This window comes from Mixophyes fleayi, chromosome 2 (assembly GCF_038048845.1).
Source record: "Mixophyes fleayi isolate aMixFle1 chromosome 2, aMixFle1.hap1, whole genome shotgun sequence".
In the NCBI taxonomy this organism is placed as follows: domain Eukaryota; kingdom Metazoa; phylum Chordata; class Amphibia; order Anura; family Limnodynastidae; genus Mixophyes; species Mixophyes fleayi.
The window spans coordinates 194,558,046-194,623,181 of record NC_134403.1 but is presented as its reverse complement, the minus strand read 5'-3'; the positions used below and the strand labels follow the sequence as shown (position 1 = coordinate 194,623,181).

Here is a 65,136-nt window from a genome sequence, read left to right as displayed (position 1 = left end):
CTGTTTTCTTGTCTATACAATGTGGGCAACCCCCTCTTGCACCCCAGTCTGTACATAGTGAGTGCAGAGGACCTATGTCTGTTTTTGTTTATACAATGTAAGTCCCATGACTCTTGCACCCCATTCTTTACATTAATTAATTAATTCCAACTTGTGTCAGGTGAGTCCCAGGTCTTCCATGGCTGCTAGTGCTAGGGAAAGACTTGCCTTTAAAAGCTGTGTGCAGGTAAGCCTTAAGCCCTCTTGCACCCCAGTCTGTACATGGTGAGTGCAGAGGACCTATGTCTGTTTTTGTTTTTATATATATATATATATATATATATATATGTGTGTGTGTGTGTGTGTGTGTATGTATATATATATATAGATATCGGAAGTTCACCCAGCTGCGGCCTGACATCACTTCCGCCGACACACTATCGCCTCACCGTGAGTATCCCATCACTGCGAGACATTCAAGATAGTAGAGAGCCTATCACTTCACGAGAGAGAGAGAGAGAGAGAGAGAGAGAGAGAGAGAGAGAGAGAGAGAGAGAGAGAGAGAGAGAGAGAGAGAGAGAGAGAGAGAGAGAGAGAGAGTGTGTGTGTGTGTGTGTGTGTGTGTGTGTGTGTGTGTGTGTGTGTGTGTGTGTGTGTGTGTGTGTGTGTGTGTGTGTGTGTGTGTGTGTGTGTGTGTGTGTGTGTGTGTGTGTGTGTGTGTGTGTGTGTGTGTGTGTGTGTGTGTGTGTGTGTGTGTGTGTGTGTGTGTGTGTGTGTGTGTGTGTGCTACTGCAGAAGCACACGCGTACAACTTCTTCCTTTTTATGGTTCTTTATTGTCAGGATGGTAATAATGTTTTCACACCTTATACTTGCACAGCAATTATGGAGACCCTCAACGCTTACTATACATAGTCCAGCTCTCTGTCCAGATCAGCCAGCTAGCCCAGCGTTGATCTCTCTGAACAATGCAACAAGCAGGGTTTTATACCTGACACTCCTCCCACAGGCCTTGCTTGATGGACAGGTGACACACCCACCTTCTCTTTAAAAGGAAACACCTTTCCCTGGCTCTGTTTAGACTATCAGACCCACCCTGTTTGCTGAAAGGAAGCAGCTTTTAAATCATGTAAGTAAACCAATTTTAAACTACACATATGTTTTTACCTGGTTTAATCTCCACCTAGGTACATAACTGTGCCAATGTTTTACTCTACTTCCCTGCTTTCTCTGCATATTGCCAGCTAAATGCCTCCTTTTGTTACTATATATATATATATTATCCATACTAATTAATTTTAAACTGTTTCCCTTATACTTCTACACACTACATTATTTTATTTATTAAAACAATTACCTGTATGGTAACAGCCACTCACAACCCCCTCTTTCATTTTGGCTGTTTGGATGGCTGTTTCGCAGCGGTTTTGAAAACCCCAGCTTAGTAAATTCGGCTGCTTGTATGTTCATTATTTTTAAAATCTGGATAGCATTTTGTAAAGTGGTGGTTTTGAAAAATGTCTATTCTGGCTGTTTCAACGCCGGTTTGGGCTTTAGTAAATCAAACCACCGGAAAAAAAGGCAAAAAATGGAAATTTGACCAAACCGCCCTTTAGTAAATCTAGCCCCATGTGTAAAATCTAACAACTGAGCTAACTAAAAAAATGAGTGCTTTCCAATAGCCCCCCCACTCCCTTTTCTACCTCCACTCCCCCCCTTCTCCTAATATTTTGGAACAAAAAACAAAACCTCACACTCTTATACAACTGTTAGAGGTATTGTACTACAATTTTCTGCACATTTCATAAATGTATGGGTAACTTGCTTGTTCTTTTCATGTTTTGCTGTGTATTGGCTCGGGCAAGTACACAGTCCTTGCTGGATTTATACATTGTAATTTGCTATGGCTTGTTTCGCTCCTTACTTTGTTTGTGGAAAATATGTGTTGGTGTTTTAGAAATAAAGCTCTTAAAAAACAAAACAAAACAAAAAACTCCAAAAAGAGAGTCCCGAGATGAAACTTCAAGAAGGCAGTACTAAGGAACAGCACTGGGTTTCCCATTCCCAGACCATGCTCATCCTTTGGTTTTTATGCCACACTCCTCTTGATAAAGTTAAACTTGTTTATCCATATTAGCTGAAAGATGAAGGAACTGACCTCATCTTGGGAGTCTCTTTTTGGAGTCTCCCCCTCGGTGGGTAGCTGGCCTTCGAGTTTGGGTGCACCCCTTCCGCAACGCATGGTTGGACGAGGGTCCCGTAAAAAATCTTTAAGTAAAGCATGGATACCTCCTGGCCTATGTGGTTCAGGGTTTGAAGGTGACAAAGAAATGGCAGATCAAAGTGGGTGAGACAAAACACTCCTCTAGAAGGGTGTTGAAAGGAGGATTTTGCATACTCACTTTGATGTGCCCATGTTACTAAATGATTGCCCAGGTGATATGTGCTCTAAGGGTCTGTCTTTGGTGATTTCCAAGCGGATCCTTCAAAGTTTAAAGATCTCACTTTGCTTGCATTTCATTGGAGCTCTACGTTGTCCATGGGCGAAATGTTATGGGGATGTGGAGATAATGGATGACTTCTTGCTTCAGTGTCCCACACCTTAGGCTTTCCCTTTCTTTCGGGGCTTAGTTACATTGACTGGGTGTATGGAGCGCTCAAAAGGTTTGGGGATTTTGAGTTAAGCACTCTTCTTTTAGTTAGCGCAGTGGTTTGATTTTACACGTGGAATGCACTGTGTTTAGTGTCCATTAGGGGCAAAACCCTTCCCTGTAGTGAGGTGGTGGGTAGTATTCTGCACGAAGTTTGGAAAATAAGGGAAATGGAGAGGGGCCGGATGGATGCTGCGAGCTGGGATAGACTCTGGCGGAGGTTGAGACATTCCTAGGTGGTAGCTAATGTTAAATATGATTTTTTGTTAAGTCCTGATAAAGCCTTTGTTCAGCCATTTGTGTAACTCGCATAGATATTTTAGTTGCTTAAAAGATGTTATTCCTTTTCTGCTGAAACACAGTTTTACAAGATGTAAGCCCACGGCCTTGAGGTGTAGCTAACAAGACTTAGATTTGAATAATTGGCACATCTGGCCTGAGAAGGGGGAGAAAGCTAAACACCACAAGAATACATGAGAAAAGACAACCCACAGCATATCCCGTGCACTGCTATAAGCCTATGACGTATAAATCGCATATATTCAGAATAAAAACTTGTAACTTTGTATCAATAAGTTTGTTTTCATTTCCTGACTATAACGGGTGTGTGGGTGGTATTATAGATTGGTGACGGGGAGTAATGGAGAGAATTGTGTTAGAAGATATCATGTTTCTTTGATGTATATAATTCTCATTTGTGAAGTGATGCAGTCATTTTTGTGGATGGATTGGAGGAGAATTGTGTGTTATGATAATGTAAAATTTCGTTCCTATTGGTCCATATTACCCCTTGATGTTGTATATAGTCTATTTTATTTTGGAAAAAGTGATATGGGATTTATTTTTGTTGCAATTTTTAATAAAAAAAAATCAACCCTGGCAAAACTACAGCTACTTATTTAAAATAATGACAAAGCTATGTGTGCCCAATTTGCCACTTGATTTCATGCCCAAAACAGTGTTGGGCCAGGCAAAAGACTAGTGGTTTGCATGTTACTAAGCATCCTTTGTTGTTTTCCACTATCAAATGTGTGGCCCAATAGCATTTATACCTTGCAAAACTACAGCTACTTTAAGGAATCGCAGGCGCAGAAATAACGCCGAAGAGGAATAAGGGATGATGGTTGCTAGGCGGCCCGATGCAAGTGACATAAAGAAAGGGGGTTGCAGACAACGAAGTCCGTCCTATTTTGTTATACCTTAGCTTGACATGTAATGTTGTTGTCATTGTATGCTTTGTGATTATAATTTATTGCTCAAATTGCTTTGTCACAGTTGGAAGGGCGGGAAAGCGGCGAGCAAGGCATAGGAAGTAGGGAGCCAGCAGGGCCGGGCAGTATCACCCAGGGAAGACGGACACACTCCTGGTTCCAACTTCAACAGTTGGGCCAATACTGGCGGCGTGCCAGGTTTATTGGAGGGTGATTTATGCCAAGGGGGCTGGTCTCCGGAGGACGTTGTTGCGGTGCCTACATGGTAGTAGGCAGAACACGCCCTATTTTTCCAGATGGAACTGGAAAAGGTGGTAATATTTTTCTAGAGACAACGCCAGGCAGTATCACCCTGGGTAGACGGCTGCATGCCTGGTTCCACCTTCAACGGTTGGGCCAATACAGGCGGTGTGACAGGTTTCAGCAATTAGAGGGTGATTTATGCCAAGGTGCTGGTCTCTAGAGGATGTTGTTGCGGTGCCTACATGGTAAGCAGAACACGCCCTATTTTTTCCAGATGGAACTGGAAAAGGTGGTAAATTTTATTAGCCTTGCACGCCGCTTGTCTGCCAAGTTTGGAAGTGTTTAGTAAAGCTGTGGCCAAAATAATTTTGCCAAATACTTGTCTCAGTCTTTCTTTATTAGCTCAATGCATGGGACGCCGGTTGGTCGACCTATATCACTTATTCAAAATAATGAAAATGTTTTCTATGCCCACTTTGCCCCCTGATTTCATGCCCAAAGCCTTGTTGGGTCAGAGTGAATACTATTACAGCTTGTGTACGGGACAATCTGATGTGAAATCAGTGATCCAACTTGATTTATTTATTTAAAAAATAAGCATTTCTGAATAAGAAGCTGGAGCGTTAATAAGAACCTGGCCGAATAAGAACCTAACTTCAGCCTCGTTAATTAAGACGGAACTGTTGCAATTATAGAATTAGGAAAACAAATAAAACAATTTTGACACTTTGCCTTTACAAAGCCACGCCCTCTGGGAGCCACGTGTTCCAAAGTCACCAGGGTGACTTTCCGCTTCCCGCCTACCCTGGGCAACCTATTACCTAAATATCCACCAATGGCTGCTTCATAGGTTAAATATGGCCAATGATAGACACTCCTATCATCCAATAGGCGCATTACAAGAAGAACCACCCAGATAATGTAGTCAATCAGGCTATGAGTGGGCGTAGTATTTTTCAGCGTGTGTGTAGGTCACAGAGCGACCGGCTGTCTTGTGTGAAACATGGCTCCCAGAGAAAGCGTAGAACGGGGTTCCCTCATGGACGGGATCAGGGCCATTTTATTGGGTCCTCCTGGAGCCGGCAAGGGAACCCAGGTAAAGAATGCAGCCGGAATTGTGTTATCGGCGTCATTTTGCTGGGTGCTTTTGACAAACTGTCACAACTGACGCTGTGCCTGACACCATTACTGCGAGGACACGGGGATCGTGTGTAGTGACGTGTAGCCTTGTGATTGGACAGTGCTCGGTAACACCTCTCGATGAGTGGACTATAAAATTTCCAATGTCTGTGCATCATGATAGGAGAACATGCAGTAGTGTAGAAAAAAGGGGAACATGATGATATTAGGCCTCCCCTTATCAGTGTGTGCATGTGCTCTGGGACTGAGAGCTAGTTATCTGCCAGTGCGATGACCTGTAAATGGCCATCCTTAATGTTCTCTTTGGGGGGAGAAACTTGTGTTTGATTAAGTTGTCTGCTTCACTTTTTTATATCTGTACTAAAGCTGATAACACAATTATGACAGTATGGTTTTGAGAATAATTACGTTCATTGGTAAACACTTGTTGGAAAGAAATATTATTCCATTGACTGTTTAAGCAAATACAAGTTGCAATGGATTTGTTCTACAGAATGGTGGGGTACGGAATGGTGGGGTATGGAATGGTGGGGTACAGAATGGTGGGGTACAGAATGGTGGGGTACAGAATGGTGGGGTATGCCTTTACAGGTGTTCTCTAAACTGATCACCTCGGCACTGCAACTCTGACAACCTCCACTCAGTCAATAACTTGTTCTGAATGATGTGATCGGTGTATTATAAAACATCAATTAACTTGACTCAACATCTGCAGTAGTAAATCAAGGGATATTGTTTGAGCGTGTGGATCACTATAAACACTGCACTGTCTGTACTCCTGGTACTGATTTCAGATACCAGAAAGACATTTGATTCATCTGACTGCTTTCTTTTAATCTGCCCAGCATGCGGGATGATTGTGATTAATCTTTTCATCAGTATCATTAGGTTTGTTAACTTTCTAGTGAATGCATCTGTAGCTGTATAACGTCACGTAACTACATTGTCTGATTTAGGCTACTTTTCCCAACATTATTCTTTTTTTTTTTTTTTTTTTTCCACTTTCTTTCCAAACCTGTTTTCCTGGCACATTTCTTTGTTATCCACAGAAAACCAAGATTTTTCCTATAGTATGTAAAAACAAGGGTCCCCTACAAATGAGTAACAATGGGAATGATTTTCTGTTTCTGAAAACTGACCATGAATCCTAAGTTGTGAACAAAATAGTGTTTTATACATGTGTATCACATGATACAAAAGCCCATGAATTTAAGTAATAATTGAGCATATTTTAAATATAGAACACATCTGATTGGCTGATGCTTAGTAGCATGAAATACTGTTGTTCAGTGCACAATAGTACAGACCCTTGTCTGGTCAGCCTTTTTAACAAAAACCCAAATAGTTTGTAGAAATGTTATGCAAGATGCATTGGGTTTACAATGTGCTAAACATTACCTATTCATTACAGAAACTCCGAACTATTTTGCTGTTCATGTGCTGTAATAAAAATGTTTATACATTATCCAAAATGTTTTTTGCTGGCATATTTTTCACAGGCTCCAAAATTGGCAGAAAAATACTGTGTGTGCCACCTTGCCACAGGAGATATGCTAAGAGCCATGGTGGGTACAGGTTCAGAATTAGGAAAACGTCTGAAGGCCACAATGGATGCAGGCAAACTGGTTAGTATGTTGGGATTACCTTTGTGTGCACATCTACTTTGTGGGGGTGGCCACTTTTGTTGTGTCTTATATGATTATTGACTTTTGTCTCTAGGTCAGTGATGAGATGGTGGTAGAGCTGATTGAAAAGAACCTGGATACAACACCATGTAAAAAGGGATTCCTACTGGATGGGTTTCCTCGCACTGTCAAACAAGCAGAGATGGTAATTTTTGGAGGGTGAATAAAGAGATAAATAGGACCTCCACTGTATTCTATTTTTAAGGGTAGTTCAGTGTTTAGACAGTTATACAATAAGGAGTGCCTATGTTTACTAAGGCATCACAGTAGTATTTAGGCGTATCTCTGATTTAGAATAATTATCTTATCAGTGACCATATTTTGTTGCATCTGATGCTGCAATTCTACTGGAACAGTCATTGTTGATAGACGGAAATAGTTTGTGTGTGTGTATATTATGTATAATTTCTATAAATCCGCTTCATCTTTCCTGTTTCCACCTTAGCTTGATGAACTTTTGGAAAAGCGTCAGGAAAAGCTGGATTCGGTCATTGAATTTAGTGTGGACGACTCTCTGCTTGTCCGTAGGATCTGTGGGAGGTAATAGCAACCGTGATCATTTTGACTTTTATTTTTCTTTGATTGACCTGTCTAAATTCACCTTTCCCTCTGAGTCTCCACCATTGCAGCTTTAAATGTGTTATTACTTTTTTTATGGGATTTCTTTATTTTCCATCTTTATGATACAGATTGATACACCCTGCAAGTGGGCGGTCATACCATGAGGAGTTTAATCCTCCTAAAGAAGATATGAAAGATGATGTGAGTGGACAATGCAAGCATTTGCTTTGTGGTAGACAGAACCTAAATCCTATTAAGAGATTTTTTTTTCATTTATTTTTTACACACTCTGAAGATGTTCTTAATGTTTGTAAACATGTAATGTTTTTAAATTGCTGATTTCTATTGAGATATTTAAATTGGTGAATTACACAACACAAAACATGATTGAATTATTCATGTATTTTTGGTTGTTTTGTTTTTGGTTGTGGTTTTTTTGGTTTTTTGTTTTTTTTTTAAGCCTCTAATTTATTTTTTTGGGGGGAGGGGGGGGTATAGAAATAACATGGCAATTTTAAGTTCATAAATGTAGGTGTTTATAAATTGACCAAAATTCAGCTGGGTACCCACCTATGCAATTATCGTGCAGATTACACGATTCATGCCCGTCTGTTCAGGTATTGTAAGAGTGTATATGCTCCCAAAGGCATGTTTTATCATTCCAAGACACATCACTTCTGTTTATTTGGTTTTCTAAACGTCCTAAAAATCATTATCAATGATGGAACAATGACTGACAAATGTGGACGTGAATACGCACACACAACTAGCAGCATAGGCAAATATCTGGAGTAAAAGTCCAATGAGCATGCAGATTTATGTGCACACTCCTACACAATTTACTTTCAGATCTGTGCTCTTCATCTCTCCTAACAACAATCTGCTGAAAGGATTGCGGCTGTAAAACTTTACAGATATCTGCCTACACTGCTGGCCTTCCACACTTGTCCAATATCGGTCCATTGTCGATCGTGATTTTTAGAAATCTTATTAAATCAAATGATACATTGTGCTTTCATACAATAAAATGTGTTTGTGGGAGCGTATACACTAATGCGGTATCTTACCAAATGGTGGTTTATCGTCTGATCGGCCCGATAATTTAAAGAAAAACCTGTAGTGTGAACCCAGCTTAACCAATATTGATCAATAAATGTGGTGTGAAATATATTGGACTGCTGTATTTGGGTAGTGTCAGATGTGCGTTTTATAACGTTGTGACTTTCTGTCCAGGCAAGTTGGCATATCATGACAATGAAAGTTTTGCCAAAATAATTCCATTGTGAAAAGGGCGCATGCAGCGCCTTGCCCTGGAATTGCTTTGGTGAGATAAGGAAACTGCATTTCACATTCTTTTATGGTAATATTGACTGAGCATATCAATGCTGTAGACCCCTAGTCAGAAAATTGTATTGTTTATAACTTCTGTCTGGCAGTGACTTGACAAATGCACTTTATGCAGATTATCGATTGCTCCACAGATGACTGGTGAACCTCTGATTAGGCGCTCTGATGACAATGAAGCTACTCTGAAGTCACGGCTGGAGGCTTATCACACCATGACTGCACCGTTGGTGGAATATTATCAGCGCCACGGAATCCACACCGCAGTGGATGCCTCACAATCTCCAGATGTTGTCTTTGCAAGCATCTTGGCTGCTTTCTCCAGAGCTAGAAGTAAAGACCTTGTTATATTTCTGTGATAGTTGTGTAGAGGGGACAGACAGTAGTATGTGTAATGTTCTGCTGTTGGTGACTTTCATTGCATTAATGTCATCAGTGTTAATTGATCTGTTGTGCAGGATCATGTTTCAGAAATCTAGTGAAAAAGGTTGGCAATGTGGAACATAAGTAATATAGTAATGCTGTTATGTCTTGTGTTGCATCCACAGGCATCACTTTCTATTATTTCTAAATAAAAGCACTGGCAAACCGAAGATTTATAGAAATAACTGATTACATAAAAACAGCATCTTTTCACTCTTGCCCTGATTCATATGTCTCTGGTTTGACACAATATTATTTTTTTTCTGTGGCTATCCCTCTGTGGTGTTGGTTTTAAAATGTTTAGATTATTACAGTTTCTTTTTTTTGTTTTTTCATTCATTTCAGCCCACTGATTCCCAGCCCTCCCAGGAGTGTTTTGTTGGCAGACCTCAAATCCTATGCACAAGTGTAGGGCACTGCATGATAAACTGTGATGATTAAGTTGATTCGCCGATTCCTCTGCTGCTGTGTCCCCGTGTTTGTGGTGCTCTCCATTCTAGTAAAATATTACTGCATTCATCATCATCATGAGTCTTGCAGCTTCTCCTAGAAGCTACAGTATGTATAAACTCATTGTGTGTGTGACCAGACCGTTGCACATAAGCAGCCTTCTTATCCCTCAGGTACAAACAGCTGGACTAAGTCTGGTGGAAAGAGATGGCGTAACAATGGTTATAAATATTTGAAATTAACCCATGATGTACAAAATGTTGGAATCTCTGGGTTTAGACCCGTCTTTATTGTGGCGTATAAACTGGATGATCAGTAGTCCTAGAAAATGTTTGCCAAAGCTGTGGTTGTTGATGTTTGGAGAGGTACTGGTAATACTCTCGGTAACAAAGCCAGTATAAAATAAACTGCTAATATGTAGTAAGGTAACACATGTTAAACTGTGGGTCCTGATGAACACCGTGCTACATTGTCCTATACTCTTAGATCATTTGTCTATTTTTTTACTTACAGATTCAAACAGTGCCTTATGTATTTACCAAAGCAATAAAGGGTGTGCAAGAGTGACCTGTTTTATTTTAGTTTGTTTTGTTAGGAATTAATCACTTTACCTGTAGTATCATCATCACCATTTATTTATATAGCGCCACTAATTCCGCAGCGCTGCAAAGAGAACTTACTCGCATCAGTCCTTGCTCCATTGGAACTTGCAGTCTAAATTGCCTAACACACACACACACACACACACGTCAATTTGTTAGTAGTCAATTAACCTACCAGTATGTTTTTGGAGTGTGGGAGGAGACCGGAGCACCCGGAGAAAACCCACACAAACACAGGGAGAACATACAAACTCCTCATAGATAAAGCCTTGGGCGAGAATTGAAGTAATGACCCCAGTGCTGTAAGGCAGAAGTGCTAACCACTTAGCCACCGTGCTGTATGTGTGCAATGATTTCCAGTGTTCAGCATATGAACTTTGAGTACAGAACAGAGTAGCCAAGGGTATTTGTAATATGCATTATCATCACTGGCATATCAATAGTGTTTGCAACTGTGATAATGCACAGAGAAACTAGGGCCCAATTTTGACCTATATTAGCTTTTTTTTTTTTTTTTTTTCATCTGGCTGCTGCCAAAACAGTTCAAACTTAGTGTACTGGTTTCGGCTTTAACATTTATTGTAGTTCAAACAGCTACTTTGCTATTCTTTTACAAGTCCCTCAGTCAGAGCTCAGAGGGGAGACACTTGTAACACTGTAGTCCACTAGCGCACAGGTACTTGAGCTACAAGGAACACTGAAGGAAGAAAAGCAGTGTTCTCTGCTTACTGTTGGAAGCTAGATTTGGTCCTTTACATATTGAAGTAAACGCCAGCAGGAATAGGTGAAGGTGGTGAGTACTGTGGCATTGTCGCATGAAAATTGATATCTGCTATATGCCACTTTTTTTTGGGACTATATGTAATCATGAGTGGGTTTATTTTGATTTTCTTCCCTTTTAGACGATGTGTGTGTATATATATATATTGCTAAAAATGTCTAACATTTTATATGGAAAGACTTTAAATTAGCTATATACTAATGGGGCTGAACTGTATGTTAGGGGGGGGATTATATCTGATGTCTTTAAATGTGTTTACTATAAAGAGGGGGAAGGGAAAAATAAAGGAGTTAAAATAAATGTAAAAAAAAGCATACTTTAATAAAAAATGCATACTGGAGTGTTGTACTGTATAGCCAATAATAGCATGGGGTGAGTGCTATATTTTGGTGGACTCTGCTATATATTGTACAATTGGAGCATTATTATGCATATGGGCTGTATAATATGCTGGTGGGTGAAGTGACCCTGCTCAGATTATGCACTGTGACCTAAAACTATACCACTGCACTTCAACCCTATCACAATAGGAATTACAGATGCATTACCACAAATTGGTGAAAGCTTGGTGCTGTGACCATGTTTCGGAGGTCACAGCACAAGGAGAAAAATCCCATCTACTATTTTCCCGTTTTACAACTTTTATTTCAAAGCTCTCAATAAAATAATTTCTTTAAACGAAACACTAGGTTCTCAAGAAGTCATTACATCCACCATATAACAGGATGTTGCGAGGAAGCTTTGACAGATACATATTTGTAGATCCACTGCATGGTCAAAGTATATAGACATCCCTTATAATAGTGTGTTTGCCCAATGCAGCCATATCCATTGCTAACAGTTGCCTGAAAACAAGCATATAGCCATGCAATCTCCAAAATTAAACTTAATACGCATGGTTTTGGAATGAGATGTTCAATAAGCACATATGTATGTGGTGTTCACATGCTTTTAGCAGTTTAGTGTAGGTTAGATTGGTTAATGTATTTGTTTTTTTCTACCTATGCAACTAGTGGATTTTTTTTTTCTCCTCTAACATTTCTAATGCAACTTGTAATCTATGGTATAACAGGTGCACAAGGCTTTTAACTGGGAAAATTGATACATAATATAAACTGCAAAATTTCTATAAATGTTGGGTAGAGAAGAGGACCATTTAACCCACAGAATTATGTCTGTCTTAATTGCTGTGAGCTGATTTTAGAGAATTATTGCTATTGTGTCTTGTATTAACTGCATGTAAACTAGAACGATCTCATGGTGCATATTTATATAAAAAAAATAGATCATATTGAGGGCAACTAATTGGCACCCTCACAGGATGCAATTTAGCCAAGTCTCTTATTAGCATTTGTGGAAGGGTAAAGGACTGCCTCTTTCACCTTAGCACAAAAGAGCAAGTGTAGACCTACATTATAATCGATTCATGAATTAGTTAACCTGCACTAGTTAGTGTTGTTTCTGGGACCCCTCCTGTGTAAAATCCTCTCATAATCAGATAAGTGGAGCTGTGGTTCCTTTTGACAGCCCATCCTTCTCATAGAGGAGCATGGAGACATTTCTGATTATTAGAATGTCTCTACACCAGGAATAAGTTTAAAATACTTTAAAAATAGCTGTAGGATTGTCGTTTAACTCATTCCGGAGGAAGCGTATCTGTAAGTACGACAAATATATAGAGAAATTGACTTCTTAGCGCCCTCTAAGGACTGCTGCCGTATTGTATAAATGGCTTCCATTAAACCCTAAAATGAGTGAAATAGAAAAATATACTGTGTACAGACAAGGCGCAAACCTACATAACTATAGATAATCGGCCAAAAGTATAAACCTCAAATAGAATATGGATCTTTGATGTTTAGTAGAAAAGGATCTTCAATAGATAACGTTCAATCGATAGAAGTTCATATATGCTGCATTTGACCAAAGAAGATGGTTATCTTCTACTTACATAGTACAACAACGGTTGTTCCTATACAGTAGGAAAGTCTATAGGCTGTCATATTACTGTGTACACAAGTCTCCAGTGGATGATGACATAAAAAGAAGGAACATATGTGTATCAAGTTGAAACAAGGACAAACAAACTTTAGAATGCCCCAAACACCAAACTGTCATATTAATCATACAGATCTATATGTGCATATGAATGGATATTTAAGCTGAAAAAACCCACGTGAGAAAAATAGAGCTGTTGTCAGGGCTCTCGCCCCTTCAGAGTTGCACACTTCTTAGCCCTAGGCTATATACTTGTATATAATCAAACTCCTCCAATCCTCACTGGCCCAACCTTCTTGGGTCTCTTCTTATATCCTCTTATATTTAGATGTTTGAAATACAAAACAAACAAAAACATACCACGCGCTGGCATAATACCTTTTAAACAAATATTTAATATTGCATGTTTAATAAAAAAGACATTTTCTTAGTAGTTACAACTGTAAACCACAATCCTCTATTAAAAACGGCAAGTTTACTCCTACCAGAGTGATGTGAGGAAATCAACGTCTAGTTGTTAAAACCCGGGTTGTAAGCGGCCACTCCTTCATCCAGCAGTGTAGAGAAATCTGCCAAAATCCACTCTTTACCAACGACTTTTGACCCGAACACTTGGGTCTTTTTTCAAGGTAATGTCTGATGCAAGCCGCCAACATAGATCTTTATATAATGGTCGGCCAATCAGAGAGTGGACATAAGGATACATTTAAAACTAATTTAAAATTAATATACATACATATACTGACTGACATTTGATACTTGATTATATCAAGGATAAATCAACAGATGAAAATGGATAAAAACAGCAAACTATGACAGACCTTACCCAATAGCTGCAGGATGGTACTCCATAACCCACAAATGTTGCTGTGCGTGGGCTTAAGTAAATTACATTACATGCGCTGCTAGAGGTTTCTACATGTATAATATTAGAAAAATGTTGTCCGGCGCTCAGAAACAAACAGAATTTAAAAATCACTGTGTCAGCATAAACATAAAGGAGAATTTTGTGCACAATATAGCTATATTGGGGTTAAGCTCACCTGCCGGACGTCAAGGCATCTCCTGTAGGTGAGTCCCTAAGCTAGTGATACAAATTTACATTCAGGGTGTTCCATTTAAAACCTTCCCCTGAACCTCCATCTTATAAAGCCTGCAGCACCTTTGTAGGGAGTGGTCAACTCCCAAAAAACTAGAAAATAGTGAAAGAAAAAAAGGGCTCTTCTTTAAATTAATGAAATGTGTACAAGTGTATAAAATCATTTGAAACGGCAGCCAAGGACAAATAGGACCAATGTGCATGTATAATATTAATCAGGTAAAGATGGTCGCCACAGATATATATATATATATATATATATATATATATATATATATATATATATATATATATATATATATATATATATATAAAAAAAAAATTTATTTCCCTTTTATAGAGTTTTTTTATTTTGAGCAAATGTAATGTGGAGATTAAAGAGGTTAAAGTATATAGTAACTTAAGCATCAATTAACAAAGCATTTGCATTAACGGTAGAGTAAGGAAGGATGCAAAGGTTAAATGGAGAAAGATGAGACCAGTTCTCATTTTTATGAGAAGGGAGAGCCACCCTCCTCCACCAAGATCCCTCTCCTCGTCCCATCAACTTGCCTGGCTCCCTGAGATTAGACACTCAGAAGCAAAATATATCTGCTTAGATGGTTTGGATAAGTACTCCGATAAATTCTCCGTACAAAGTCTTAATGTGGCTTGATGCTGGAAATGTGTATGTAGCAACCATAGAGAAAATCTATGTATGTCTAAATCTTAAATCCCACAAATACAACCAAATGTGGCATGATTAGTTCATTTATAATAGTTTGTCCCCCCCCCCAAAGGGATCTTTCTCTATGCCGTTCAGACTTTCTTCTTTAAGTTATATCCAAACACTAATATTTTGTAGCGGACCGTTAGCCTATGTGAATTTAACTTGGCTGCACATTGCGAATGTGTGTTTTTTTTCCACACAGCGAACCAGAGGACAATTATGTGTCCTGGCCATGTCGTCAATTTCTCTTCCCAACCCTCCTACCTGTACCACCATACACAGAACACACCCTTGTGTAATCTATTTAGTTTCAGTTTTGTCTTTTTTTCTCGCTCTTGATCTGTTATGTTTTGTTCTGAATATTTATACTCACCAGTATGCACCTCTTGTTTACTTTGATTTACTAAACAGCTTGTACCACTGATGCCATTTTGTATACTGGCAACTGTTCTTATATTGTCCTTGAAAACGAAGTACCTTAAAAAAATTTTTATATATATATAATATATATATATATATATATATATATATATATATATATATATATATATATATATATATATAAACCATTTCACTTTTGTTATTTATTATGATACTTTTCAATGTATATAACTGCAGTTTGCAGTTCTAACAAGAAATGGTGCAACGCTCAACCAATCACAAGTGGGTAAGATAGCTGATCAGAATCTATATAAGAAAGAACTTCAAATATGTCATCCAGCATTTAGAATAAGGAAGGGGTATTAATGAATTACTTGGATTATGTTGGATCAAGAATAAGGAATAAAACTAGTTAACACCAAATGGATGCCTTATGATGACTATCAAAGAAATCACTTAACTACTCGTAGCACAAAAGTCGCTAAATTTTAAGACATTAATACAATATTTTACTAAGTGGTGTGCTTTGAGGTAGGGAAGAGCATTAGCACTACAATGAGATATTACTATGTGAGCAGGTATAAATATTTGACTCAAACCACCCCATAAAGCCACTTCTCCTTCTCCCTTCCTTGTAAAAGTATAAATTTCTATTCACTTACATTTCCATTAGCTATTTTACATACCGCCTCTTCTAAATTTACACTTCAACCACTAAAAAAGTGAGTATTTGATGTTTCTACTGTACTTGTATTGAAAGGTATCTGAAACAGTGTCATGCATGTGTTTATTGTCAGTAAATTATAACACAGTATGCAGGACGTAAAAGTACTCCACTGTACAAATGGTAGCGGCTAAATCCCTTTCAGCTTAGGTACCTTGGCACGTCAATATGACATCACAGGGTCATGTAATCGCAGCGGTCACAGTGTTAGGCGGGCTGCTGAAAGTCTATGGGAGTCGTGCAGGAGCTCCATCATTTCTTTCGGTTCCTGGTTGCATTTGTGTAAAAAAAAGGTAAGAAATGTGTGTGTTGGAATCTGCAAGGCACTGGGGGGGCATGTGTGATGGAATCTGCAGAGCACAGGGGGGGCATGTGTTATGGAATCTGCAGGGCACAGGGGGGGGCATGTGTGATGGAATCTGCTCTGGCACAAGGGGGGCATGTGTGATGGAAGCTGCTCTGGCATGTGGGGGGGGCATGTGTGATGGAAGCTGCTCTGGCACATGGGGGGGCATGTGCGATGGAAGCTGCTCTGGCACAGGGGGGTCATGTGTGCTGGAATCTGCAGGGCACAGGGGGGGCATGTGTGATGGAATCTGCTCTTGCATGTGGGGGGGGGGGGGGGCTTGTGTGATGGATGCTGCCCTGGCACAGGGGGGACATGTGTGATGGAAGCTGCTCTGGCACAGGGGGGGGCATGTGTGATGGAAGCTGCTCTGGCACAGGGGGGGGCATGTGTGATGGAAGCTGCTCTGGCACAGGGGGGGGGGGGGCATGTGTGATGGTGCTGAGCAGAGGTGGGGCATGTGTGAGTAAAGCATGTAGGCAGAAGGGACATGTGAGGGAGAAGCCTCTTCCCCACACGGCCCCTCCTCAACCAACAATACCCTGACGACACTCGACAGCTTTTCTCTGATATTCCCCATGACACTTTCTTATTATCTTTTCCCTGACATGCCCCGTTGCCTCAATCCCGACACCTCTCTTACTTCAAAATGAAGAGGCTTACCAGCAAATGTGATAATAATACGGAGACCGTTATTGCCATAGATCATATGGTTTTGTGTTTTAAAAAAATACTGTATCTCATTCTACCACATTTGGTGGACGTGTCCTAGTATCTTTAATCTATGGTCCCAGGTCGCTGATTTAATCTCAAGAATTCTAGAAATCAAGGTGGTACCCGACCCAATGGTTATGCTGTTGTGCTCTCGGGTCAAATCCCTTAACAAACAGGGCGATAGACTTGTGCAGCATATATGTGCCGCTACCCGCTTGCAGATAGCGGAGGAATGGAAATCCCTATTTCCTCCAAGCCTTCACAGCATAGTTTTGTGTATTTGGTACCTGGCTACAATGGAATATATCACCAGTCTACTTCACGACAAAATTCTAAACTTTCACAAGGTATGGGATCCTTGGTACTCTTTCCATCGAGCCTCACATCCTGCCTCCTAGAATTATAGATATACATACCGGGATGTATTGCACATACCCCTTAGAAGGCTGATGCTTCTCTCTCTTGTAAGATGTCTGTCAAAATCTTTTCCTTTCCACTCTGTCACTCTTTCCCCCTCCTTTTGCTCTCCCCCCTTCTCCACCCTCTTCCTTTCCACTCTGTCACTCTTTCCCCCTCCTTTTGCTCTCCCCCCTTCTCCACCCTCTTCCTTTCCTACCCCCTTTTTTTCTCCACTTTTTTCTTTCTTTTTCTCCCTTTTTCTTTTAATTAAAAGAGAAAAAGAATAAGCAACAACTCATGGTTCCATAACAGCTGAGACCCATATTGCCTATAGATGGATCAGGTCAAATACCCTGGTTTAATATTTTTATAAGATTAGCTCTACAGTGTATCCATATTGTATTAAGTTATATACTCTCTGCTGGATTTCTATTTTGTATATTTTTCCTGACTTGCTGTGAGCCTATTGTCTCAGAATACTCGCTGTGTATTGTTTGGAACTCATGTTTTTGCAGAAAATAAGAAGTTTCCCTTTACAATGCAGCGCCGCTTTAAATTTAATCGCCGAAGACGCTGAACTCGCGGGTGTTGAAGAACCGGCATGTTAATACATTTACCCCCAGGTGTTGTGAAACTACAAGCCCCAGCATGCTTGGCCAGTAGATAACTAGCTGATAGCTGGCAGAGCATGCTGGGACTTGTAGTTTCACAACACCTGGAGTGTCACAGGTTAGCCATCACTATCCTAGTAGTTCACTTACACTCCTCCTGATCTATACTCCTCTCCTGTTAGGCCTTCAGTTTAGATTAATTGCCCAGCGTGGCAGGGCATGTTTTTTTATTACTGGGGTGCTCTGTAGGTCGGCAAGACTGAGTGTTAACCTTTACCACCACAGTGCTGGAAGATAGGTTTAGCAAGTTGCTGTGGGCCACAGGAATGGGTACCTCTTAATGTTGGGGCAGGCTTCATGTTTCCTTAACGGGCCTGGGTCAGGTGCGGGATACTGGGTATATGTAAGCCCCAATGATGTGAAATCCTGGTTCGAGCAGTTAATTTTGGGCTTCTTAGCTAGCAATCAGTGCTCTGAATTGCTCCTGTTGGTGGAGCAGATTCAGAGAGCTACAGAGTATCTGGGAGAGGTGGTCCTGGCCAATGGATTGATTGGGGCATGTATATCTGCCTCTGTGATTTTGACTTGTTGGACTCTCTGGCTTTAGTCCTTGGAAGCTGATATAGAGTCTAAGAAGCCTTTTGAGTCACTTCCTTTTTCTGTGGGTGACCTGTTTGGGCTGTAGCTAGTCAATATCATTAGTTAGATGACAGCAGGAAAACGTGCTTTCCTTCCTGTTAATGTACCAAAAGCTAAGGTGCTCTCCTTTTGTTTCTCTCGTCTGCTAGGCCCCCAGTCACCAAGTCTGCTGATAAGAAATTGGCATGATGGTGTACTGCACACCCACGATCGCTGACGTTTGAGCCTGTCTACTCTTCTCCAGGGTTAAATATAAATTAAAGGCCTATCGGGAGAGTGGTATAGAGGGGGTAGAGCTACGGTGAACTTCTACGATTTCTTAAAATGTCCGTTATGACTGGTCCCTACACTATACCACAATGTTTCCCAGTGGACTAAGGTAAAAGGATTTATTGGATATATAAAAACCCTATTATTTCTTATGTTTTCTTTCCCTGATTACTCTTTCAGAAATAAAACATTTTTTCTTGTACTACAAAGCAATTTTTGTTACATACTGGCCAGAGTGCTGCAACCTCCATCTTGCTGCAATGATATCTTGGTCCTCTACAATCCATTCAAATAGCCTCTGCAAGAATAACCTCTCTACTCTCCATCATTAATTACGCTTCTACTGAATTCATATTGTCTTCCATTTTTAATTATCTTTTCACTACAAACGTATTTGGTGCTGCCCTATCCATTTCCACTTGTTATATCTATTATCACAATCTCTGTACATACCAACCCTATGCTCACGCTGACGCTCCCCCCAGGCTACCTCCGCTCTCAGGACTACGACCCTTCTTGAATGCTGCCTCTGAAAATCTTCAACAGAATGTCTGTCTGTCAAGTAACGTCTCTAACTGCAGTTGCTGGTTTAACGGACAGTTCAAATGGTGTTTGTGACTTGCTTCTCCCAGAGCTGTGCTCCAGAGGGTAAAAGGACACGTTCTGGAGCGGACTGTTATGGGTTTTCTTTTTTACAGTGTCTGTTGATCAAGCGATATTAGGGAAGGAGAAAGCAAGAAACCTAATAGAGACAGTTTATTATTTTATTTCTACTCTTGAACTTCATGTTATTATCCCACCTGATAATGCCTTATGAATTTAAATCGAAGAGTGATAGTTATGTTGACGCTTGTTATGATGACCAGCAAGTGGAATATATTACCTGATATTGTAAATGGACGTTTTCAGACGTGTGTGTGCTGTTACATACTACAGACAGCTAAACTTTGTAATATACTGTTTATTTGAATATTTTGTAAGAAATACATAATGTGATGTAAACAAAACCTACTGAAAGCAACTTTTTTGTATATTTGAGAGGTAATGGTTGTTATAAACTAGTTATTTATTTCACCATTAAAATTACTACATCTTTATTGTTGTTTTGCCTGCTATACTTTCTCAAAAACATCTCAATTTTTAGTATATCAAGAATGTACTTTACATGTAATTGCTATGCCAATCAAGGTTCCCCCCTCTTCCCCTCAGCAATGGAGGACCCAGGAGGGGGTGAATGATCCAGGCAGCTGCCCGGACCAGCACACTCATGGGGGTATATTCATTAAAGTACGGCTTTGAAAAAGTGGATATGTTGCCTATAGCAACCAATCAGATTCTAGTTATAATTTATTTAGTCCATTATACAAAATGACAGCTAGAATCTGATTGGCAACATCTCCACTATTAGGATTTTTTTATTGAATGCCTACATTTCTTTTTAGCCTGACAATCATTATATATTCACAGTTGTTCTGAGTTAAAAATGACCACATTTTGGATAAAATATGCATCTAGCACCATGTCTATTACACCACATCTGATTATAAGAAAGGTCCCTGCATAATAAACTTAGTTTTGCAACTATATCAACAAGAAGTAACTTGTAATGCGATTTGCAATTGATCCATCATAATCCCACCGGCGCTTAGTTGTACAGTGTGCCACTAACTACATCTTTTTTCACTGCAGGTAATTTTAAGTTCGGTGTGTGTCTGATTCTAAATTTGCCGTGCACAAATATGGTGCACTCTAATTTTCATTGCAAGTTGTGCCCTCCACAATAAGTGCTGAAAGACAAAATCTATGGCATTGAAAGAAAGATAATTCAGCAAATAATATTAAGAATAAAAATCCTGTTTTATTAATTACTTGCTAAAGTACCCGGCGTTTCCTGGGGTTAAATCTTCAAGTTATTAAGTTATCAATGATTTGGATGTAACTGTCAACCATTTCAAAATAATTAGAAGGTTAGCGGGTCTTCCAACACACCCATTAGGGAGCTGCCCTGTGTCGTTTTTGTTTTATATTAAATGTCATTGAAATCCATCTAGTGGAAGGTCCGGAACAGGTTCGTCAGGTCAAAGTGCTGCCCAGCGTACAGCAGCGGGAGGTTCTACTGGGACCCTAACCTCCATAAAACCCTGGACCATCTCGCGTTTGTTTCATCCTAATCGGTGCAGGGGTGTCTGAATGCATAACTGGGCAGACAAGCAGATCAATGATCTTTATATATAAGATTTTACTGTGATAGGGAATCCTCAGAATCATTCCTCCGGTTGTCTGCCTTACTTACATTGTTCACCATTCTGTGCTCTTGTTATAATTGCAGTACCTACTCCCAGTGCCCTTCTTGAGTATGGTTCCCGTAGGATTAAGGATAGAGATGCAGTATCCTAGTACATGGACAGGAGCCAATGACTGGGGAGTCACCAGACACATTGTGGTTAATAATGTACTCCTTGAGCAAAATATACACCATGGGTATATCCAAGTACTTTTTAACTTAAAATGTAAACACTAAAATATGAACATATCCTGGAGGGATGGTTAAGTGTGAGGACGGATGGGAGGCAGGGAATCGTGTCTTTTTGATACCGCCACCAACGATACATTTATGCAGCCGCATCAATATGACTCAGGTGGCAAAACCTACATTACGCGGTTTGCTGTGACTCACGTCATAGAGAACTCCATCTTGCCCACTTCACTAGGAAGTGGCAGGATGCGGGAAAACCAACTCGGGAGATCTATGCAGAATTGGGGAGTCTGGGCAAGTATGATTAAAACATAACCTAAAGCATCCACTACAAAGCATACAAGTATAATAGTCAACTCCTGTAAGCAAATCTATATACTCCAGACATAGAGAATACTAAGTAACACCAAACAAATGAGCTGGCAACTATAATTGTCTGCTAGTGAAAACAAGTTATGTGAACAGTGAGGGAGAGGGGGGCTCTTTATATATGTCTAATGCATGCTGATGTGCATAGAATAATAATTGTGAATACCTTTTCTCATGGGCTAATATCTACACATTATCCTTTACTGTGAGTTGACCTTTCAGTTCGTATTTCTCGCTGTTACTTCCAATTTATGACCCTGTATCTTCAGTTTTTCTATTTCTCACTCTAAGATCATCTTGTTCTTAGATCTCTACACATCCATATGAATCAGTAATGAGTAACCACAAGAGAAATTAACTCTTAAAAGATTGTCCCAATATATACATTTTATCAATAAAAAATAAATGGTTAAATAAATATTATTTTTTCGGGTGACTTGGAAACAAATTCAAGACAAAATGCACATATTATACTATCCATTTTCTTGTTATTTAGTACTGATACCACCATCACCAAAAACCATACTTGCCAACTCTCCCGCATTGTCCGGGAGACTCCCGCATTTTGCGAGAGTCTCCCGGACGAGTGTGGCAATCTCCCTGATAGGAAGGGGGAAAAATTTAGTTTAAACGCCGCGATTCACCCGGAATCGCGGCGTTTAGCCCCGCCCCCACTGTAAAATGACGCGATTTGCGTCATTCCGTCACGGGGGCGGGGCCAAAATGACGCGATTTCGCAGCCCCGCCCCCTGCACGCCCACGTCCCAGCCGGCATCTCCCGGAAGAAAAAAAAAAATGTTGGCAAGTATGCCAAAAACAACCTCAGTAAAATAAGACAGTACAAGTGTGGCTAAGAGCTGGCTAAATCCTATTTCCCATACAGTCATTGTACCGGGTACCTACACTGAAGGGGATTTAGACACTTCACTGTGAGCTGGCTAAATCCCCTTCCAATTCATGACCTGACCAGCAGGGGACCAAAAGATACCTTCGGTGAAAGTGATTTAGCTGGCTCACACTGAGTGTGCTATTTCCCATGCAGTGTAGGTACTGGGTACCTACGGTGAAGGGGATTTAGTCGCAACCGTAAAAGGACTCCACTGTACAAATGAAAGTTGTCATTGATGAACACGTCACATGACGTAATTTTACACGACCGCCAGTACGACTAAAGTGCAAGTTCCTCTCGTGCGCATGCTCATTGCCCTCACTGGGCTTCTGACGTCTTACTGGTTACCCGGCCGTTCTCATTTGTGTATGTATAGGTTTGATCTAGGCGTAGTGCCGCATGCGCAGAGCAGACCTGGACTCTGATCACTTCCTGGTTTGGAGTCTCTGGTGTTGTCACCATGACCGAGGGCTCCGCCGAGCCTCCCCCCTGTCCCGGGGCCCGGCGCCGCCGTCTCCTCCTATCTTTGCCCAATGTGTTCCCAGGGCGAAGTCGCTCAGTCCCTGAGCCACCAGTTCCCTCTCCACCCCCGTCACCCCCCTCCCCTCCAGCGGTGCCGGCCCCTATGCCACCCTCATCCCCAGGAGGAGAGGACTCTCTCATCGAGTGCCCACTGTGCCTGGTACGTCAGCCCCCTGAGGAACTACCGGAACTACTGAGCTGCCGACATCGCTCCTGTCTGCGTTGTCTGCGCCAATATCTGCGGATCGAGATCACCGAGAGCCGGGTGAACTTGCGGTGTCCAGAGTGCGCTGAGCGGCTCAGTCCTCAGCATGTCCGGGCAATCTTGCGCGACCCCCCGCTCACCCGAAAATACGAGGAGTTCCTGCTGCGCCGCTGCCTGGCGGCAGACCCGGACTGCAGGTGGTGCCCTGCTCCGGACTGCGGGTGAGACCTGGCTGTGTGTGTGGGCTCACAGTAAGAGAAGTAGATGGATGGGGGATTTAGATGGTGCTAAATGCAGTAGTAATGGGACCAGGAAGCTGCTAATATATATATATATATATATATATATATATATATATTAGTAGGTGGTGTATTATAGTGGCAGTAGTATGTAGTGGAACATGCCTGGATTTGTGGTAAAGTATTTAGCAAAACATGGGAATTCGGCTACAACTTTGAGGTGTAGTAGTCACCACATCATCATTGTCATCATCATTTATATAACGCAAGCAAATTCTGTAGTGCTTGACACTTGGGGGAGAATTTAATTGACTGTGTGACTTGTAAAAGTAATGCAGCCTGTGCACTATTACTGTTAGTATGGCAATAATAATGCAGATTTCTGCCCACGGCTCTCAGAGCTTCAAGCAAAAATCAGCATTGAAATTACTGTACTAATTGTAATAATAATCGCTATTACCATACTAATGGTAATAATGCGTGGGTCGTGTTACTTTCTCAAGTAATGTGGTCAATTGAATTCCCCCTTAGTGCCTTTTGTAAATGTTTAATATCACGTAATATTAGATATGTCATCATGTAATTTATGAAGGGTTTGGCGCAAGAGAAATCGTTTGTGTATGATTTAGATTTCTACTGCCATAACCCACTTAACGTGGCTTAATGTTGACTATATATTGATGAGGATTTCAAAGTCATTCACTTTATTAAGATACAGAAAGCAATGTTACCGCCATGGTGTTATCTGTCATTTTCAATGGGATCCAACTGAAGCCTCTCTGGCTTCACTATATTCGTCCCTGGTGAAAGCGCTATACACATAGTACTTTCTCCATTCACCAGCAGTAATAAGGCTGCTGATGAACTACTAAAAGTCTCTGTCTTCGCCAGGGTTTCCCAGAGCAGCCTCAGCATGATAAATTGCAACAGCACTGCATTATGTCTCTTATGCTTTGCAGTGCTACATAATGCATTCTTCGGCTGTTTTAATAATAAGTAGATCCCTAGATCTTTATGCACATATTAGAGAGTGATATAAAAAAAGGCTTTTTTAATAATATGGTGTAAAGAGCAATGACTTGTTGTTTAGTTTTGTTATTGTAAGGATTATGAAGTGTTATTAAACAAGTTTCCTACTTCATATACATTTTTTTTTTTCCTAATTCCCTCTTGTCTAGAAAAGCCACCTCTAGTCGCTCCCTGATTTAATATCTTACCATATATTCACACACACAAGCAATATATCACCTCTATTTTGTCAGGAAACCTCTCCTAACAGCCTTTACCAGTCATAACCTGCACTCTGCGTACTTGTGACATGGGAGTGTTTGCTGTATGGGGGTTACGCACGATCCCAGCACTCAATCTTCCTATCGCACAGGTTACAGATTTAGCTGAATCTCCCCCAAACAGCGCACCCACTTTGGGGTTTTGGCACCACCTATTGAATATGGACAGTAGGACCCCAATATACTGTCTTTCGCTGTCACAATGAGCACTCGTTGTTGCTCACAGGTTAGCAAGGCACACACTAGCAATCAAAGAGTTAATACTTAACCCCCCAAGGCTCTATGACACAAATGTACATGCAGGCACACACTAGACTTGGTATACAAATGTATTCACAATTCCCACAAGAATGACAATTTATAATAATATTATTATTAGATTGACAAATTAGGAGTGAGCTGTGCATCAATTCTAAATGACATCTTGCTTTTCCTTTTGTAATTACTATGGGTTTATGATGCACCCCTTGACTTAAGAAAATATTGGAATAATCCATTATATTTTCATATAATAAGGGTGTTACTCCTACAATTAGTGCGACCGTTCTCTTTTTCCCCTTTCCCGCTTTTTCCTCACTACAAATCAGTGTAGCCAAGATTGTGATATCTTCTGTAGGTTGCCCTTTTGAATTTGACATATCTTTTATATCAATTTCTGAATAAGTTATAAATTGTGTATATTAATACAGTCTTTTATGTGTAAAATTGTTAATGCCGTTGATTTCTAGTAGTAAGGGGCTTTGTGTGCCAATATCATGTCAAGTACTTCAAAATGTTGAATATCAACCATAAATTTGTAGGAACTATGACTTTGTTTTCTGAATCCTGCTTGTCTCAAGTATATTTTGTTGATCAAATATGTGTTTTAGTTATGCAGTGATTGCCTATGGCTGTGCCAGCTGCCCCAGGCTGACCTGTGAGAGAGAAGGTTGTCAAACAGAATTCTGTTACCACTGCAAGCATGTGTGGCATCCAAATCAAACCTGTGACATGGCACGTCAGCAGCGGGCACCATCATTCGGTGTGCGCCGAAAACACCCGTCTGGGATCAGCTATGGTCAGGAATCTGGTTCAGGTATGTATTTTGAGATGATGGTAACAAAACATTTTTGAACATTTACTCTTTGTATTTTAAGTTGTTTTTCATTTACTTTAAAACATTTCCAGGCATTGTCTAAAATGACGTGTTTTTTGAGTTACTGACTTGCCTGTAATCCATGTAACATGCACAATTGAGTGTATGAATGATGGTGCGTTCTGTTGATAGCAACTGTTCCTGAAGTTAATTGTTTTAATTTTCTTGCTGGGGACCACATACTTGCAAAATGCTCCATACTTTAATTTGCTACACACTGGAATCATGGATGAGTGTCCATTCCTTATTTGTGCCAAATTAGCTCAGAAAGCAAAAGGGTTTGGTCAGGTTAGATTTTGAGCAACTGAGGAGGATGCAAGCAGTAGTGTACTTCTCTGACAAATGTATCGCTTCCTCAGCTGATGATATGAAATCCTGCCCCCGGTGCAGTGCGTACATCATCAAGATGAATGATGGGAGCTGTAATCACATGACCTGTGCAGTATGTGGCTGTGAATTCTGCTGGCTGTGTATGAAGGAGATCTCTGACCTCCACTACCTCAGGTAATCCTACAATAGAAGACATCCTTAACTGTCAAGGGCCGTTTTAATCAATCGCTAAATGTGATCTCTTGCGCTTTACAGCCCCTCCGGGTGCACCTTTTGGGGTAAAAAGCCATGGAGCAAGAAGAAGAAAATCATCTGGCAATTGGGCACACTGATTGGAGCTCCAGTTGGCATATCCTTGATTGCTGGAATTGCCATTCCTGCTATGGTCATAGGAATCCCAGTTTACGTGGGCAGAAAGGTGGGTTAAGCCCTGAAGTAACGGAAATGGAGTTAATACATTCTGCGCCGTTAGTATGGCTTAATTTAATTATTCATCGATGGGGCAAGCATATTTCATCTTGTTCTGTATAATGTTTCTGTAGATCCATGGCCGCTTTGAGAACAAAAAAACATCTAAACACAAGAAGAATTTGGCTGTGACAGGAGGCGTTATCTTGTCTGTGATTGCATCTCCTGTGGTAGCGGCAGTGAGCGTCGGTAAGTGCGAGGGAATCGGTAGAGGTTGTTACTTGACGTCAACTTCTGTCTCTCTCCTGATCTTTTGTCTTTGTGTGTATTCTTAGGGATTGGTGTTCCTATCATGCTGGCTTATGTGTATGGAGTGGTACCAGTGTCATTATGTCGTGGAGGAGGTTGTGGTGTTAGCACAGCCAATGGCAAAGGGGTGAAAATTGATTTTGAAGAAGATGGGCCAATAACGGGTAATGGTTTGCGCACATATGAAAAAGCAATATAGGTAGGACTTTTTTTTTTCATGAAGATTACTTACGTGATTATTTTTTCCCCATATAGTGGCAGATGCATGGCGGGCACTGAAGAACCCAAGTATTGGGGAAAGCAGCATGGAAGGACTGACCAGTGTCCTGAGCACAAGTGGGAGCCCCACAGATGGATTGAGTGTTCTGCAGGGAAATTACAGTGAAACTGCCAGCTTTGCAGCTCTCTCTGGGGGCACCTTAACAGGTGGCACACTAACTGGTGGGATGCTGAGCGGAGGAAGAGCCAAATACTGCAGGTACCTCTTAACATGTTCATCTGAAAGAGGAATGAGAATGAAGGTCAGGAGAGAAGTTTCCATTATTTTGCTTGACTTTTATGAAGGACCTTCAATATCACTTTTTAGTGGGCCAAAGGTGCATTATATTTTTATCTTCAGTCACCAGAAGTAGTGATGATATGTAGGTCATCTTTATGAAAAAGTACCATGTTAATCATTACAAAAACGTTTTCATTAAAAATAAAGGTGATCTCCAGTCTCTTTACTGCTTTCAACTGCAATGGAGAAGGTGGATTTTTAAAAGTAAACTGGAGAACTCTGCTGCTGTCCTAGCTTGTCCTATCAGCAGCTTTCTAACATCCTCAACAAGCTTTACTCTTTAGGACATTTCTCCTGGTTTTGCAGCCTGGATAATTGAGCAGAAGTGCACTAGGGTAGATAATTTGCTAAAAATTATTGTTATGGTTGCGTTAGTGTTCTACAGTAAAGTAGTTAAGATGGCTTGAATTTGTTTTAGTCAAAGATAAAGAGTTATTTTTACGGTTCCAATGAACAGACTATTCCCTGCGCTTTGCAGTCATTTTTATTTTTTTAAACTGATAATTTATTAAAGACAAAACCAGATGAAATTTGTTTTTAATAAAATCGTCATTTAAAAAAAAATAATAGGAACAGGCTGTAACATATTATGAATAATTGGGTATCATAAGGAGTGTATGGCTGGTAGTCAAATGTTATTGATGTTTCCGATTTTATAATTTTTTTGTGATCTATTTTATCATGTCTGATCTGCTTTGTATTGTGTGTCTGTATATTTAACTGTTGTGACGTACCCTTATCATGCAGGTTGGAGGTTCAGGCGGATGTACAGAAAGACACATGCCAAAAGGATTCGGTTAGCCTGGGAGCTGTCAGTGATAGCGCCAGCACAAGAGCAATGGCCGGCTCAATCATCAGTTCATACAACCCACAGGAAAGGTAAGCCCTAATTCGTTGAATACAGTTTACATAATATAGTCAACCTTCAGCTGCTGTGTTGGTTTGTGAGCTGTGTTTTTGCTAATTAGCTGGCAGAGTTAATGAGTGTAAGGCTAATTAAAGGACAACTAAAGGGTAAGTGACTGTCTATGGAGTCTCCCAATGAATTGACGGCTGCATACTTTTGAAAATTTCACTTTGTGGTTGTAATTGATTCCATCAGTTAAGTCCTGTAGCGTTCACAAAAATAGAGCAGAAAATATCAGTGAGACATTACTAGTGTGTTAATCTCTTGTAGAAAGTATTAGTGCATAGACAAGAGAAGACAAAGAGAAAATAAGATTTTGTAGTAATGCTGATTCTGATGTTCTTGCTCATATAGCTGTCCTTGCCATTTTGCCTTGCGTGCCAATTAACTTCTTTTTTATTTTTTTTTACCCTTTTTTGACAACTTCTATTTATTCTGTGTAGGGAAGCCAATAACCTGGAGATTCAAGTTCACATCGAGGCCAAACCTTCCCGATATCAGTTGATGAGTGAGAGCAGCACTGAGGATTCGCTGCATGCTGCAGCCCCTCTTGTGGAAGGGGAGGAAGAGGATGCTTGTAGAGGCAAAGTGGCTCCTCGCGACATTACGTTGGCACAGCCCGAGAGCATCCGCAGTGACTTGGAAAGTTCTGATGCCCAATCTGATGATGTGCCTGATCTGGCATCAGAGGAGTATGATTCTCCGCACCTTCTCCCACCATCTCCTCCTGAACAACGTCATGAAAGCCCTCCACCCCGCATGTGTGCACACCAAGAAGGTCTGTGTGCACGAGAGGGGGGCATCTCTAAACTGGAATTCATAGAGGTGAGAGTCTGAAGAACACTTCTTCTACCCACCTTTAAATTCCCACCTTCTCAATTTTTTTTTTTTTCTTTCCTCCATGAAGGGAAATTCCTCACACTGCTGAAAGGGAACAGGGCCAATCAATGCACCGTCCTGTTGTACTCCTCAAATGCTTTGTCTTGGACCTTTATATTCTATTTTGCCCGTCACTGTGAAAGGCCTGTGTTTCGCTCCTGTAAATTCCTTTAATTTATTGACTTTAACTGGATGTATAGAGAATTAATTTGGTTCTGTGGAACATTTTAAAAGGGATTTGGTGAATCAGATTTTTCTTTCTTTTTTTCCTTTGTAAGGAATTGTTGATAAAAATAAAAGTTCATAAAAATCTTTTCATTTCTGCTGATTTGTGCTATGAAATTGCTGGGGTTTTTTTGTTTTGTTTTTTTTGTGCCAAATAGTGACTGTTCATTATAGGTTTTATTTGAATTAGTTTGCTACTAAGGACTTTTATGACTGAGGCTACATACATGTATGTAACAGGAGAATAGTGCACTGCACCATTATGTTGTGAGCAACTTGCGAAAAACACTGCTACAGAACATGAGAATCTAGCTAGATAGAGGTAGATGTCTTATGTTGGATTCTTCATGAGATATTGAATCAAGAATGAATTTGATCAAGAAATAAGGAAGAAGTATTTTTGGAATCTATGTATATCATATTTGGATAAGAATGAGAATCACCAAAAGCTCTTGTATCACTTTTTTTTTTTTTGTCAGTCTCACTATATTGTCCTAGGACCTATGAAAGAGCGACATAGTTAGAGCATTTTCAGTTTGGGGTAGAGTGCTTTGAATTAGAAAATTCTACTTGTGGTTCGCCAGGTCTGCCGGTGTGCTTGTAACAGTCCCATGCCCCACACATGTCTCCTCTTACCTGGGCAGATCCAATGAATGGCTCATCCATGATATTATGTACAATTTTTTTTAAAAATATTTTCTCGCTGAACTCCATTCAAAACTAATTTTTTTTTAACGTTTGTTTGGAGTTCTTTAATTTCACAGTGGTTGAGAGGTGAATTTGGATAAGCCCATTTGTTAATCAATGTCTTGTGGACCATTTGCAAAATATAGCAACGCTGAATACATCCAAATGGAATAAAAGTATGGGATCTTATCTGGAAACTCAATAGCCAGAAAGGTCAAAAGGCCAGAAAGAAGTAAAAGAAAACAATTGCAAGTATTGGTCATATGTGTAAGACAATATCACAAAACACCATATTTTAGTCGCTGTGAGGAGCACTGTTAAACAGTGAAATGAGTGTAATGTCAGGGACTTAAAGACAATGTGAATTGTGAAATTGGTATTAGTGTGCTGATTTACAGAAGAACATAGTCCCAAGTGGACATGTATCAACTGCTGCTTTTTCTTCATACCAAATTGTATGTTAATCACAGCATGATGTACTCTAGAATGAAAAGTGATGAATACAAAGGCAAAAATGTAAGATTTAAAGCGTAAGTAGTAGCAAAGCATGTAAGTCAGTTGGATCATTTGGAGTCAAGAGGATGGACTGATTGCTTATCATGTACCTACTTGCGTTCACATAACCAGCATTCTTCCCAGTCGTCTCCTTATAAACCTGATTCTCTGCTATCCATTGTGGCCTCTACACCACATAGGCCACATTATGTCTGCACATGTGACTGAAATAACCCCTTTCCTTGACAATAAGAGCACTGTTTTTTTTTTTTTTAAAATTGACCATCTTTAGTAAAATCCTAACAGCATGTGATACTGAAATAAGAAACTGTCATATAGTACAGTGAAGCATACAGAAGTGCACCTGATATGTAATTTATATTGCCTTTAAAGAGTATTAAAGATGAAACACCCCAAGGTGAAATTTATTTACAATGCTGATCATGTGTCTAAACCACAGTTTTCACAACACAAAAGCAAATAAATGAAATGAAGACAAGATACCTTACTACCATCAGAGATTAGGGGATGGTCATACTCTCTATGGGACCAGACACCATGATCCAGTGCAAGCCCTGCGGGTGCACCAGGCAATAAGCCCTTACCCCTTGCACACCCACTCAAAAGTGCTTTCCCCACCCCTGCTGCTGCTTACAGTGGGAGGTGGGGATGGTATCTTCATCTGGCAGTGTGACATCATAGTTAAGCACCACACTCCCAGCATAATGCTGATATGGAGGAGCTTCTCCTTTGTCAGTGGGCAGCACTACATGTGGGGAGCTCAAGCAGGCACATTGATATTACAGGATGAATGTCACTCTTTTTTAGGTGCCCTGGGTTCACCTAATGGTAGTACCGGCCCTGTGGACACCCTACGGGATCAGAACATCATCCTTCTGGGGGGGGGGTTATGTCAGTCTGGACCAGACTTTGTAGAATCCCTTTATGGCTCCCCTATATTTGTAGGTGAAACACCCATGCCTAACAGTGACATTTACCAGTTAACTGCTGTTGAAAGCGCTGGGGATGTTCTGCTATCCCTGATATCGCTATTATTACCTTAACCACAGGGATCAAGTTAAACAGGTACTTGGAAACGCTGCCCTCCAATATAGCCTTAAAATCAAAACCAGCCAGGCACACTGTGGGCTAAGGGAGGGAACATCTAACCCTTTTTGGCAATTAAGTCCCAAATGAGGTCCAAAGTAATTGGAGCACTCCAATATCATATGCAGAATGGAGCCCATGGGATCGCTATGCCACGGAAGATTGTCTACCCATCTTAAATCAACTGGGTAAGGTATATACATGCAAGTCATAGAGGTGAATTTGTTGAAATCTAATGCATTCTGTAGCAGCTCTAGTCCAGCTCAGAGCTTGATCCAAATCCTCATCTGAGAAATGCCCAATATCTTCCTCTAAGTTATGTCTCGGACAGCACTAGCGGACAGAGATATGCTTAAATAGCTGAGATCGCTCTGTGTGAGCCCAAATTCTGAAGGAAGTGCCGAACGGCACTATAGATCATTTTTCTATTTCTCTAAGCTTATGGGATTTTTATTTGTTTTTGTTTTTTTAGTACATTGTTGACGATGGCAAAATTTACCCTTGCCATATTTATATCTATGAATCAAAGGTCTAGAGGGTAGGGTGTTTCTAATAATGTTTTGGACTGGACATTTTTTGGGTTTGTGTGTGTTTGGACTGATCTTTGTTTTGTTTATTTTGTTTTTATCCTCCCCTTTTGTGTAAGCTCTTTTATTCCGGTAGAAATCTGACTACAAGATCCTTCACCTGTAACTAAAACCTACACTCCATCTCCCTATGTTCATGTGGAGGATTAACAAATCTGTAGTGCCCAACAACAAAGTCAAGAGCAAAATGCAAACCATCCTCACGGAGTACTTTGAAATGAATGCCTTGTCTGATATTTCTCCTATGACTGTAGGAGGTCCAAGAGGCTGTCTTGAGGGGCCACCTCATTAATATGGGCTTTAGTGACAAACAAAACAGAAAGTTGTGACATTATCCAAACAACTCCAAGTCATGGCTTTGTAAAACTACATTAGTAAATAAATTATTCATTTACACCACATTCATTTTATTAAAAACAATAAAAACCCCATATACTTACCAGCTGATGTCTTTATCTGTAAGGGTATCCAATCTGGTAAGCTTTTAAATCATAATGCTTGATCCTATTAAAAAACCATAACATTCCGAGGTCCTGGAGCTGTTCAAAAATAGAACACATTCCAATGTCCTGTAGTTTCCATAAAAAAAATAATTATATATATATATATATATATATATATATATATATATATATATATATATATATATACGCATAAACAGCACAACGTTAACTATGATCCTCTATGGAAGATCAACACACGCAGAATGGAATATTAACGGACACATGGTCTCTTTATATGCTAGGGGGTTGCCCACACTGTCATGGGAAACCCCCTAGACCTCACATTTGTTGATATTTCATTCTGCGTGGTCATTATGGCAGGGGGACACCCTGCTGCGGGTTCCCCTGCTATAGTGCTCCTAGCCCTGGGCTGGGTTTCATGAAATCGGCAGGACCCCACACTTTTTTTTTTTTACACTGTTCAGAGCCTGTGGGTCAAGTAGTGGGGCCCCATGGGGTCTTAATCTGGCTCTGCCCATTTAACATTATCCTGGCTCGATATTAAAAAACCATGCTCCTCAACCTAGAATTGCTCTCATCCACATAGGCCCTTTGTAGGTCACATAAGTTGCAGTGAACTCCGTACCAACTCTTACATTTTCCGCCAATATCTGACTTTGTGTTGGTATAGGTTTTCATTATGTTTCACAAATTTGTGATCCTGGCTTTTAGTTGGATTTTCAGTTTCCTGTTCACTTTGCTGAAGAAGGGGCCTGAGTTCAATATTCCTCTATTCAGCAGAAATTCCCTACGTTGCCACCTAAATTCTACAAATGTCAGCAGTTCAGGACAATATGTGTGCGAATAGGAGAGGGATTTGGGACCTCCACCTTAGGAGGACTATTGGGAATAGGTGAGGGAAAAGGTGGAGAATAGCTTGATTTTCCATTAAAGAAATCTCTTATAAAGGTTACTACAGGTTGTACTACATGCCTGACAAACTGAAATTAAAGTAGAATATTCCTACAGAACTCGGGATTCTGGTGGAATTGCGGCCATGGGGGAACATTCTTCCATATTTGGTGTCCACATATAGTTCCCTTTTGGTGCATGGTTCAAAACTTCCTTGACTCAGAACTTGATTGCTCTATCCACAAAGACCTCAACGTTTACCACCTCTGCAGTACTCCTTATCATATAGATATATACTCGATAAAATTGGTCCCCCATAGTCTGACTGTAGCTAAATGCTCAATTGCTACATTCTGGAATCAGACTGAGGCCCCCTTAATTTCTACCCTTAAAAATGTAATGTGGTTTATCACATGCATGGAAAAGATCACATACAATCTCCATGATAAGGAGAATAAAACTAGTCTGGATCCACTGGCTATTTGTGGAGAGACACAACCATGAACCAAACTACTAAGGAGTTTTATACCCCCCCCCCTCTTCTATAGATCTTGCTTACTAAGAAGTATAGTGGACCGCTGAAAGCCCAAATCCCCCTATCGGGCACTCTTAAGAAGACAACCACCTTTGGCCCCTCTGCGCACACACACTCTTTTGCACCCTCTCTTTTCGCTCTAATTTTAGTTGTTTAATCCAGGCATTTATTATTTATATTTCTTAAAAATGCAGACTTTTACAGCTTGGAAACTTGAAAAAAAGTATAAAATAATGCATATATTAATTCCATGTCCCCTTTGTTAGAACACTACCATAGGTTTACTGCCAGATTTTCCTATATAATGAATGTTTTTTTAATCACCTTACCATCTTTTGGATAATATTTTCTTGGCTTAAGGGACTCTAAGCACCTGTAATCACCACATAAACAGTATATGGTTGACGGCTAAACATTCATTTGGTCAACATTTGGAAAGTTCAAAATTAGGTCATCAATTCATATGCCGACAGCATTATTTGGTCGACAGTTGGCAGTCTCCAGTGCAGTTGGCCAGCGTCACTGGCAAGAACTGCTTCCACTGGTGCAGGACTTACACAAACATCATCCTCATCAACATCCTCATTAGAGCCGTCGTCCGCTACACAAATATCCCCTTGATCCTGTTGCAAATCCAAAGTGGTATCCTCAATTTGTGTATCACCGGCTACACTAATACCGCTGACAAGCTGTTAGAAAAACTAAGGGATGTCATTGCAACATGGCTTATCCTGTTTGGACTCTCCTCGGGATATGTGATTTCTGATAACGCCACCAATATTGTGAGAGCATTACAGCTGGGTGAATTCAATCACATTACCTGTTTTGCTCACACAATCAACTTGGGGGTACAGAGCTTTTTAAAAAAATGACAGGAACGTGCAGGAGAACCTGTCTGTGTCCCAAATAATTTCTGGACATTTCCGGCATTCTGCAACAGCATGTAGGAAATTGCAACAGCTACATGAACAATATAATTTTTCTGCCACCAACTGAAGCAAGAGGTGGTAAGGTGGAATTCCAGCCTTTATATACTTGTGAGGATGGAGGAACAGCGAAAAGCCATCCACGCTTACTCCACAAGCCATGACATTGGGAAAGGAGGAGGAATGTATTTTAGTCCAGCACAGTGGAGAATGCTTTCCGTGTTGTGCAAGGTGCTGAAACCATTTAAAGTAGTCACCTGTGAAGTGATTTCAGACACTGCCTGCTTGAGCCAAGTGATTCCCTTAATTAGACTTTTTGAAAATCACCTTCAGAAAATGAAACAAAGCAATTACGCTAAATATGTCGGACTTGCAGATGAAGTACTTTATTCGCTTTGCCAGGATCCAAAAGTTATCAACATCTTGAAATTGCATCACTACACTTTGGCGACTGTGCTTGATCCTAGGTTTAATAGCTATGTCTTTTCTTTATTTCCAACTGACCCAGATCACAAGAGATGTACTGAGCTCCTGGTGAGCAGGTTGACAGCTGAAGTGGTACGCGACACAACGGCATCTCCTTCAGTTTCTCAGGCTACTGCTGCTAGGCAAAAACTTTCCAGGAGACCCAGGGATGATGCACATGAGTCAGTACAACATTTTGACATCTGGTCTGGTCGAAAAGAATTGCCCTAAAATGATGGCACCTCTGCCGTAACTCCACCTGATCCTACTATCAACATCTAAAGAATAGTGGAGGATTATTTCAACAACAGCATAGAAATAGACACATCAGACAGTTGTTTTACATACTGGGAGGAAAAAAAGGCAATTTGGAGACCCATGTACAAACTCACTTTGCAATACCTTAGCTGCCCACCCTCCAGTCTGTACTCAGAAAGAGCTTTCAGCACAGCCGGGAACCTTGTCAGCGATCGGCATAGGATGCTACTTCCTAAAAATATGATAAGATGATGTTCATCAAAATGGTCTACTTAGATTTTGCAAAGGCCTTTGATACAGTGCCACACAAGAGGTTGGTTTACAAAATAAGGGAACTGGGTCTAGGAAACAACATTTGTACTTGGATCGAAAACTGGTTAGAGAATAGGAAACAGAGAGTTGTGATAAATGGAACATTTTTTAATTGGTCAAAAGTTTTAACTGGAGTACCTCAAGGTTCCGTGCTGGGACCACTCCTTTTTAATATATTAATGACCTTGGTGATGGTTTAGAGAGTAAAGTTTCCATTTTTGCAGATGACACTAAACTCTGTAAGGTAATAAAATCAGAGCAACATGTAGCTTCTCTACAGAGGGATTTAAATAAACTGGAGGATTGGGCGGCCAAATGGAATATGAGGTTTAACATAGATAAATGTAAGGTTATGCATTTAGGGATCAAAAACAAGCATGCAATCTATAAATTAAATGGGATTAATTTAGGAGAATCTATAATGGAAAATGATTTGGGAGTGCTCGTAGACAGTAGACTTAGCAATAGTGCTCAATGTCAAGCAGCAGCTGCAAGGGCAAATAACGTATTGGCATGCATAAAAAGGAGCATAGATGCAAGGGAAGACAGTGTAATTTTGCCACTGTATAAATCATTGGTAAGACCTCATCTTGAATATGCAGTACAGTTCTGGGCACCACTCTATAAAAAAGATAATTTGGAACTAGAAAGGGTTCAGAGAAGGGCGACAAAATTGATAAAGGATATGGAGTCATTAAGTTATGAGGAAAGGTTAGCCAGTTTAGGCATGTTTACTTTTTCACAACGGGGAGCCATATATTCATTGATTGCTGCTTATGGTGCCCAGGGGACCGCCGGTTTCTATTTGCTGCTGCTGCCATTTCTTGTATTTCCTGCAGTCCTTCTTCATGTGACCTGGTAATTTACACCAAAAACAACTTCCAGTCGTGTCCTCACCTTGATTCCTTTGTGTAAGAATCAATCTCCTGGCATACACCAAAATCAGATTCATCTGTCAGACTACCAGTTGGTGAGTATAATATGAATACTTTTCTACTGCTCCAGTTTCTAATGGTGGTGGGCTGTACACCACTCCAGTTGATGCTTAGCATTCTGCATGCTAATCTGAGGTTTGTGTGCGGCTGCTTGTCCATGTAAATCCAATGTAGCAAATTGCAGCACTGATACTGCTTAGCCAAAGGTTAAGACCTTGGTTGCTGGCGGTCAGAGACTGATACACACAAGACAAAAAAGCAACGGTCAAGTTCATAGTCAAGGTCTGGTACACAAATGCAGAATAAGCGACACTAGACACTGATCCAAGAGACCAGAGCCATGATGAGGTAGTGCGACCATTAGGAGCAAGCCCAAGGGTGTGCAACAGCTACCTACTATTTGCCCAACCTGAAAACCCATCAATCCTAAAGTAATAGAAGCCAAACACAATTCAATTATATTAGAAATGTACATCAAGTCCACCTTCTAATCTAAAAAATGTTTATTGATACAATCATAACTAAAAGAACTATATTAATATAATGAATATAGTTTAAACCCACAATGTACACTTTTACAAAATTGCATAAATATTTATAAAACTATTACTCCAAATGTTTAGCAGATAAGCATATTCAAGCAACAATGTAAAGTAAACGTTTTTTAGTACACACAATAAAGCATAGATGCTGTGTGACAGTTAAATTTGTACAGTTATGTCTCTGATATAATAACACTGATGTAAATAAACTGCATAAAAGAATATATATACAGATGAAACGTTAATGCAATTAATGTAAACCCATATGGGAGAAATAAACACTTATCAAAATTGTGCTTCGACACTCCAGTTCTGCAATGTTCAGGTCACACTGATTTTATGGTGTGTTGTAAAAGAGAGCAGCTTAGTGTATAGTCCACTCAAGATGAAGCATAAGTGTATAGCCGCAGCTGTACACACGGAGGTGTCTCCCGCTCTCAGGTAACCACGCCAGCAGAGAAGTTTCCACAACCACCTGCAGTGCTGAATTCACTTGTGGAACCCTCTGTTGTAAAATGGGTCACTTAATACCTGTGCCGGTCCAAAAAGCAGCAAATCCTTAACTGCAAATAGATGTCTGATAGGGCTGATGTCCCTAACCCAAGCCGGTAACACAGAATCTCCTTTATATCCTTTTAAATGCTCCGTGAAATGATGAGGGTAATTTGGCAGCTGATAGGCTGCAATCCTCAATCCACAAGATGTTATATGATCTCCCAGGGTACAAGTGTGTTTTACTAATTCAAAAGTCTAGAATAGAAAATATGCTACCAGTGGCTTATATGAATGCACTGCTGCTCTTCAACACTTGTGGACAACAGAGGAAATAGTGCCAATCTCCTGGCATCAGGCAGTGTTGTGATGTATCGACACTGTCAGTGGAGAGGAGCCGAGAAGAGCCAGGAAGAAGTCAAAGAATAAAGTCGAAGCTGTGAAACGGGCAAGCAGAGAAAAGAAGAAGAGAAGAGAATGGAGGGGAGACGGGGGCTGGAGAGAATGGAGGGGGGCTGGAGAGAATGGTGGGGAGTGCAAATGGTGATGCGAATTAGTTTATTTTTTTGCACATAAGGAAAATACTGGCTTTTCTTTCATGTAGCTCACAAATACTTAATAGCTTTATTTTTGCACTGAATTTAAAGGACATGCCCTATCCCAACTATAAATCTGCCATTACATTTTAAATTTACCTCTCCCTCTAATGCAACATGGTTTTGCCTTACTTACTGTTACGAGCCGCCGCGGCTCGCTTCCTGGTTCCTCTAGCGTCCCGGCCGTCACCTTGACGACCGGGACGTCACTTCCGCCCAGCACCCGACCATTGCTAAGACAACGGCCAGATGCTCCTTCAGCGTGGCGTCCCGGCGGTATAGAGAGCCGGGCGCGCACGCGCATTTTGTAATTTATGATTGAATTCAGCCTGTGGGCTGAATTAGCAGGCATTAGCCTGCATGTGGGTATACTTCAGGGGGCAAACCCTGATTGGTCCCTCTGTGTATTTAAGGCAGTGAGGTCTGCAACCTCACTGCCGGTTATAGCGTTCTGTCCTCAGTCCTGCTGCCTGCTTGTGCTATCTGTTTTGGTTCCTGCTACCTTGGATTTGACTACCCGTGTTTTGACCCCGTTTTATTGGACCTGTGACCCTCTCTTCTGACCTCGACCTTTTGCCTGGACTTCGGATTTTGCTTCTCTGCCTGTGCGTTTGACCCTTCGCTTGTCTTTGGATATTGCATCTGTGCCTGTGACCCTTTGACCTAGGATTCTACTTAACTACAGTCCGCCAATCACTCCACTTCTGGGAACTCCTTTAAGTCAGTATACGTCACTCGACCCTCGGTCGTCCCGCAGCCCAGTCTGTCCCCACCACTAGGGGCTCCAGCGAACACCTGGCCTTCAGAGTAGTTCCCGAGTTTCACTGTACTGACTTGGGAGTTCCTAACACTTATTTACTTTTGCTTAACTTTCCTTAATGAATCAGGCCCCAGGAAACAGTTCTGTGCATTAAAAGAAATGTTCCACTCACCCAGGACTGGCCCCAGGTCTAGCAGCATCCCCAACTAAGTTTAGAAAATATACTATTATTAACTGGGAAATACAATAAACTAAAAAAGATATTTCACAAAAGAGAAACAAAGAAATGCCTGGGCCTCTCAACACTGTAATTGAAATAATACAAATACCACTTCATCACACTGTTCCCCCTTCGACACAATGTCCCTTTTATCACACTGTTCCCCCTTGATCATACTGTGCACTTCATCACACTGTGCCCCTTTATCACAAAATCAGGATACAAATTATTAAGGAACTGGAAACAATTACCTAGCACTGTTAAGTTGCAGAGGGAGTCCTTTTATAGTATCTTCAGATGTTATTTGATGTCTTCGGTACACAGTGGAGAAGAGTCCTGAAGTATATGCATGCGCTGAATAATGTAGGTCATCAGACAGGGATCCCACTCAGCCCTGTCTGGTGATGACGGGGAACTCAGAAAGCTATACGGACGGGCATATCAGGAAGAACGACTTGCCCAAACAGGTAAGCTAAAGCTTGCCCATGCAGGGGGATATATGGCTGGCTCTGCAGAACGTGACATGGAAGAACAGGCAGCACAGTGTTGAAGAATGGTCTTGTGCTTGTAGAGCGCTAGGCACATCCCCACTGTATGACATACTTGCCAACTCTCCCGAAAGTCCGGGAGACTCCCGAAATTCGGGTCAGTCTCCCGGCCCGGAAAGTCCGGGAGACTCCCGAAATTCGGGTCAGTCTCCCGGGCGAGCTGGCATTTCCCCCGGATCCTGGATATTACAGAGAATCGCGTCATTTGACGCGATTCTCTGTGAATCACGCCATTTTGGAGGGCGGGAGGGGGCGGGGCGAGGCCAATCGCGTCATTTTGGCCCCACCCCCCGCTATGTACAGTACGGTTTCGCCCTCTCCCGCAAGCAAGTTTCCGGCAGTTGGCAAGTATGCTGTAGGATGAATACAGTCCGGTGCTGTTGTACATGCACAGGAGCTACTACTACCACGGTTTGAGACACCAAATCCTTATCCGTACGATACAGTTCTTGTGCTGATGTTGGAAGCAGCTGGTTAGGGAGTGCTGCAACCAAGAACAGACTATTTTTATGTGCCAAGTTTTTTCAGCCCTGTGTAGTCTACTGCTTTGTGGTTGAGCTGTTGTTGATTCTCGATGCAGTAGCAGCACAGTTGACCAGGGACAGCTCTAACAGGCCAGAAAACTGACTAGTTGGAAAGGTATGATGATGCCACATCGATAGTCACTGACCTATTCAATATGACCCATTCTACAGTTAATGTTTGACTATGGAGATTGCATGGCTGTATGCTTGATTTTATGCTCCTGTTAGCAATGAGTATGTCTGAAATGGCCAAACACACTAGTTAGAAGTGGTGTCCACATACTTTTGGTCATATAGTATATGAAGAATCAGATTAAAGCTTATTTTGTGATCTTAGGTCAGCAAAGCCCTCTAGTGGTGTTAGAAAATATGACAGGTGGTCAAGTGTGTTTTTTTTCACTCACAAAGATCGTATAGACAGTTTATATAGACTGATATCCTGAAACCTGAAGAACTTTTACCAATACTTGCAGATATGCAATGTCCATGCTATGGTTAAGCCTCACCTCTCTTCCCACCCGCTCACCACTATTGATACGCTCTGCCTGCTCCAAGCATCTACGCATAGATTTATTTCAACCATATATTCCGAACTTATCTTCCAAATCAAACTGTGCAAGACCCTCATGGACCGGCATGATAATGTGACTTGGGCGACTCTCTAGATGACGATGACTGGACTTAAAATGCTGCCTGCCACGCACGCACAGCCTGTCCCAGATACAGCAATCTGAACACCTGGCCGTGACTGGCGTCACCTTAGTCACTTAGCAATGAATACACCTTTTCTGCCACCACAAAGGATTTATTATGGTGTCCTTATGTTCACCAAACCGACTTATTAATGTTTCACACTTAAATCACTTACGCATGTAGCATGAGCCTCCCTGGGCTTCATAAATTCACAAAGAATCACAGAGAACACACTAGATTAAATTTATTTAATCTGAAAAATGTTTCCAAGGCTTAGTTACAAAAACGTTTATAACAAGACATTCATTAAGTTGCACAAGCAAGTTTCATAAAATAAAATAGGAATTAAAACCAGAGTCACTACTTAATAGTTAAGACGTGGTGTGTGAGGGACACAATTTGGAAAGATGAGACATTTTAGTCTTGATAGACTCCCTCATGAAAATGCACACGTTATTGTCTAAAGCAGAAGATTTTAAACCTTTTTCCACATATCCCTCACCCCCCCACCTTTGGAGTTTAGCTGTCAATAAGGACAGATTGACCTCCCAAATGTCACAGGTGTCACATTTCAATGAAAAAAAATCACAGCTGAGGAGCCAAGAATATGGCGAAATACACAATATTTATTGCAGATACATTTCCAGAATATGCAGTAAGGTACAAACCGGGTGGTGTAGATATAGCACATGGATTGCAAGTAGATGCTGAAGACAGGTAACAGGAACATGGCAGGTGAACAGGTAATTAGTTGAAATCCCTGAGAACAGGTGCACCAGGAGCACTACAAGGAGCATGTAGCAATACCAATGACCAGCATGGTACATGGGAAGGAATATACATACATACTGACAGACACAGGTGTATTATTAACAAGGAGCAGAGATTAACTCCTACTAGTGAGTAAAAATGTCCATAATGAAAGAGCAGCACCTCTGGTAGCATGGAGGTAGTGCATCCAGGAACACAAACACGGCAAGACTAACACAGTTCAAAACAAACAGGGGCTGCAGAAGACAAGCAGCATTCTAAATGCATATGTTGCAAAGCAGGCGGAGGCAGATTGTGATAACAGGGCTTTCAAAGTGAGCTAGGGATGTCCTGAGATCGGGAATGTTGACAGGACATGGAGTTCTCACCTCTGCTCATTCTGCTTGGCTGGATGGTTTAGAATTGTGGGGCTTTAAACTTCTCAGAGATGTCTATTTCTCCCTGGCCTGGCTAATTTCAACAGATTATTTATAATTGCATAGGTTTAAACTCATGTCATCTAGTAGAGCACATGTTGAGATTACATTACAAGGTCACATACAATATACATTGTCATACCTGAATATTAAGTGAAAATAACAATAATACATAATCATCATACCTCCCCCTAAACCTAGGGCATAAAGAAGTGTGACCTGTCACTGTCTCTCATTTGCTGCAAATGTCCTGGTAGGGGTATCTCACGGGCTACTTTCAGCAACCTTTCCCTATAGATTTGAGGTACAACTAGTTGCCTGTCAGTAATTACATCTGGGTGCATACTCGTGACATTTTTCTCTCTGTACAAAAGGCCATTTTCCCAAAAAATTATATCTTCCTTACTTTTAAGACAGGACTGACTGATCCTCTCCCTCACTGCTGATAGACTGGAATCAGTGTGTTGTTCTGCTTTTAAATGGTCACTTCTGAGCTTAGTGTTGCACACAGTATGAAGTTGCTCATTCAAATCACTGCCTGAATCTGCAGCTTATACAGTGAGTGAGGGGGGTAGAGAGGGATTAGCTTCTAGTGAACTTCCCTCCACACTTTCAGGAGTTAATGCACAGCTCCTCTGTGCTCCTCTCCGGGTCACTACGCTAAGACATTGCATACATTTTCACACTTTGGGTCACCTTCATAATTGAGCACATGTAAATCAATCTGACTACATAAAACATTAGCAGACATGGTATCACATTTAGGCACAATGTCACACATTTTGCTCTGATCAAATTCACAACTCATGGGATTTAAAGTGGTAGTCTCTTCAACAAGAGCATTATCATCAAACATATTGAGCCCTCCCTCTACATCACAGGTGCCTGCAAATCTGCATGAGTATTCTCAGCAGCACATGAAATTTCATTATATATTTTTCCACTTTTTTATGCTGGTCAGCAGAGTCCACCTGAGAAGGAATAGGATTAGTTTGCACCAGTGCATCAGATATGACATCACGTGTGCATCCTTCCCAAATCAGTCCCCAACAGTACCGTGGCATGTCTAGTACCCCAACGTCTCCTATTCCTCTGCCAGATCCCCAATCTAGATACACTCTGGCTAGGGGTACTGCAGAATGTAGGCCCCCCCACTCTTCGCAAGCAATAGTCCTCCCAGGAGTATTGTTCTCTGGGCTCACTAGAGCTGGATGTACAAGAGTCAGGTCTGCGCCAGAGTCTAACAACCCAAGTGCAACTTGGTTTCCTACCTTAACCACTTGCAGATTGTCTCTGGGGCGTGCTTGGGGCTTGCCTCCTGCACACAGGACGGCCACCACTGGCTTTCCTGCCGGGCCCCCCACAGGAGAAGGAGTTGTTTTCTTCTTCTTGGGGCAATTGACACTAATGTGCCCCACTTCATCACATGTAAAACACCTGTGGCCAGTTGCCAAAACAGGTATCCCCCTCCCACCCAAATGGTGCAGCAAGAGCTGGTTTGATTGACGGGGAACTTAGGTGTGATCCTCCAGTTTGCCTCTCTTTCCACGTAGTTTGCCCTGGCGCTCCCCAACTGTTCTTCGCTACAGGAGCTCTGGTAACTCTGTACTTGTCTGCCAGGCTAGCAGCCGCTTGCGCTTTCTTAGGGTCACAATCCACAACCCATTCCCTCACCTCAGCTGGGGACAGTGTGAGGAACTGCTCCTGGAGAATAATATCCTTTAGCTTATCATAGTGCAGTACCTGCAATCCCTCAATCCATTGATGCATCATAGATGATAATTGCGCTAACAGTCCGGCATAGGTATCAGAGGGACTGCGTCCTGAGTCTCGGAACTTCCGCCTGCAAGCCTCAGGAGTTATTTTGAAATGAAGTAACAAAGCTTTCTTAATTGCAACATAATTGCCTTCCAGTTCCTGGGGAAGGTCTGCAAATGCTTCCAAAGCTTTCCCTCTTAGTCCGGGGGTTAAATAGCTGGCCCACTCACTGGGGTCCAGTTCAAATTGTCGGCAAGTCCTTTCAAATTCCCTCAGGAACGCATCAAGGTCGCTGTCCTTTTCCAACACGGGAAATTGGTCGTGCCTGGGTTTTTCCTACCCGGATCTCTGTCCGCCGATTGGCTGTTGAGCCTGGCTAGTTCCAGCTGGTGTTTGCGTTCGGCTTGACGCTCTGTGGCCTCCCTGTCTGCACAGCATTCAGCAGCCTCCTGGAGTTGCTGTATCAGATGCAGCAAGGTTGCAGGATCAGCATCCTTCAGCTGCTTGAGAGCAGTATGAAGGTAACTGTCCAGGGTAGACGCCTCACTTGATTGAACAGAGGTATTTGCAGTAATGTCCAGTGCTGACTGCTCTCCTGAAGCAGAGATGTTTTCTCCACTGCCTCCTCCAACTCTTTGTTTCTGATCAGCCTCCACAAGCGCTTGAATCAGTTGCTCTCAGTTCATGCCAGGGACGATAACAATTCCTCTGTAGACACACAAAGCCAAAAACTCATTCTTTTTCATCTGCTTATAGTCAGTGGCCATGCTGGACCTCACACTTCCACCAAATAAAAAACGGATCCACCAGTAGGCTGGCAGCGCTAGGGTTAAGACTGAATAGAGGGGGGATGCCACGCTTTTTTTTTTTTTACACTTTTATCTTTCCTTTACTATTTTGACAGCTGCCAGAGCTCCGGCAGTATAATAATGATGAATTTTTCACGAAACCACCGTGTTTTAAAGGAGCTCCGGTACACAATAAGCTTAGCTCATTGCGTTAGATCTATTTATAGTATTAGGGGTTTTTCCCACGACCGTGAGAAAATCACCTAATACTATAAATAGACCTAATGCAATGAACTAAGTTCATTGCATATCGGAGTTTCTACTATGTAGGAGATGTTTTCGGCGGCTCCTACCTTTTTTATTTTTCTTCAGTCAAGCAAGAAGATTTGGGGATCTTACAAATATGGGCCCCCCCTGGCGGAAGAACAGAAGATTTCAGCAACAATGCATCATCATGTGTCATCTAGCAAAGCACACATTGAGATTACATTACAAGGTCACAAAATATACACTGTCATGTCTGAATATTAAGGAAAAATAACAATAATACATAATCGTCACACTGCCTCTAGTTCTATCTGTATTGAGATTAAAGAAAACATATATAAACTTGTATTCCATTGGTAGTATGTCCCTACCAACCGTCTCCAAAAGATGTTATCTGACTCCTCCGACAGACACTGGTGTTCATGGTCTGGCATGGGCACACTTCTTCATATTTGGTGGGACTACCCAAAATTAACCCAGCTATGGCTAGATTTAAAAACCAGATCCAGGCTGTTATTCAGACCAACCTCCCATTAATCCAAAATTCTTTCTCCTTCCCCTCTGCAACTGGACACCAAAATAAACCAGCCTGCCACATTATATCAGCTGCCATTTGCCAAATTGCGACTGACTGAAAAATATCGCTCCCCCCTCACTCCCCATCGTCATTAGAAAAATATGTCATGTCCATTGCATGGAGTTCACGACTAGCATCATCAAAAATTCCTCTAAATCTATCAATAAACTATGGGGCACATTGTTGTTCTTCTTGCATTTCCGCTCTCCACTTAAAGCTGATATTATCTCCCTCCCTTGCTTTTTCTTCCCCTTCCCCTACTGCGGCTCTAGCCTCGCCCGCCTTCTCTCATTCTTTTTCTCCCCCCCCCCTTCTTCTCTTCTTCATTCTTATTTTTATTTTCTCATTCTTACTCCTCTCTTTCACCTATATTAAAAAAGCCTTTGCTCAATCCAAATAGTTAGTCCTGTTTGCTTATATTGCTGATGCTTATTTTTCTGTTGATTTTCATTTCTACTGCAGATGATTTTTTATGTGATACTGATGCTTTCTTCTCTATCTTCTTGACCACTAATAAATAAATAAATATTTAAATAACATAAAAAGAAAGTGCTTCCTTGTAGAGTTGTCTTTCATTAATAAAAAAGGATCCATTTATGGGATAAGAATATTCCAAAAGGGGTTACTGAATAGACACCTGGATGCTATGATTAATGCCAGTCATGTCAGTGTTTTTTTGCCAGTAAATTGGAGGTTGATATTAAGCCTCTGATAATATGACAGGAGAGAGAAAGGATGCTCAGTTTGCAGTCTTTTATACCTTTGTTCAGGTGATAGTGGCTTTGTGACGAAACGAATGTGATACGCTAATCATTCTGTTTCTCGTTTTTCACATAATGTGGGTTATAGCAAATACTTTTTATAGCCCATGCTTTTGTTCCCCAGCTCACCAGCCTACAACTGCATTGTCCAATTACATGTGGTTAAGGGGACATTGTAGTTCAATGTAAATATGTATATTGTGTATTATATATTGATGACTTGCAGTAATGTTATTCATTGTCCTTAAACTGAAGCCAGGAGAGTTATGGGTAAAGATCAGGTGGTGTCCACAATACAGGTGAGAGTGTTGTTTGTATGACAATAAATATACTGTTGTATTTTTATAACTGCATTTTGCCTGAGTGACTCTACGAATCCTAGAAGGTACTGGGTAGACTTCCCTGGCATAGGAAGTCACCCGTGGGTGGCCAGCCAGCGTGAAGTGGGTAGCATTGGGCCAGATAAACCCGGTACCTTCACATTTTTGGTGGCAAGCAGTGGGTTCACTCAGTCCCAGGTCCTCTCTGGGTAGAGCTGCAGGGGAACTGTATTGTGATACATTCCAGGGCTCTGCAAAGCAGTAAGCACTAGAAACCAGTTACCACATTATCCTGAACTTACTCCTAAAGGCTTTAAGGTAGAAAATGTCACGAAAAGTGTTGTGGGCTTTAGGCGAGAGAAGATGCCGCCTAAGTGCCGATTTGATAAGGGGAAGCGCACCCCGCCAGAGGAGAGCGGAAGATGGAACCGTGACTCAAAGAGGGGAAATCACAGTGAGGTGATCCCTGGAAGTAAAATGGGTGTGAGCTCTAGGAACAAGAGAGCAGATCACAGCCCAGTGTTGAAAAAGTTCCCAAAGGAAGGGATGAAGCAGTACAAGCAAGAGAAAGGTGTACTGGGATGAAGGACTGTGGGAGTGTCTGCAGGATGGGGATATGGATGTGTTGCACCACCCCACCACAATGCAGCACATTTTGGATTATTGGGATGAGGAGTGCCCAAAGATTATTATATGGGAAGGAGCCAGTCTGCAGGAGAAATTGGAGAACCTGTTGGATGTGTTCCTAATGTTGAAAGAGGAAGCAAGTGCCTGTAATTTTCGGGAGGAACCAAAATGGGATGATTTTACACATGAAGTTATTTGTACTATGCAGAATCTGGCCAAGGGAAAATCCAGTTACAGCAATATTCAGCAGTACAAACAAGACGGAAATGGACTGTTACAGCACAGGGACATGCCTGATGAATCCCCTGCAAATGTACTAATAGAATCTGTCCCATTAGCAGATTCTACAGATCCACTAGAGACAATGAGTATGGAGGAGCTGATAGTGGAATGCCAGATCCGGGGTGTACCTTACCTGTACTGCATGCACAGTACAGGTAAGGTACACGTCTTTTAAAAGATCAGGAGAATCCCATTAATGCCTTCAGTGTCTATAGGAAATGGATGCTCACTTTGGGTCCCCACATACCTCTCTGGGAACAAATGCAATGTCTGCAACAGAGTTTTGAAGAAGCAGAGGATGAGGTATGGCGGCAAGGATTTACGGACACTGAAATGTGGCAGGATCAGTGTTATTGAGTGAATACTGAAAAATGCCAATTGCAATATCTTTTGTCACACTCTAAAAATAAGGCTGCTCAGTCTGTTAATCAGGGGGAGGTCCATCCCAGTGGATTATACACAGTTGCCCAAGCTACTATCTTGGGGGAGACTGGAGAAGAACTGCTTGGTGAGGATGTTGTACCTCTGACTACTCAGAAAGGATTAGGAGAAATCCTCCCATTTGTTGACTTGGATGGAAAAGATCTACCAAGTAAGTACCATGTAGTAGCATCTTCTGATAATTTGCCAGTGTTATTGGCACCTGAGACTGTGTCTGAGTTAGAACAGAATTACAGAAAAGACCAGTTATCCACCCCTGTTGTGCCTGAAAATGTTTTGTTTAATGAAGTAACGCAGGATACCGTATGTGTGCTCTCCGGGGCAAGTGATGTACAGCTGTACCCAATTGTGGCAGAAGAGAATCATAAACTTGCTCAACATATGATCTCAGCAGAAATCATGATTACAGACTGTCTGACAGAATTAATGGGAGAGGATAAAAGAATTGTCATGTCAGAGGCCACTACCATGGGGCCCTGGGAAAACTACACTTATACCTTTACCTATGCAGAATTGGCAGATGAGGAGATGTTGACTGAGTGGGTGTCTGAGAGGGCACAGGCACAGCAAGATTCACCAGCCCCACAAGCTTTGATGTATCGCACTCCAGCTCTAAATCTGAGAATCCAGGCCCCAATACCAGAGGCCTGCACTGGACCATTCATTTTGTTTTGCTGCCAGGAGGACAAGTCTGTGTCCAATGAGGATTCACACTACCCCGATGCGCCAAAGGCAGGGGAAGTAGTGCAACAGTTGGATGTGGTAGCCAGGGAGGGGAGATGCACGCCAACATACTTACAGGGGCACCCACATGTGGTTTGGGAGGGGGACAGAGGATTCCCCATAAGCAAAGAATTAATGGAGTCACCACATTTGCCTGTCACTGGGCAGTTGTCCCTTGAGTGTTTGGGGGAGGGGAAATTGGATCTTTGCCAGAAACAAACGGACAAGGAGCCACAAAGTTTTCCTGCCACTTGGCAGTTTTCCCTCAAATCTGTGGGGGAGGGGAGCATGGCCTCCAGAAACAGAGGACAGGCCAAGGGACTATTTGCAGTTGGGCAATTAAGGGTAGACAAGGCACCCAAGGGATGTTGGACTAAAACTCTCCTACCATGGATGTGTTCACCGGAGTGGCCCAGTTTTATTGTTGACTCATCTTATGACACAGAGCAGCATAGACCCCCACTCCAGCTGGGTGGGATGATATGCCTGCAGCCATGGGACCCTGGTGGGAGATTGAAGAACTGTGTACTGCTGTCTACCTTGCCATCAGACCCAGGAGAAACCACAGCAGGCCAGAGACTTTGGACTTGGAAGAAAGGTTTACTTGGGGCAAGGGAGCCACTGGGGAACAAGGGCTAAAAAAGTAGGGGAGGTATATGTGACGAAACGAATGTGATACGCTAATCATTCTGGTTCTCGTTTCTCACATAATGTAGATTAAAGCAAATACTTTTTATAGCCCTTGCTTTTGTTCCCCAGCTCACCAGACTACAACTGCATTGTCCAATTACATGTGGTTAAGGGAACATTGTAGTTCAATGTAAATATGTATATTGTGTATTATATATTGATGACTTGCAGTAATGTTATTCATTGTCCTTAAACTGAAGCCAGGAGGGTTATGGGTAAAGATCAGGTGGTGTCCACAATACAGGTGAGAGGGATGGAGCTGCAGTCATTCTCCCCCCTCCTTCCTCTACAGGAAGCATGGAACAGCTGGGGACCCTGTGACATCACAAAGTAGTGTAAGGGGTTAATTTTAGGAGGGGCACACTGCTACTTCATCCTTGAAAGTAGGGGAAGCCAATTAGCATCAATTGTTCTCCTTAGGACTAGTCCAGATGTTCTGTCTGCATCCCAGCAGGGGGCTTCTGAGAAAGGACAGCTCATCTTCACTGCCCTGTCCAAACCCCCTAGTCCTGCACTGACCAATGGTTAAGAAGAATAGACCCAGGGGTTTGCCCAGGGAGGAAAAAGACTGTGAAAATTAAACCTGGGATATAAGGAACGACTCCAGAGGGGAAGGGTGTTCATTCTGGGATTTCATTCATGAAGACTGCAAGATTTAGTTTTGAGTTGTCGTTCTCTACTAAAGTCTATATATGCAGCTGAGAGAGATCCATGGGTCGTGAAGTCTGGACAGCCAGGTGACTATATCTCCTTAAGCTATTGGGGTAAGGGACAGATAATGTGGTAAACCTGCCTGGCATTTATTTACTGTGTGTACATAATATTCTAGTGTTGTTTGTATGACAATAAAGATACTGTTGTATTTTTATAACTGCATTTTGCCTGAGTGACCATACGAATCCTAGAAGGTACTGGTAGACTTCCCTGGCATAGGAAGGCACCCGTGGGTGGCCAGCCAGAGTAAAGTGGGTAGCATTGGGCCAGATAAACCCGGTATCTTCACAGGCTCCAATACCCGACAGCTTACAAACATCTGTGATGGATGTGAGCAGTTCTGGCCACTGCTGCCTTCATCATGTGGGGGGCTGCACTTTACCGATAGTGTAAGGATCAGTTTCTCAGTTTGGTTTGGGTGGGAGGGGGATCAGGGAATGCATCTAATGCAAGAAGTGGCTTCAGGCCTAAAGAAGGCCACAGGTCCCAGCCCAGTCGCATTTGGCTTGATTCTGATGTGAGCAGGAGTTTTTCCTGTACATAATTCTGCAAAATGCTGCAATATTGGGGGTAGGGGGTCTCCCTCAGTGTTATAAGATTACTGTGTATATAGTATGAAGTAGGTCCTGAACATGTCCTGCGCACTATCACTTTTAAACTACTGCACATAATAGCTTTAACTTAAGTAGTACGTCTAGAGTTGTGGCAGTTCTTTTGGCTAAACATCTGATTGCATATTACCTTTTTCAGACCCAGATGACAGGTTTCAGTTTATTACAAGTCATATAGCTTTTTTGGAAGCTCAAGGTGTGGTGCTCCAAATCTCCCAGTATAGTGCTAAATGCCTGTGTTGGGGGCTTATGCTATTGGACCCTTCACTAAAGAGGAAGGACCCTGTTCCGTCCCATTCACCAGAAGCCAAAAGGCCCCAGAGAAGGACAAGGGTCTTCATGACCCCCTTCGCCAAAGCTAGGGAAGGCCCCTTGACATCCCAGAACTCCGGAGTCAAAAAGCCCCTTAGGAGGCAAGGGACTTTAGACCCTTTTCTCCCTTAGGTAGGCCAAAAGTTTCCCTAGGGGAACTGATTTTTCAGCTCCTTCCAGAAGGAGAGAGCCTCCAAAATAGCCTACATGGGGGAGAGAGTCACCCATAAGGGTCTATAACCAAACCCCTTGATACGTGTCCAAAGAATAAACTAGCAAAAAAGTGCTTAGTGTTTAGTTCTATGGTCGGTGGGTATAAAACATTTTCTTGCCCAGCTTTAGGGCCAGGATAAAGAAATAAAAAGTGGCATCTGGGTCAAGAAGTAGGGGTACTCAAACCTTACTCTGTGCACTGTGTGAAAAGGCAGTTCTCCCTCCACCAGTGTATTTTCAGCCCAGCCCAGATTTCCAGTGGGGAATGTACAGCACCTCGGGCTCCAACACTGCCGGCCTTTTGGCATCATACCAAGGCAGCCCGCCCTTTTAGAGAGTCAGCTGGGTGCCTAATCAGTAAGTCACCTACCTATGGCGCCCGGAGCACCTGCAGCTGGAAACCACAATTGTATGTCCAAACAGCCACATGCAGCTCGAGAGCCACGGGTTGGCCATCACTGATCTAGTTGCTGTTAGTTTATGAATGAATTTGTCCATATGCTGAAAGAGCACTCAGTTAGTCAAAAGAAAGTCACCAACTCTTACCCAAAAGTATGTTTTCAAGTTTGATAAGGTCCATTTCTATAAAAGTTTTTTCTTATTTTCTCCCTCACTACTGTTTTAAAGGTATGGACGAGCGGAGCTAGTCCGCTTGCCTTGTTCAGAAAAGTTCAACCAATTTAACCTACAGGCCGAGCAGGTGCACAATTTTTAGATTTCTGTATATTGCCTGAAATTACTAGCAAATTACCCTATTCAGGGTCATTTAATTGACATGTGGACCATGCCTAACCCAGCCCAAGGTAGCCCACGGGGCAGATGCCCCCTGCCCCCCAGCCCAGCCTGCCCCTGATAATAATTGTATCAGGCTTTGTACCCAGAGCCCAGCTTGCTCTCTCCATCCTTCTCACCACTCCTGGTGCCGGCATCTTGGTGCCTCCTTCATGCTTCTGCCTGCCCTATATAGTAGTGGGCATTGAAAGTGCAGTCATGTGACCATCTAGTACAGCCCGCAAAACTGAAATCTGCCTTAGTCTATTTAAACATTCTCTTTCACACAGCATGTGCCAGAGTACTAGGACCTATACCTGTACTTAAAAAAATAAATGATGAACCAGGCCTTGCCTCCTTGGCTGCTACAGAAATTCGTCACCAGTGTGCTCTTCAGTTCCTGAACCTTAGTGTCTGAACTGCAATGCAATAACAAAGCTCTGGTGGCGACATTCTGTCAAGATCTGTCCAACCATGTAAAGGAGGAGCTGGCCTCTAGGGAGCTCCTGTCCTGTTGTCACTCACACTGTCTTCAGTGGAACATCTTCTGCTTCCTCAATACACAACTTTTGCCAATGTATTTAGCAAGCAGAGTGGAGAAATTGCTTCCACATCACAAGCAGGACTGTGTTGTAGATCTGTTACCAGAGTATTCTCGTCCATGTGACCATATTTATCCATTGTTATCATTGGATGAAGATTATGTCTGAGTATATCCTGGAAATTTGAATTGGGGTTTTATCCCCAAATTCACCTCACCAAGTGGAGTTGGATTTTTTTGTTGAAAAAAAAGGACAGGTCTCTGCATCCTTCCATTGACAACAGAGGTCTGAGCACTATCACCACCAAGAATCTGTATATTTGTGTGTGACCTGATGCACTATGAGAGTGGACACAGGATAGACCAGGATATAAAATAATGTGACTCTAAAGGAAGTCTCTGGTGCATTTTTCCTCCAGTGACCTGCTTCAGTTATTTACCGTCATATTGCACAGTCCCTGTACTCTCATTTATTCTATATAAATACTTTGTAATAACAGATTAGCAAACACATTCTTGAAGATACTTCTGTAGATCAGATATTCTTTATGATCATGCATGGTTAATTGCCTTATAGCAAAAAACAACTGAACTCTACCAATAGTCATGTGTCCTCTAAGAAGTAAATTCTTCAAACATCACATTGCTGACTAAATATTATACTCCAATGATGTTACTGCCCTCATGTGGTCATCAGTAAATATTGCTTTTCCATTCAACTTCTTTGAATTTTTGCTTTTTGGATTTGAAGTCAGGACAACAAGTCGACTGTAGCTAGCGTGGTATGGGACAGATAATGTTGTAAAACTGCCTGCCATTTATTTACTGCTTGTATATAATATACCAGTGATTCTTTTTATCACAATAAATGTATTGTACTTTTCTAATTTGCCTGAGTGACTATGAGAACCCTAGAAGGTACTGGGTATGCTTCCCTGGCATAGTAAGGCATCCCTGGGTGGCCAGTCAGAGTGAAGTGGGTAGAATTGGACCAGATAAATCCGTTATCGTCATACTCTCCCATCCTATAACCAGCATTTTTACCTTCATCTTCCATCTCACTAGCACATACAATATTGTTTATCACAAGGGCCAGGATCCTGGAGGCCCCGGTGAACAAGCACAAACCACCCCCAAACGCTTTTCTTGATTTTTGAACTTCATCTTTGTCAAGTGAGTTTCAGATGTACCACATAAAGGTGAGAATTTATAAGGTTTTTTGCCCTATTGGGCTCCCACATTGTCCTTCACTCTCCCTTCTCCCAACTGCATGTTCCCACCTCTCCCCTTCAACCTCTGCCTCATCTAATCATCATCAACATTTATTTATATAGCGCCAGCAAATTCCGTAGCGCTTTACAATTGGGAACAAACATTAATAAGACAATTCTGGGTAATACATACAGACAGAGAGATAAGAGAACCCTGCTCGCAAGCTTACAATCTATGGAATCTAATGCCAGATAGATTAATCATTCTTGTCTTTGCAGTTCATTTCTAAGAACTTACCTTCATGATGACACTGTAATATCATTGTCATGGCCCTGTATATTTCATCATTAATGTCAATGGACTTATCTCTCCCAGAAAATGAATCATGGTCTTGAGAGACTGTCAGAGGGAGAGAGAAGACATAGTTCTTCCGCAAGAAAACCATTTTTCTGGCCTCCAGCTCTTAGCTACAAGGTAGACAATTCTTCCAGAGCTTGTTTTGCTCCTGCAGACTGCAAGAAGCAGGGGGTGGCAATTCAAATACATAGTAAAGATAGTCACTTTTTTGTAGTGGCTGGCACTCTCTGCTCCAAAATGGTAACATTGATCTCCACATACGCTCCTTATCAGGGTCATTCCTCATTGGACTATTCAAGTTGTGCAGGGCCATATTATTCTATGGGGAAATCTTAATATTACTATTAATCCAGCTTTAGATACATTTAAAAAAAACACCCTGCACCACAGACACAACAGAAATGAAGCACACTAAAGCAGCATAATGACAACTGGCACCACACAAACTCAACTGCTAAGGAAAATAATCCCTAATAGAGGCTGAAGGTCTGGGAATGTCCTTTCTTACCTCTCTCAAATCAGGCGCCGTCCCCACTCTTCCCCTAGGTGCTGGGGATGCCTGTCTCCTGTTGCTGCCCAACTCCGATTGCTAAGCAACAGGGCGGTTCCTGTCGGAGGTCAGCTGCATCTGACTGCCGAATTAACCATTCCCCATATCAAGGGCAACATCTCCTTATTTAAGGAACCTCCCAACTGTTGTCTGGTGCTAAAGTATTGGTTCAAACCAGCTCCAGCATTCCTGTACCTGCATCCTGATATCTGCAATTGCCTTCTGACCTTGACTTGCGCCTGGACTCCTTTCTTGTTTACCCCTGGAAATGCATTAGTCATATGGTTCTGATCTTTGGCTTACCTCTGACCTACCCTCTGGATCCTCCCTGTGTACTGTACTACTGTTTGGCTTGACCCGGCTTGTTAGACTATTCCTGTTCACAAACTACCGCACTGGTGACTAACTTGGAGAACCATGACCTGCACACCTCACACAGCCAGGCCCATACCTTCTTGCAGGGGTACCTGGTGAACACCGGGAGTGCGTTAAAATCCGCGCCTCCCTGTTTAGTTGCATTAATACCAGTCAGTGGTGATTCCAGTATCAAATATGTGACACCTTCTCTGGCTCCCAAACGCCCGATAGTCTCCCACTCCTTGTCGTTGTGGGACAATGCCAACCATTAACATGCAATTTCCCCCAAAGCTTCCCCATTTAGTCTGCTCTACAGCAATTGGGACTTTTCACCCAGGCATGTACCAAACCTCGCTTGGTCCCTTGCTGAGATATATATTAATGATATAACCCAAGATAATTCTTTCCCTCTTTTTGCAGACATCCAATCTAAATTTAACATTCCCAATAAATGCTTTTTTAGTACCTACAAGTTAGGCATTTACATTGCAAAATCAAATTGCATCTCTCCAATAGACCTACTGTTGAATAACCCTGTCTTATACAGGTGTCCACAAAGTGGCTGGTTTCCTCTATTTCCTCAGAACTTACGTTCCCAACATAAGTCCCCGCAACTCTTATGAGTTAGCTTCGGAGGCGGGGTTTGTAAAGACACATGAGAATGAGGATTGGGCAGAGATTAGAAAGAATTCTGCTTCAGCTCAGTCTGCGTAAGTATTTAAGAAAATGTATAGTAAATACTGTACAGGTGATTCCATGTACAAACAAGACTCAAGATTTCCGAAACCTCCATCAGATGCTGGAGGGGCTGCCTCTTAGAGGGCTCATTTTTTTCATATCTGGTGAGAATGCCCAAAAAACTCTGGAATTTGGGTTGAAATTAAATACTTAATATTAGCAAATCTTCATTTAAATATCGCCATGGATCATACCACTTGGAGTACCATCTGCGACCCACAACCAGAACAAACAAATAAGATATATAACCTCTACTATCACCTGCCAACTAGCTGCAGACTGGAAAAACCAAATCCCCCCCTCAATCCAACCAATTATTCACAGCTTTTGGCACACTCATTGCATGGAATACATGATTATCATTATCAAAGATTCTGATAGATACTTTGACAGTATATTAGGTCCATTGTCTTTATTCTTTAACTTTTGTTCCCAATTTATTTATTCTCATAGTTCTCTCCTACTGGCACTTCCCATTCTCTTGCTCTACCAAAACCTCTTATGGTCTGCGATTCCATGTCTTCCCCTCACCCTCTATCCTTTCCCTCATGAAACTTAAAAACGGTTAGCTGAAAAGACATGTTTATCTGTTGGCATGCCATATTATTTAAATGCTCAGTAATTGTTACGAGCCGCGGCGGCCCCGGGCACCGCCGCGACTCGCTTCCTGTGCAGGCTCAGCGTCCCGGCCGTCGTCCTGATGACCGGGACGTTATTTCCTCCTGGACCCGGCCGTTCCCTAGGCAACGGCCGGGACGCTCTCAGCGCCGCGTGCCAGCATCTAGGGCAGCCTGGCGCGTGCGCACAATTTATATAGTTATAGCCCAGCTGGGCTAAATTTCTCCTGCTGTGCAGGAAAGTTCTCAGTGGCCCCTATCCTGCCGGTTATAGTCCCTGTTACAGTGCATACTACCCTGCTGTCTTTTGAACCTGATTATTGTTGCCGACCCTCTTCCTGGATTCTGACCTTGTTGATTGCTTGTGACCCTTGACCTATTGCCAGATTCTGACACTCCTTATTGCCTGTGACGCTGAACCTTTGCTCGGATACTGACGCTGCTGTATTGCCTGTGACCTGATTGACCCCTGGCCTGGACCCTGGCGCTACCGTTTACTAGCGACCCACAAAACCTCTTCACTCAACTTCTACGTGTGCACCAGCACTGCGTTCCCAGTCTATCAACTCCTACTGCTAGAGTACAAGACCTGGAGGCATCAGAGTACCTGTGAGCGCACCTAGCTCTACGGGAAAAGCGGTTTCTATAGGTGAAGACCTCTGAAGCGGTTCTAAGAGCTGATACCTGGGGCGTGAGTCATAACAGTAATCCTTTATCTTTATGTCCATGAAGATGTATTTCACATTTCACTTTTTGTCTGTAACTTACCAACCTTTAATAATTTTTTTGGAGAAAAAGAATCAGTATCCTCTTACCCTCTAATATGGTCTCATTTGAAATTAGTTTCCAGAAACAACAGTATAAGGGATCAACTAGGACTTTAAACTTTAGAAAGGCAAATTTTAATATGCTAAAGGAGTCTATAAAGAGCATAGACTGGGACAAAGCCTTTGAAGGAAAAAATACGGAAGAAATGAAGGCTGTCTTTAAAATATTGTTGGAAACATACACGTATAAGTTCATTCCTATGGGAAATAAATGTAAAAGAATTAAGTCTAAACCAATGTGGCTAAATAAAAAGGTAAGGGAAGAAATGCAAAGGAAGAAGCGTGCATTTAAATTGTTTAAGTCTGAAGGGTCAGAGGAGTCCTTCCGTAGGTACAAGGAATGTAATAAAACATGCAAAAAGGAAATTAGATTGGCTAAATTAGAAAATGAAAGACATGTTGCAAAAGAAAGTAAGACAAACCCCAAAAAGTTTTTTAAGTATATAAATGGCAAAAGGATTTAAAAAGATAATATAGGACCCCTAAGAAGTGAGATGGGTGAATTGATAAATGATACTAAGGAAAAAGCAGAGGTATTAAACACGTTCTTTTCTTCAGTATTTACCAGAGAGGAACAAATGGCAGGAGTAATACATAAAAATGGAAATGAAACCATGCCATTAATTAATACTTGGTTGTCGGAGGAATAAGTCCAAAGGCGACTGAAGAATATTAAGATAAATAAAGCTCCAGGTCCAGATGGCATACACCCAAGGGTCCTTATGGAATTAAACTCGGAAATAGCTAGACCGCTATTCTTAATTTTCAGAGATTCAATCTCATCAGGCTCGGTACCAAGGGATTGGCGAATAGCAGATGTGGTGCCGTTGTTTAAAAAGAGGACGAGATCACAACCAGAGAATTATAGACCTGTAAGCCTGACATCAATAGTGAGGAAACTACTGGAAGGTATTTTAAGGGACAGTATTTAGGATTACTTGGTACGCAATAAAATTATTAGTGGGAATCAACATGGATTTGTGAGGGATAGGTCATGTCAAACTAATCTAATTAGTTTCTACGAGGAAGTTAGTGGGAACTTAGTCCAGGGCAGGACAGTAGATGTGGTCTACTTAGATTTTGCAAAGGCCTTTGATACAGTGCCACAGAAGAGATTGGTTTACAAAATAAGGGAGCTGGGTCTAGGAATCAAAATTTGTACTTGGATCGAAAACTGGTTAGAGAATAGGGAACAGAGAGTTGTGATAAATGGAACATTTTCTAATTGGTCAAAAGTCTTAAGTGGAGTACCTCAAGGTTCCGTGCTGGGACCACTCCTTTTTAATATATTTATTAATGACCTTGGTGATGGTTTAGAGAGTAAAGTTTCTATTTTTGCAGATGACACTAAACTCTGTAAGGTAATAAAATCAGAGCAAGATGTAGCTTCTCTACAGAGGGACTTAAATAAACTGGAGGATTGGGCGGCCAAATGGAATATGAGGTTTAACACAGATAAATGTAAGGTTATGCATTCAGGGATCAAAAACAAGAACGCAATCTATAAATTAAATGGAATTAATTTAGGAGAATCTATAATGGAAAAGGATTTGGGAGTGCTCGTAGACAGTAGACTTAGCAATAGTGCTCAATGTCAAGCAGCAGCTGCAAGGGCAAACAAACTATTGGCATGCATAAAAAGGGGCATAGATGCAAGGGAAGGCAGTGTAATTTTGCCACTGTATAAATCGTTGGTAAGACCTCATCTTGAATATGCAGTACAGTTCTGGGCACCACTCTATAAAAAAGATAATTTGGAACTAGAAAGGGTTCAGAGAAGGGCGACAAAATTGATAAAGGGTATGGAGTCATTAAGTTATGAGGAAAGGTTAGCCAGTTTAGGCATGTTTACTTTAGAAAAGAGGCGTCTAAGGGGAGATATAATTACTATGTACAAATACATTAGGGGTCAATACAGAGAGCTTTCATGGGAACTTTTTACCCCAAGGACCATACACAGGACACGTGGTCATCCCCTAAGGTTAGAGGAGAGGAAATTTCACAACCAGCAAAGGAAGGGGTTCTTTACAGTAAGGGCAGTCAATATATGGAATTCATTGCCAGGGAAGGTTGTGATGGCAGATTCAATATATATGTTTAAGAAAGGGTTAGACAAATTTTTAGCGGAAAGGTGTATCCTGGGATACGACCGTTAATTAAAAATGAAGGCTAGTAGTGGATATAGGGTAAAAATAGGACTGCAATATTGAGTCTGGGGGGGATTTTCACAATTGAAACAGATTGGCGGTTGCTTACTCTGGATTAATTTCAAATATAAGTGCAGGATCGCAGGAGAGCCAAAATAGGTTGAACTTAATGGACTGGTGTCTTTTTTCAACCTCATCAACTATGTTACTATGTCTTATCAGAGTTGATTGATTGCAACAAAAGTGTCTCATCGCTACTAAACTAGATCTAAGACTTGCCTATAACCTTATATGCATCAGGGAAGGAGACAAATGGAAAAACACCAGTCATTACAAGTACCTTATTATGCTATTCAGCGTATGTGATGTACCAGCTGTCTTCAACCCTTCATCAATGAGATCTCCCAGGATGTTCTATACCAGTTTGTTGTGGTATATTTAGATGATTTCATTTCTGTCACAATGTCAATACACACAGGGAACATGTGGCAGAAGTGATAACCCATTTTCAAGTTCCTCATCTGTATTGTAAATTAAAATAATGTGTTTTCAGGCAACACCCACTACCCTAGGATATGTTTCTGGGTCTTGCCTTTGGATGGTCCCAGAGAAAGTAGAAGCAATCCTAAATTACCCTCACCAGTCTTAAAGCCATTGCAAACTATTGTTGGAAATTCATTAAAGGATAGTCCTCTTTGGTAATTCCAATTACAGCCTTGACATGGAAAGCTGCTAATCCCAAATTATGGCAACCAGTGGCCATCAAAGCCTTCCTTCACTTGAAACAGAACTTCACCCTACGCCCGTTCTTCCGCAAGGCAAACGTTTTTGTAGTTTTGTATTAGGAGGGTCCATTCTTAACCAGCCTCTTGTGGAAAGCTTAATTCTTGCGGTTTCTTCTGACAACCAGCAGAAACAAATTATACTGATGGAGATAGGGAACTCTTGGATATTAAACTTGTATTTGAGGAATGTAGACGCCTCAAGGGGGTCTCTTTCCCTGTGACTATATACCCAGATCATAAGAATATCCTTTACCTTCACGCAACCCAGTGTATATATCCTCAGTAAGCAAGGTGGTCTCTGTTCTTCTCCCACTTCAGTCATATCCTTGTTTTTTAGTTGGGTACCAAAAATAGCAAGGCTGATATCTTATACCGCTCCTTTGATCTTTCTGATCAAGAATGTTCTTCCAAAGACCATCCTTTTTGGGACTATAACTGCATTGTGGCTATCATTCCTTATCCTCCAACAAATATCCCGCTGGGAAAAACTCTGTGGCTCCTGAACTCCATCCGAAATTACTATGATGGGCTTATGCAGTGTTTAAGAAGACTCAATAGTTGGTATGCAGAAGTTATTGATGGCCCACACTTCATCAGGAGTTAATAAATTTTTGTTGTAACTTGTTCCATTTGTAACCAATATAAAACTTCTCTACAAAACTCTTTTGGTCTTTACTTCCCTTGCAAGTTCTAGACAAGCTTTGGTCACATATATCTATGGACTTTATTACAGATTTACCTTCTAGCAAAGATTTAATACCATTAGGTGGTGGTTGATCTGGTTTTCTAATTCCGCCCACTTTATTCCCTTAAAAGGATTTACCCATGACTTCATTCTAGCAGACCTCTTTATTAATTTATTTAATTAGTTTTCATTTACACGGCTGTCCTCAAAAGATCATCTCAGTTCCTGACAGACCATTTATTGGATGTTCAGAGTACACACGTAAAGAGAGAGGAGATACTGTCAGGTACTGAACCCAGAGTCTGGCTATCTCTTACCGGACCTGATCATCGCACTTTCTCCTTCCACCTCTCTCTATCCCGGCACTGGTTTCTTGGTGCCTCCTTGCTGCCGTTGCTTGCCCTAGTAGATTGCTCTAGCTTTTGCTATAGTAGATTTAATGTTGTGGTCTTGTGATTGCTGAATACAATCTACCCAATTCAAATCTGCCTTAGTCTATACAAACCTGGTGGGTCTCACAGCTTGTTGTCACAGTTTTAGGCTCCACACCTGTGCTTGTGAAGATTTTTTGTGGCGGATCCCTGTGCTTCAGACTGGACAGTTTGACTCCTCACCTGCCTGCTGATTTGGTACTTCTTTGGTTCTATTACTGGTGCTGACTGGGCTAATCATGTTGCTCCTTTGGGATCTCTGCTTTGGCACCCTGCAGTCTTACCATGTACGAGATTCTGACTTGCTGACCAGTCTATTTCTTCTCGCTCGGCACCAGCTTGTCACTCTCTGAGACAGGGCAGATGGCCACGCCCTGAGAACCCACCAGATTTGAACCTCGGTGTACGTACGCTCTGCCTAAACAGTACTTGCCATATGTAGACACACAGAACAGACAGCAGCATACCCATATTCGCATGTACAATATAAGGTCACATCTGAATGCATAAAGATGTATTTAATCAGAAAATAAAATAACAACTAATAACAGTATAATCAATTGGTTATTTTAAAATAGGATTTTTTTAAATAATATTTTACATTGTTGACATAAAGATAATTTCAATGTGTACTGTACAGTACAATGCATTTTTATAGTTTTAATTCAAAGACTATGCCGTGTCAGTGATCACTATCAGTCGGCATTTACACCTGACTTGCAGTGGGTGCAAAGTATACAGGTAAAAACAAGTGTCTTTATAGGCATATTTGTGGGTGGTTATGTATAGATTTGAGATTGGCCCTAATTTCCTATCCTGGGTTCGGTTGCTTTACTCAGCACCAACGGCCAGAATTAGTGTTAATGGCCATGTTACCTCTTCCTTTGAGTTGGGCAGGGGCATACAACAATGTTGCCCCCTCTCCCTGGCCTTGTTTGCCATAGCTATTGCGCCACTGGCTTGCTTAATACAAACTCATCCTGCTATCTGTTATCTCAGGGTCGGGGATGGGGTTGACAAAATTGCATTGTATGCAAATGACATGCTCCTGTTTATTAGAGACTCGGACGTGTCTCTGACTATGCTGTGTTTGGTGGAGGAATTTGGAGATTTCCCAGGCCTGAGGATAAATTGGTCCACGTCTAACATATTCCCCACATCTGGGAGGCTTCCAGCATGCCGTGCTGCCTCCCATTCTTTCCAGTGGACACTTAAATTTAAATATCTAGGGATATGGGTCACAAATTCTGCTGACTATATACCATTAAATATCGACCCCATGATTAATTATCTTCGGGCCAAGACTTCTACTTGGACAAAATTGCCCGTGTCCGTGTCGGGTAGAGTTAATCTAATAAAAATGGTACTCCAGCCAAAATTCCTGTACCCACTGGACCACTCTCCGGTATATCTCCTGAGGTGACTTTTCTCCAAAATTAACAAATTCCTGTCCTCTCTGGTCTAGGGAGGGAAGCGGGTGAAAATCAGGTTAGCTACTCTGTGCTGTTCCCGAGCTTCTAGGGGACTTGCTCTCCCAGACCTTTGGGCCTATTATCTAGCCGCTCAATTGGTGCATCTGAGAGGATGGTTGGGCCTTCCCCACTAGTAGCCCTTGTTAGTTATCTGGCTAGGTGGACAGGTTTTAAGCGCCCACCTGTGCAGGCCCTGTTGGGTACCTAGTTTTGGGAATCGTTCCACTGCTACTTAGGCCTTATTGGTATGGAATGCACTCCAGAGAGTGATGTATGCTGTTGGGATGGACCCTGATGCCCCGATTTTGGTTTCTTCCGCCCTTCCTGAGTTGTATAAATTACAGCACTTCCTCCGATGGTGTGTAGCAGGAGACACATCCATGAGTCAACTTTATGCCAGCGGTACTCTTAAATCCTTTGTGCAACTGCAATCAGAATTTGCACTCCCAAGCTGCCTATTCTTTAGTTACCAGCAGCTCTGACATGCCCTGGAAGCCCAGTTTGGCATAACTCCTATTACTTTTGGCATGGCTCCTCTTCGGTCGCTTCTGAGACGGGTGGGCGCAACTGGGAACATCTCTATTCTCTATGCTAATGTCCTTTCCTAGTTGCTTCTGATGACTTGTGTGTGCTGCGGATGAGGTGGGAAGTGGACTTGGGCCCCTTAGTTGACGATAACTAGAGTGCCATTCTTGACAGGGAAGGGAGGCCGCATCCTGAACCAGGTTTAGACAGGTGCAGTTATACATCATAGAGTCTATTACTCCCCATATGGGCTGTGCCGGATGGGTGTCAGAACTAATTCTGAGTGTCCAAGGTGTGGAGGAACCCCTGCTAACTTCTGCCACCTCCTTTTGGACGGAGGTGGTGGAGGGGATACGGGATACAGGCATCAGAATCCCTTTGCTATCTCCTAGGAACTGTATATTTGGTATCGGAGTGGATTTTCTACTTGGCAGGAACGCAACTAGATACGTTACCAACCTTCTTGTATTGGCTAAGGGCATTGTAGCCCGAAAGTGGGTGGCCGGTGATGGAGTAATTTTGCTGCCTGGGTGACTTTGGGACACAAGCGGTTCACTTATCAGTCCAGAAAACCATATGCCTAAGTACTATAAAGTCTGGTCTGGTTGGGTGAAGTCGAGATTTGCAGTGAGATCCTTAGCGGCAGATTTTGATCCACCTTGAGTACCCTCTCTTCCTCCCTCTCTCCCCTTTCTTCAACAATATAAACCTACTATTTTGTGTATATGACTCTATAGGATGACTGGATACTAAGGTTGGGTGCGGCAGTTCTTTGGGGGTGGTAGGGGAAGCTATACCCGAGTGAGCCAAATGATATATTGGATGTTTACTCAACTGTATGGTGCATATATGATCAATGTTTTATATGTACTTCTGTGCAGGGTTACATACTCAAAAGAATTGGAACTATGTGGTAAGTTAATTATGCTATGTTCTATCTATATTGTTTGAAAAAGTGAATAAAAATAAATGATTTAAAAAAATAAAAAAAAAAGTGTCCTTAGGACAAACACAGCACTTGAATCAGCCATATTCCGCGTCAGAACGACTTTATTGTACATGGCCTACGTTAATCTGCTCCTTCCCTCCCCCTTTTCAACTCTTAAGTCATGT

The 65,136-nt window shown here is 41.7% G+C and overlaps 2 protein-coding genes across 3 annotated transcripts; both read left to right on the top strand.

Moving 5' to 3' along the window:
• Positions 1-5,026: 5,026 nt before the first annotated feature.
• On the top strand, positions 5,027-10,253 carry AK2 (adenylate kinase 2). Of its 2 annotated transcripts, XM_075195252.1 has the most exons (7): positions 5,027-5,179; positions 6,723-6,848; positions 6,943-7,053; positions 7,354-7,448; positions 7,598-7,670; positions 8,951-9,146; positions 9,582-10,253. In XM_075195252.1, the coding sequence occupies exons 1-7, from the start codon at positions 5,087-5,089 to the stop codon at positions 9,587-9,589; spliced, it is 702 nt and encodes a 233-aa protein (XP_075051353.1). In that variant the 5' UTR covers positions 5,027-5,086; the 3' UTR covers positions 9,590-10,253. The 2 variants fall into 2 exon arrangements, with proteins under 2 accessions (XP_075051353.1, XP_075051352.1); XM_075195251.1 differs by having other exon boundaries at positions 8,951-10,253.
• Positions 10,254-23,089: 12,836 nt separating this feature from the next.
• On the top strand, positions 23,090-29,787 carry RNF19B (ring finger protein 19B). The gene is made up of 9 exons (XM_075195250.1): positions 23,090-23,641; positions 25,818-26,023; positions 26,443-26,587; positions 26,669-26,831; positions 26,956-27,070; positions 27,157-27,294; positions 27,386-27,608; positions 28,437-28,568; positions 29,040-29,787. The coding sequence occupies exons 1-9, from the start codon at positions 23,154-23,156 to the stop codon at positions 29,431-29,433; spliced, it is 2,004 nt and encodes a 667-aa protein (XP_075051351.1). The 5' UTR covers positions 23,090-23,153; the 3' UTR covers positions 29,434-29,787.
• The last annotated feature ends 35,349 nt before the right edge of the window (positions 29,788-65,136 follow it).

Bases quoted from the DNA above. Each gene is read 5' to 3' on its own strand.
- RNF19B (XM_075195250.1), top strand. From the start codon at position 23,154: ATGACCGAGGGCTCCGCCGAGCCTCCCCCCTGTCCCGGGGCCCGGCGC. The intron at 26,588-26,668 runs GTAATCCTACAA...TGCGCTTTACAG, and splicing joins TCTGACCTCCACTACCTCAG to CCCCTCCGGGTGCACCTTTT. The intron at 27,609-28,436 runs GTACCTCTTAAC...CTTATCATGCAG, and splicing joins GGAAGAGCCAAATACTGCAG to GTTGGAGGTTCAGGCGGATG.
- AK2 (XM_075195251.1), top strand. From the start codon at position 5,087: ATGGCTCCCAGAGAAAGCGTAGAACGGGGTTCCCTCATGGACGGGATC. The intron at 6,849-6,942 runs GTTAGTATGTTG...TTTTGTCTCTAG, and splicing joins CAATGGATGCAGGCAAACTG to GTCAGTGATGAGATGGTGGT. The intron at 7,054-7,353 runs GTAATTTTTGGA...TTTCCACCTTAG, and splicing joins CTGTCAAACAAGCAGAGATG to CTTGATGAACTTTTGGAAAA.